Source organism: Eretmochelys imbricata, chromosome 13 (assembly GCF_965152235.1).
Source record: "Eretmochelys imbricata isolate rEreImb1 chromosome 13, rEreImb1.hap1, whole genome shotgun sequence".
In the NCBI taxonomy this organism is placed as follows: domain Eukaryota; kingdom Metazoa; phylum Chordata; order Testudines; family Cheloniidae; genus Eretmochelys; species Eretmochelys imbricata.
In genome coordinates this window covers 34,515,708-34,585,419 of record NC_135584.1, presented here as the reverse complement: position 1 = coordinate 34,585,419, position 69,712 = coordinate 34,515,708, and the positions used below count along the sequence as shown (strand labels likewise).

The 69,712-nt window shown below is 55.1% G+C and overlaps 3 protein-coding genes and 1 pseudogene across 4 annotated transcripts; all 4 read left to right on the top strand.

The window, feature by feature from the left end:
* Positions 1-4,344: 4,344 nt before the first annotated feature.
* Positions 4,345-7,865, top strand: LOC144273697 (granzyme B-like; annotated as a pseudogene).
* A 37,630-nt stretch (positions 7,866-45,495) lies between these two features.
* On the top strand, positions 45,496-45,930 carry LOC144273155 (ribonuclease-like). Its single transcript, XM_077831675.1, has one exon. It carries the CDS (start codon positions 45,496-45,498, stop codon positions 45,928-45,930), a length of 435 nt encoding a protein of 144 aa, XP_077687801.1.
* A 3,584-nt stretch (positions 45,931-49,514) lies between these two features.
* LOC144273174 (ribonuclease-like) lies at positions 49,515-49,940 on the top strand. Its single transcript, XM_077831713.1, has one exon. The coding sequence runs from the start codon at positions 49,515-49,517 to the stop codon at positions 49,938-49,940; it is 426 nt and encodes a 141-aa protein (XP_077687839.1).
* A 7,658-nt stretch (positions 49,941-57,598) lies between these two features.
* Positions 57,599-67,964, top strand: METTL17 (methyltransferase like 17). Of its 2 annotated transcripts, XM_077832324.1 has the most exons (14): positions 57,599-57,708; positions 61,468-61,621; positions 62,059-62,208; positions 62,406-62,502; positions 63,129-63,210; positions 64,156-64,229; positions 64,313-64,407; positions 64,791-64,864; positions 65,248-65,355; positions 65,726-65,794; positions 66,204-66,254; positions 66,457-66,549; positions 66,741-66,925; positions 67,590-67,964. In XM_077832324.1, exons 1-14 carry the CDS (start codon positions 57,604-57,606, stop codon positions 67,675-67,677), a joined length of 1,425 nt encoding a protein of 474 aa, XP_077688450.1. In that variant the 5' UTR covers positions 57,599-57,603; the 3' UTR covers positions 67,678-67,964. The 2 variants fall into 2 exon arrangements, with proteins under 2 accessions (XP_077688450.1, XP_077688451.1); XM_077832325.1 differs by lacking the exon at positions 66,457-66,549.
* The last annotated feature ends 1,748 nt before the right edge of the window (positions 67,965-69,712 follow it).

Sequence of the window (69,712 nt, the reverse complement as noted above, 5' to 3'; positions counted from 1 at the left end):
TAGTGTACTACAGGACACAGATACTGTGCTTTTTCGGCAATAAACCTGTCTGGATGCCTTTGCCACTGCACTGAGTCTGTGGTCTCCTTGGGCAGTTCAACTGGAGGCTGCTCTATGGGCTACCTGTCCAGAGACTGTGCAGCATGCAGAGAGAACAGACACGCAACCAACAACTGACACCAACAAGAACTAGGGGTCACCCAATGAAATTAATATGCAGTAGGTTTAAAACAAAAGAGAGTATTTCTTCACACAAGGCACAGTCAACCTGTGGAACTCTTTGCCAGAGGATGTTGGAAAGGCTGAGTGTATAACAGGGTTCAAAAAGAATTAAGTTTATGGAGGATAGGTCCATCAATGGCTATTAGCCAAGATGGTCAGGGATGCAGACCCATGCTCTGGGTGCCCCTAGCCTCTGACAGCCAGAAGCTGGGACTGGATGGCAGGGGATCACTCAATAATTGACCTGTTCTGTGCATTCCCTCTGTGGGACCTGGCATTGGCCATTGTCGGAAGACAAAAAGAAAAGGAGTACTTGTGGTACTTTAGAAACTAACAAATTTATTTGAGCATAAGCTTTTATGAGCTACAGCTCACTTCATCGGATGCATTCAGTGAAAATACAGTGGGGAGATTTATATACATAGAGAACATGAAACAATGGGTGTTACCATACACACTGTGATCACTTAAGAGTGATCACTTAAAATGAGCTATTACCAGCAGGAGGGCAGGGGGTGGGGGAGACCTTTTGTAGTGATAATCAAGGTGGGCCATTTCCACTCCCAGTTTGCAAATTAATTCCAATTCAGCAGTCTCTTGTTGGAGTCTGTTTTTGAAGTTTTTTTGTTGAAGTATTGCCACTTTTAGGTCTGTTACTCTGAAACCTGACTTTTAGGTCTGTAATCCTTTATGTAGAGACGACCCATCACTCTCACAGATCTTGGGAGGCAGGCCAGTCCTTGCTTACAGACAGCCCCCCAACCTGAAGCAAATACTCACCAGCAACCACACACCACACAACAGAACCACTAACCCAGGAACCTATCCTTGCAACAAAGCCAGTTACCAACTGTGTCCACATATCTATTCAGGGGACACCATCAGAGGGCCTAATCACATCAGCCACACTATCAGAGGCTCGTTCACCTGCACATCTACCAATGTGATATATGCCATCATGTGCCAGCAATGCCCCTCTGCCATGTACATTGGTCAAACTGGACAGTCTCTACATAAAAGAATCAATGGACACGAATCAGACGTCAAGAATTATAACATTCAAAAACCAGTAGGAGAACACTTCAATCTCTCTGGTCACTCGATTACAGACCTAAAAGTGGCAATTCTTCAACAAAAAAACTTCAAAAACAGACTCCAAGGAGAGAGTGCTGAATTGGAATTAATTTTCAAACTGGATACAATTAACTTAGGCTTGAATAGAGACTGGGAGTGGATGGGTCATTACACAAGGTAAAACTATTTCCCCATGTTTATCCCCCACCCCCACCCCCCACTGTTCCTCAGACGTTCTTGTCAACTGCTGGAAATGGCCCACTTTGATTATCACTACAAAAGGTCCCTCCCCGCCACCCGACCCGCTCTCCTGCTGGTAATAGCTCACCTTAAGTGATCACTCTTGTTACAGTGTGTATGGTAACACCCATTTTTTCATGTTCTGTGTGTATATAAATCTCCCCACTGTATTTTCCACTGAATGCATCCAATGAAGTGAGCTGTAGCTCATGAAAGCTTATGCTCAAGTAAATTTGTTAGTCTCTAAGGTGCCACAAGTCCTCCTTTTCTTTTTGCAAATACAGACTAACACGGCTGCTACTCTGAAACCTGTCGGAAGACAGAATACTGGGCTAGATACACCTTTGGTGGGACCCCATGTGACCATTATGTTCTTACCCCCGTCCCCATCAAGGAGCTAGTTTCAAATGAATGGGGTACTAGGAAGCCACATTTCCCTGGTGCCTCTGATAGTCTGGACCTGAAAACGATGGGACATTGTCTTTTCACTTAAACTGAAAATAACTGAACTCTTCCCCCCCCCCCCGCAAAGGTCGCTGTTGTGAACACCTGAGGACAGCATTTGGGGTGCTGGGAGATAAAATGATGGGGAAAGATCATGCTTTGGAAAGCCACATGGCAACAGCTGTGCAACATCTGAAGCTCAGCACAATTGGGCTTGGTATTTCCAATCTTTGGTGCCTGAGTTACTGGAAGTGTTTCCCCTCTAGGGGATGCTGGCTTTGATCCGGCCCCAGGGCAGAGGCTGGCTGGCTGAGAGGGGCAGGGAGTGGGACAAGGGGCTTTTCCCCTCAAGGGGGTGCAGGCTCCCATCCAGCCCCTGGGCAGGGACTGGCTGGCTCAGGGGAGCGGGGAATGGGGCACGGGGCCTTTCTCCTTTTGTGGGCACCAGCTCCCATCTGGCCCCAGGGCAGGGGGCTCTCTGGCTCAGGGATGGGGGGAGGGGAATGGAACATGGGTCCTGTCCCCTCTAGCGGGCGCCGACTCCCATCCTGCCCTACGGCAGGGATTGGCTGACTCGTCGGTGGGGGGTGGGAAATGAGACATGGGGCTTTTCCCCTCTAAGGGGCGCTGGCTCTGATCCAGCCCCAGGGCAGAGGGCTGGCTGGCTCGGGATGCTGAGAATGGGGCATGGGGCCTTTCCCCTCTAGGGTAACTGTCACTATTCCAGGGGATAATTTCTGCCCTCCCCTGGCTCTCCTGTTGACGTGAGCTGTGGGTAACACTGATCAGTATCAGTGCCTGGTGAAACAAAATGTCTTGAACCAACGTGTGTGTGATAGAGGGTGTGTGGCTCTGATCTCTAGATACCAGTCTCCCCCCCACTCACTCCCCGGACAGTGTGTACGTGATGCCCAGGGTGTCTCTGACCCTCTCCTACCACAAACACATGGTCAGAGCCGGAAACCTCCCCTGCTCTTGCTGTCTCCATTGGGTTTATCAGGCCTTTCCCCTGGGGTGGGGGTGGGGTGGGGGAACTCAGGTCAGCAACACCTGCTGTAGCTACCAGCAGGGTCCAGCCAGTAGGTGGGCTGGGGAGACGGGTCTAGAATTGACCTACAAGGATCTAGTTGGCTTTAGAGTGGCTGTGCATTGATCTAGAATGGCTGTTTGTGTGGATATGGATAGATCTAGAATGGAACTGCCTCAATCAAAGTGAATCTAGCCTGAATTTACATGGATTTAGTTGGGCATTCATGCATCTAGAATGGATCCGCAATGCATGCAGGTGGTGACGCTCCAGTCTACATGTGTCTGGATGGATCCATCCTGCCCCCTCATCCATCAGACATCCCAGCTCCATGACAGGGATCCAAGGCGAACCATTGGGATGGGTGAGGTTGGACTTTGTCAATAGGTGTTTGATAAAGGAGGGGAATATCCTTAATGACACGGGTTTGTGGAGAACAGGCTATGTTCAGTGACCCTACTGTCATCCTTGAGGGCCGGTAAGAGTTTGGTAATATCTGCAGAGGACACAGAGGTTGGTGGTAAAGAACAGGGAGGATGTCTCATGGCTACAGACCTATCTGGGTGGCCTGGTGAGCTGGGTTCAATTAAACATGGTGGAAACTGACCCAGCATGAGCTCCCAACACTAAGCGGCAGTCACCATCCATGGGAATATAAACCAGGGGATATCTAGTAGGAGCAGGGGGAGGGGGTCACCTCTGGACATGGCCTTGGTAAGACTGTGCCAGGAGACTATATCCAGCTCTGGTGTCCACCCCTCAAACAGGACGTTGACAAGTTGGAAGGAGCAACCAGAGCAAGTCAAGATCTGGAGACCTGGCCTGGCGGGGAGAGCTCAAAGGGGATTGATCTCCTGAGGTGATCGGAGGCAAAGAGGGGACTCGGTCCTCATCTGTAGGAACCTCAGTGGGGTGGGGGTTTCTGTGCTCTTCGACCTCCCTGGCCAAAGTGGGACGAGACTAGGCGGCCAGCATCGGAAGTCAGTAAAGGTCCAGTTGGTGCTAAGGTGCAAATGCTGGCTTTGAAATGGAGAGGCCAGGGAATCTAGGTGCAGAAAACCCCAAGTCCATTTCTCACACTTATAGCAGGGGGGGGGGGGCAGCATTAACCACATCCCCAGCCAGGCTGGCTGGGCACCAGAAGCAGGGAGGAAACCCCTCCCCCCAATGTGGGCATGGCTGTGACTTCTCCCACGGGCATTTCCACCCCATGGCCCATCCAGGCAGGGGTTTCCAGGCAACCGGGTACATGCCTTTGTGGTTGCCAGGCCCTGCCCTCCCTTCCCCTTGCCTCCCCTCCGCAGGCCTCGTCCATATAACCTCCACAGCTGAGGCAGATGCTTCGTGCCTGTCCCTCGTTGGCTCTGAGATGCAGCTCTTGACCCTGGTCCTACTCCCTGCGGTCTTTCTCCTGCCCCCTGGGGCTCAGGCTGGTGAGGACAGAGGTGCGGCATCGGGACCCATGGGGAGAAGAGGGGGCAGATTTAACCATCAGTCCCAGAGGAGCCTTGGGTCCAAAGTGGGATCAGGGGGAAGGGGATCCCCAGAGATCAGGGATGGATGAGTGCACAGGTCCAGGTGGGAATCCATAGATGTATAGTGGGATGGGGATAGAGTGAGGGGTCAATCCAGGGAGAGGGGAGGGGAGAGCTGGGGTGCTGAGGGGCTGATCTGGAGAGGAGGGAGTGGGAGGCTGGGCTGTTTGGGTCCACAGGCCGATCAGGGCTGATGATTAGGGGTAGGGTTGGGCCTGGGGTCCTTGGTTACACTCTTCAGACACAGGTTGTCTCAGATCATGTGATTTTAACCCCTTCCCTTCTCCCTGCCAGGGGAGATCATTGGGGGATGGGAAGCCCAGCCCCACTCCAGACCCTACATGGCCTATGTGAAAATAGCAACGCGGAGAGGGGGGAAAACATGTGGGGGGTTCCTGATTCGGGACGATGTGGTGCTGACGGCGGCTCACTGTAACAATGAGCAGGGGTAAGAAACCCATCCCTCCCCTCCCACCCCTGAGCTGCTCAGCCCCCGACCCTGGGACTGGATGAGAGATGGCAATGTGCAGGATGCCCAAAGATCCAAGGGAGGAATTAATCTTTATCGGGTGGGCTCTGACTCAGCTAGGTGGGACAGGGAGCCCAGATCTAGGAAAGCAGATAAACAGGGAGATGGCAAAATTTGCAGATGATACAAAATTACTCAAGATAGTTAAGTCCAAAGCTGACTGCGAAGAGTTACAAAGAGATCTCACAAAACTGGGTGTCTGGGTAAGAGAACAGCAGACAAAATTCAATGTTGATAAATGCAAAGTAATACACATTGGAAAATATAATCCCAACTCTACATGTAAAATGATGGGGTCTAAATTAGCTGTTACCACTCAAGAAAATGACCTTGGAGTCATGGTGGATAGTTCTCTGAAAACATCCACTCAATGTGCAGCAGCAGTCAAAAAAGCTAACAGAATGTTGGGAATCATTAGGAAAGGGATAGATAATATGACAGAAAAAATCATATTTCCTCTATATAAATCCATGGTACGCCCACATCTTGAATACGGCGTGCAGGTGTGGTCGTCTCATCTCAAAAAAGATATACTGGAATTGGAAAAGGTTCAGAAAAGGGCAAATAAAATTATTAGGGGTATGGAATGGCTGCAGTATGAGGAGAGATTTATAAGACTGGGACTTTTCAGCTTGGAAAAGAGAGGAGTAAGGGGGATATGATTGAGGTCTATAAAATCATGACTGGTGTGGAGAACGTAAAGGATGTGTTATTTACTCCTCCTCATAATACACAAACTAGGGATCACCAAATGAAATTCATAGGCAGTAGATTTCAAACAAACAAAAGGAAGTATTTCTTCACAGACGCATAGGCACCAACTTCTCCTGGCACCAGTGGGTGCTCAGTGACCACCCCTGCCCTGGCCAGCCTCGACTCCACCCCTGCCCCACCCCCATTCAAACCCCTCCCCCAAAGTCCCTGCCCCTACTGGACCCCTTCCCCAAATCCACACCCCAGTCCCGTCTCTTCCCCGCCTCCTCCCCTGAGCACGCCGTTTCCCCGCTCCTCCCCCCTCCCTCCCACAGTTTGTTACACCGCGAAACAGCTCTTTCATGGCGGCAAGCACTGGGAGTAGAAGCGGGGACGCGGCATACTCAGGGAAGGACGTGGTGAGCTGGGGCGGGGGTTGGGACGGGGAGCTGCCAGTGGGTGCAGAGCACCTACCACTTTTTCCCTGTGGGTGCTCCAGCTCCGGAGCACCCATGGAGTTGGCGCCTATGCACAGACGGCACAGTCAACCTGTGGAACTCCTTGCCAGGGGTTGCTGTGAAGGCCAAGACTATAACAGGGTTCAAAAAAGGACTAGATAAATGTATGGAGGATATGTCCACCAATGGCTATTAGCTAGGATGGGCAGGTATGGAGTCCCTAGCCTCTGTTTGCCAGGGGCTGGGAATGGGTGACAGGGGATAGATTACTTGATGATTACCTGTTCTATTCATTGCCTCTGGGGCACCTGGCATTGGCCACTGTCGGAAGACAGGATACTGGGCTAGATGGACCTTTGGTCTGACCCAGTATCGCCGTTCTTATGTTCTTAGAATGTCACGATCCCCCTAAGGCCCCATGGTTTCCCCTTAACTATTCTAGACACATCACCGTCTCCCTGGGAGTCCATGACCTTAGACTGCGGGAATGGAGCCAACAAGAAATCCCTGTGCTTCACCGGATCCCCCACCCGGAATATGACATGCATTCCCTTAACAATGACGTCATGCTGCAAGTACCAGCCCCCCACATCACCCCACCCCCAGTGACCTCACACTGCTGCAGGCACCGCCCCATCCCATCACCCCGCCCCAGTGATATCACAATGCTGCAGGTACTGCCCCCATCCTATCACTCCGCCCCCAGTGACCTCACACGGCTGCAGGTACCACCCCCATCCATCCTCCTACCCCCAGTGACATCCTGCCATGCATTGGCTGCATTTGCTTTCTCCTTGGATTGGTCCATCCATGACTCTGACCTTCTCATTGACCATGAGCCTTGTGTCCTGTCTTTGCAGCTGGTGCACCGAGCGAGGCTGGACAAATGTGCGGGGCTCATCTCCTTGCCCAGCGCCTGGCAGGGCGTGTGCCCCGGGGCCATGTGCAGCGTTGCTGTCTGGGGTTGGACGGGCGCCCGCAGGGCAAAGGGCTCACACGTTCTCTGGAAGGTGGACATGCCAGTGCTGGAGGATTACGTGTGTCTGAGGAATCCTGACCAGATCTATCATTACTATAACGCCTTCACCATGCTTTGTGCAGGGGATCCGAAACAGGCCAAAGACTCCTTTAAGGTAAACATTCTCCTGGTTTCAAGAGGCCCCGGTTCCTTCTGAGGAGCAGTGACTCTCTTGGGATTGCAGCTGGGGCTGTGAGCAAAGATCAGAGCCCAGCCCCCCTGTGGTGCTAGGCACTGTACAAATGAATAATAATTCTTCTCCCGGGAGGAGGAAGAGAGCAGCTGGGTTTGGGGGTGGAGCCCACTGAGACTGGTTGTGCTGGGGGAGGAGGGGGCAATGCTGAGACCAGCTGTGCCAGGGCAAGAAGTGTGGGTGATGCTAAAAGTCGCTGAGCTGTATGTCAGGACTTGAAGAACAGTGGGAAACAGACCTGTCAAATTGTTCTCATCACCTGCTTCTTGTTTTAATTCTCAGGGTGACTCCGGGGGCCCCCTGGTGTGCAGCAAAACAGCCCAAGGCATCGTCTCTTGGGGCTCCCTCAATGGGACCCCCCCTGGGGTGTACACCAGAATCTCCAGATTCGTCCCCTGGATCCTGGAGACCATGAGAATGCTGCAGCCCTGAGCCCTGCTGGGAATTCCTGCTTGTGTTGCAACTGGGCCTCTGGAGACGCCCCGACATAGGATCCACTTTACAAAGGGCCTGCGCCCCCCGCACCCTCACCCCTGCCGTCAGGCATTGCTCTGCTCAGGGGAGCCATGGGCAGCACTCAACCCATTAGCACCAAGGCCGGGTGCCTAGAGGAGTTAGGAGCCAGGTTAAAGTCCAGCTCCTGTTGGCTCCCTTAGCAAGCCCAACCCAGGCTCTCAAGCTAGGGAAGCGGGTGGTTTGTCTCCGAGCCGAACCCTGGGGCTCACCCAGCGGTTTGTACCTCACCCCACCCAGTCAAGTGACGGTTCGGGGAAGATCCTCGTCCTTACCCTGCCAGCTGAGTCATATCGGAACCACACCCTGCCCTGTCCATGCTCGGGCTGTCCTCCGTGTTCGTTTCCCCGGGCTGGCCACCTCCCGTTCCAAACCCGGTTGGTCCCAGTGCCGCCGAGGCCCCCGGGAGATCGTCGACGGGAACTCCACGCTGGCACCCTAGCCGCTTTCCAGCAGCCCTCCCCCGCTGCGCATCCACGCTCACTGTGCTCGCTGCTCCCTAGCCTGACCATGAATAAAAGAAAAGAAAAGAAAAGAAAAGAAAAGAAAAGAAAAGAAAAGAAAAGAAATGAATGCTGGTACTGGGCCTGAAACTTCCAGGGCAGCCTCGCCTGCCGGAGCCACTGCTGGGTCGCCGGGGCTGGGGAGGGAGTTCACCCCGACAGGGGAAGGCTGGGACCTAGGACACCTGGGTTCATTGGTTCCTGCACAAGAGGGAGCTGGAGGGTGTCGGGCAGGAGGAGCCCCACTGGCTGGGCCCGAGATGTGAGGGGAATTACCAGGAGAAAAGCAGCCTAAGCTGTCCGGACTCAAGCTGGCAGGCAGCTCTGTGCACCGGCCGGGGCTGGGGTCCCCACTCTGTGGGCTGGCTTAGTGCTGCTCTGGGCTCAGGGGGCATGCGGGGCGGTGGGGGGTGAGAGGCTATGGCCAGGCTGCACCTGTGCCCCAGCTGATCGTGCTGCAGGGCCCCATCGGGGGTCCCAATGGAGGTGTGTGATGTAGGGCATCCCTCAGGATGCTGCAGCCTCCTTCGGGGGCCAGGCTGGGATCGCCGCGGCTCACTGAGGGGTTGGCTTCTGGGACAAACATGGGACAGGATTGACACAGTCTCTTCTAGCCACGAAAAACCCATCTATCCCCATCCCCATCCATCCCCTATCTATACATCTCCATCTATCTATCCATCGGCATCCATCTATCTATACATCCCCCATCCCCATCCATCTATCCCCATCTGTCTATCCCTATACACACCCCTCTGTCCACTGCTATCTGTCATTCCCCCTCTCCATGCTATGTCATCTCTAGGAGGCACCAGCCCCAATCTGCCCCCAGGACAGGGACTGGCTGGCTCGGGGGAGCTGATAATCAGAGACACTGTTTCCCCCCATTGTGGGGGTCTGTGGGCAGTGGGGCAATCACAGATGGGGGGATCTGGTCTCTCTGACCCACATCGCTCCCCCAGCTCACATTCACCACACAGTCCCTCACTGGGAGCTCATGGTCAGCTGACTATCTGCCCCAACCCCAAGGGTTTTTCTGAGTCACTGCGTCCCAGGATTGAGTCTCCCATCCCGTGCGTGTGGCCGACATCCTGGATGTTGCATTTATCTCTGGCCATGGGAAAATGCACGTCGTTTGCCTCAGCCCAGTTTACCAAACTCTCCAGATTGCATCACTGACCCATCCTCACGATTTACCACTCCCCTCTCTTTTGTGTCACCTGTAACCTTTACCAGTGATGATTTTATTTGTTTCTTCAATGTCATTGATAAAAACGTGTTCATTATCCGAGGGCTAAGAACGGTTGGATGCAGCCCAGGAGGTGCCGAGCCCCAGAGTATTTCAGATTTCTCTAGAAAGGGGCCCCAAAAGCTGCAGTGCGAACGGTCCAAAGGCGTGTCTCGGAAATGCCTGTTGATCTCTGGGCCAATCCAGTTCTCACCAAGCCATTATGAAAGATTCACACATCCTGGCCGTGGCCCATTTTTAAAGGTATAATGGCCCATTAAACCGAAATCCCTAGGGAGACTGGAAACTTGATGTTGCAGATGGTCAGGGATAGATGTGGGTGCTGCCACCGAAATTCCCTACAGATGTGGAGAGAGGGATGGGAAGGGGCTGGTTTCCCAGCCTCACATTTTCCCAAGCGGTGGATTTGAACCCGTGTCCTGTCTCTCTGCCGGGGGGGATCGTCGGGGGACAGGAAGCTGTGCTCCACTCCAGACCCTATATGGCCTTTGTGAAGATGAAAAGATGCTTCGAACCCGTGAATACCTGCGGGGGGTTCCTGATCCAGGAGGATGGGCTGGTGACGGCAGCTCACTGTAGAGTGAAGGAGAGGTAAGGACCCATCCCCTGCCCCACTCACCGGGGAATCAGCTCAACCATTCAGGGCCTCAATTCCCAGTGATGATGTTGCTCCAGCCAGCCAGCTGGTCCAGTGCCATCACAGGGCCATGGATCAGCTGAATCCCATGCACCAGGGAATACCTCAGCCAAGTGGATACCAGGCAGCCTGGCACTCCCTATAGGGGAAAGGTTCTGTGTCCCATTCCCTGCCCCCCTGAGCGAGCCAGTGACCTCGAGTTCCCCCGGGTGCGATGTGTCTTGACTATGGCATTATTCAGAAGAAGTTCAGGGCTGGTCATTCCCATAGCAGTCACAGTGTCAAGAAGCCCTGGGCCACCCCGTGACTGCAGCACCGAGATGTGGAGATCGGAGGGGCTCCCAAAGAGAGATCCGGCTCTTGGGGTGTGCTCGGCACTGACACCTGGCTGGTCTCTGTGTGTCCGAGCCGCAAAGACACCGTGGTGCTGGGGGCCCACAACATTTCAAACAGCGAACCAAGGAGGCAGAAAATTAGAGTGGGATGCTGGATCCACCACCCCAAATATAACAAAACGGCCCCAAACAATGACATTACGCTGCTGCAGGTACCTCCCCAGTCCCATCACTCTGCCCCCCGTGACCTCATGCTGCTGCAGGTACCTCCCCCCTCCCATCACCCCGCCCCCAGTGACCTCACGCTGCTGCAGGTACCTCCCCCATCCCATCACCCCGCCCCCAGTGACCTCACGCTGCTGCAGGTACCTCCCCCCTCCCATCACCCCACCCCCAGTGACCTCACGCTGCTGCAGGTACCTCCCCCATCCCATCACCCCGCCCCCAGTGACCTCACGCTGCTGCAGGTACCTCCCCTGTCCCATCACCCTGCCCCCAATGACCTCACGCTGCTGCAGGTACCTCCCCTGTCCCATCACCCTGCCCCCAGTGACCTCATGCTGCTGCAGGTACCTCCCCCCTCCCATCACCCCGCCCCCAGTGACCTCACGCTGCTGCAGGTACCTCCCCCCTCCCATCACCCCGCCCCCAGTGACCTCACGCTGCTGCAGGTACCTCCCCTGTCCCATCACCCTGCCCCCAATGACCTCACGCTGCTGCAGGTACCTCCCCTGTCCCATCACCCTGCCCCCAGTGACCTCACGCTGCTGCAGGTACCTCCCCCCTCCCATCACCCTGCCCCCAATGACCTCACGCTGCTGCAGGTACCTCCCCTGTCCCATCACCCTGCCCCCAGTGACCTCACGCTGCTGCAGGTACCTCCCCCCTCCCATCACCCCGCCCCCAGTGACCTCACGCTGCTGCAGGTACCTCCCCTGTCCCATCACCCTGCCCCCAATGACCTCACGCTGCTGCAGGTACCTCCCCCCTCCCATCACCCTGCCCCCAGTGACCTCACGCTGCTGCAGGTACCTCCCCTGTCCCATCACCCTGATACTCTCCATTGCACTCTGGTCTGTTTATGTCTTCCTTGCATCCGACTCTCTTGTCCCTCCCACGGCAGCTGAGAAACAGGACTGAACTCAATGACTGTATGGGCTGGGCACTATAAGGTGGGTAGAAAGTTGGCTAGATTGTCTGGCTCAACAGGTAGTGATCAATGGCTCCGTGTCTAGTTGGCAGCCGGTGTCAAGTGGAGAGCCCCAGGGGTCGGTCCTGCGGCTGGTTTTGTTCAATATCTTCATAAATGATCTGGAGGATGGTGTGGATTACACTCTCAGCAAATTTGCGGATGATACTAAACTAGGAGGAGTGGTAGATACGCTGGTGGGGAGGGATAGGATACAGAGGGACCTAGACAAATTGGAGGATTGGGCCAAAAGAAATCTGATGAGGTTCAATAAGGATAAGTGCAGGGTCCTGCACTTAGGACGGAAGAACCCAATGCACAGCTACAGACTAGGGACCGAATGGCTAGGCAGCAGTTCTGCGGAAAAGGACCTAGGGGTGACAGTGGATGAGACGCTGGATATGAATCAGCAGTGTGCCCTTGTTGCCAAGAAGGCCCATGGCATTTTGGGATGTATAAGTAGGGGCATAGCGAGCAGATAGAGGGACGTGATTGTTCCCCTCTATTTGACATTGGTGAGGCCTCATCTGGAGTACTGTGTCCAGTTTTGGGCCCCCCACACTGCAAGATGGATGTGGATAACCTGGAGAGAGTCCAGCGAAGGGCAACAAAAATGATTAGGGGTTTGGAACACATGACTTATGAGAAGAGGCTGAGGGAACTGGGATTGTTTAGTCTGCAGAAGACAAGAATGAGGGGGGATTTGATAGCTGCTTTCAACTACCTGAGAGGTGGTTCCAGAGAGGATGGTTCTAGACTATTCTCAGTGGTAGAAGAGGACAGGACAAGGAGTAATGGTCTCAAGTTGCAGTGGGGGAGGTTTAGGTTGGATATTAGGAAAAACTTTTTCACTAGGAGGGTGGTGAAACACTGGAATGCGTTACCTAGGGAGGTGGTGGAATCTCCTTCCTTAGAAGTTTTTAAGGTCAGGCTTGACAAAGCCCTGGCTGGGATGATTAAGTTGGTGTTGGTACTGCTTTGAGCAGGGGGTTGGACTAGATGACCCCCTGTGGTCTCTTCCAACCCTGATATTCTATGATTCTATGATTCTATGTCTGGGTGCAGCCCATCCATCTGCCCGACCCCTGGCCAGAAGCACCTGTTGGCACCAGGTGCAATGTGTCTGGGTGGGGCCGGATGCAAGTTAATCCCCCTAAGTGCTTGGACGTGCTGCGGGAAGTGGCTCTGGAGGTGATGGCTGACGACGCGTGTGAACACAATTTGACCAAACCATATGACGCTGAGTCCATGATCTGCGCGGGGGATCCCAGAGGCAGGAGAGCCGCCCTGAAGGTAAAGATCCTGCCGGCCAGGGGGCGGCTGCTTTGGTATATTCTCTGGGAGCGGGGAGCGCCAAATTCAGATCTCCAGTGCTGAGGGCATGGAGGGAAGGTGTCGTTGGGCTGGGGATGGGGTTGGGAGGACAGTGAGTGTGACAGCGACGAGAGACACACACAAGGCATTACTCCTCTGAGGCATGTTTCATTTCACAGGGTGATTTGGGGGGGCCCCTTGTGTGCGACGGGGTGCCCCAGGGCATTGTCTCATGGGGGCTGAGCAACGGGGCCTCTCCTCAAGTGTATGCAAGAGTCTCCCGGTTCGTCTCCTGGATATGGACAGTGATAAAACAGCTGAAGCCCTTAGATGCTCCTGGAATCTCGTCTCGGGCCTGAGCTGCCCAACTCCCACTGGTCCTGAGGCTGAGCTCGGGGGTCCTCTCACCAGGGATGGTGGGTGGAAAATGTAACTCTCTGGATCTGGGAGCCTTTCACAGCTGCTTCGCCCTGCTGCAGATGTCACCATGTCCAGGGCCGTCCTTATGCAAAGCACGCACCAAATTTCCTGGTGCCCTGTGCAGCTGCATGCTGCTCCAGCCCCTTCTCCAGCTCTTCCCCAGGGCCTCCGCCCTGCCTCTTCCCGCCCTGCCCCGCCCCACACCTTCCCCACACCAGCCCCGCCTCTTCCCGCCTCTGCTCTGCCCCAGCCCCAGCCCCGCTCCCACTCCCCTGAGCTCTGCAGCCGGGCTGGGCCTGCACTAATCGGCGGCAGAAGTGCAGCGACCTGGCCTCAGCTGCACCATCGGTGAGTGCTGGGGGGTGGTTCCCCCTTGCCCCCCAAGCCAGCCCCGTCCCTCCCCCCTGTGGAGGCCTGGGGCCAGCCCCCACCACTCCCCCTCCTGCGGAGGCTTGGGGTCTGCCCTCCCGCTCCCTCCTCCACGGAGGTCTGAGGCCCGACACCCCCCCCCCCCACGTGGGTGGGGCTGCGTAGGGCCCCAGAATTGCTAGGGATGGCCCTGACCATGTCCCTTGGTCCATCCTCTGCTGGGACTGAACTGGATCGCTCAGCATCAAACGCACATTCCTCTTCCTAACAGACCAGACTGATTAGTTCAAAGACTGGAGGCCGGAGGGGGTGGGGGTCAGGTTGGAATGTTCCACCCCAATCATTTTTCAACAGAAAATGCCCTAGCCACAAAACTGAAACATTTCTCAGGGAAATATCCATTTTTTTGCCATTTCCCAGCCTGGTTTTCCACCAGGAAAGACTTAGCGAAATAGCTTGTTTTGGCTTCAGTCAACTTGAAACAAAACATTTTGGGGCAGCCAAATTGGACTGATTCATTTGGTGTCTGTTCAGCAGTGATCTGTGTCCCTGGCACATCCGCGGTGCCCCCCCTGTTAAAAATTTGCACCTTATTCCCAGTCCTAATTTGTCTAGCTTCAATTTCCAACCATTGGTTATGTTAGACCTTTCTCTGCTAGATAGAAGAGCCCATTGTTAAATATTTGTACCTCATGTAAATACTGACGGACTGTGACCAGGTCACTCCTGAAGCTAAATCAGTTGAGCTCCTGGAGTCTAGCAGTTTAATGCATCTTTGAAGAGCTGGGCTCCTGGCTGGATTACATCTCCCATGATGCACAAGTAATGATGGAGGGCACGTGACCAGGCTGCATCATAGGAAATGTAGTCCAGCTGGGAAGCCCAACCTGTAGAGGTGAATGGGGGCACGAGGGACCTGAACTACAGCTCCCATGAGGCACTGCAGTAGCTCAAGAGGATGCAGCCGAACATGGAGCCAACCTGAAATAAAATGTGCCAGCTGTCCTGGACAGGAATGCTTCAGAACATTCCCTTTCAGAGTCCAGTATTCCCCCAACTCGGGAGGAAGAGGAGAAATATTGACATATCTCATGGCAGGGAGTGTGCAAAGCAATGGCCAGGTGGTTTGGAGGAACTGTCGGGGACGTCTCAGGGGTCTGGGTTTTGACTCAATTTAAGATGGAAAATCTTGGTAAAAGTTGACACTGGCTCATTGAAGATAGCCACTGTGACTAAACCACTGTTTCCAGCTGTTTGATGTGCCTGTTTCTGATCAGACCTGGGTATCATGGGGGCCTGCCGGGTAGTGGAGAATCAGGCCCTGTCAGGGCTGTACTGAGCCGGGAGCTTGCTTGTTTGCCAAGAAATTACCCAGTGATGTGCTGGAACCAAATGCTGGAACCAAAGGCTAAAGAGGATCTTAGGGATAATGGTAACATGACAAATGGGAATGCGGATATGGAGATAGATATTACCATATCTGAGGTAGAAGCGAAACTCGAACGGCTTAATGGGACTAAATCGGGGGGCCCAGATAATCTTCATCCAAGAATATTAAAGGAATTGGCACATGAAATTGCAAGCCCATTAGCGAGAATTTTTAATGAATCTGTAAACTCAGGGGTTGTACCGTATGACTGGAGATTTGCTAACATAGTTCCTATTTTTAAGAAAGGGAAAAAAAAATGATCTGGGTAACTACAGGCCTGTTAGTTTGACATCTGTAGTATGCAAGGTCTTGGAAAAAATTTTGAAGGAGAAAGCAGTTAAGGACATTGAAATCAATAGTAAATGGGACAAAATACAACATGGTTTTACAAAAGGTAGATTGTGCCAAACCAACCTGATCTCCTTCTTTGAGAAAGTAACAGATTTTTTAGACAAAGGAAACACAGTGGATCTAATTTACCTAGATTTCAGTAAGGCGTTTGATACCGTGCCACATGGGGAATTATTAGTTAAACTGGAAAAGATGGGGATCAATATGAAAATTGAAAGGTGGATAAGGAATTGGTTAAAGGGGAGACTACAGCAGGTCATACTGAAAGGTGAACTGTCAGGCTGGAGGGAGGTTACCAGTGGAGTTCCTCGGGGATCAGTTTTGGGAACAATCTTATTTAATCTTTTTATTACTGACCTCAGCACAAAAAGTGGGAGTGTGCTAATAAAGTTTGCAGATGATACAAAGCTGGGAGGTATTGCCAATTTAGAGAAGGACAGGGATATCCTACAGGAGGATCTGGATGACCTTGTAAACTGGAGTAATAGTAATAGGATGAAATTTAATAGTGAGACGTGTAAGGTCATGCATTTAGGGATTAATAACAAGAATTTTAGTTATAAGCTGGGGACGCATCAATTAGAAGTAACGGAGGAGGAAAAGGACCTTGGAGTATTGGTTGATCATAGGATGACTATGAGCCGCCAATGTGATATCGCCATGAAGAAAGCTAATGAGGTCTTGGGATGCATCAGGCGAGGTGTTTCCAGTAGAGATAAGGAGATTTTAGTACTGTTATACAAGGCACTGGTGAGACCTCACCTGGAATACTGTGTGCAGTTCTGGTCTCCCACATTTAAGAAGGATGAATTCAAACTAGAACGGGTACAGAGAAGGGCTACTAGGATGATCCAAGGAATGGAAAACCTGTCTTATGAAAAGAGACTCAAGGAGCTTGGCTTGTTTAGCCTAACGAAAAGAAAGTTGAGGGGAGATATGATTGCTCTCTATAAATATATCAGAGGGATAAATACCGGAGAAGGAGAGGAATTATTTAAGCTCAGTACCAATATGGACACAAGAACAAATGGATATAAACTGGTCATTGGGAAGTTTAGACTTGAAATTAGATGAAGGTTTCTAACCATCAGAGGAGTGAAGTTTTGGAATAGCCTTCCAAGGGAAGCAGTGGGGGCAAAAGATCTATCTGGCTTTAAGATTAAACTCGATAAGTTTATGGAGGAGATGGTATGATGGGATAACATGATTTTGGCAATTAATTGACCTTTAAATATTCATGGTAAATAGGCCCAATGGCCTGTGATGGGATGTTAGATGGGGTGGGATCTGAGTCCCTACAGAAAATTCTTTCCTGGGTATCTGTCTGGTGAATCTTGCCCATATGCTCAGGGTTTAGCTGATCGCCATATTTGGGGTTGGGATGGAATTTTCCTCCAGGGCAGATTGGAAGAGGCCCTGGAGGTTTTTCGCCTTCCTCTCTAGCATGGGGCATGGGTCACTTGCTGGAGGATTCTCTGCTCCTTGAAGTCTTTAAAGCATGATTTGAGGACTTCAATAGCTCAGACATAGGTGAGAGGTTTTTCGCAGGAGTGGGTGGGTGAGATTCTGTGGCCTGTGTTGTGCAGGAGGTCGGACTAGATGATCATAATGGTCCCTTCTGACCTTAATATCTATGAATCTATGCTCAGATCCTTGTTCATTTCTGCCCATCCACTCCCCACATCTGCCCCAGTTGGTTAATTTCATTCGCTGCTTTCTAGACCTACAATGAGTAAAACCAAAGGTACAAAAATCTAGTGTCGCCTTGCTGGGAATCGAAGGGTCTCCCTGAGCCTCGAAATCCAGAGCTGTCTCTCAAGCCACTCGGCATAACAAGGCTCTGGTTAGGGCCAGGACAGGGGGAGTGGGGGAAATTAACCCCCACCCCCAAAGGTCTGGAATAGCGCCCGCCCGCTGCCCAAGGTGTCAGGGAACACAGGGAGAATTACAAGGAAAAGAGCTTTTTAAAAAAGAAAATCCTTTGACAAGTTACAGAGGGGCATAGAGAATGGGATTTCCAACTGGGGGGCAGCCTGAAACCTGGCCCTAGGGTGGGGGGCTGGCTGGCTCAGGGGGTGGGGAATGGGACATGGGGCCTTTCTCCTCTAGTGGGTGCTGGCTCCCACCTGCCCCCAGGGTGGGGACTGGCTGGCTTGTGGGGGGGAGGGCTGAGAATCAGACACACTTTCCCCCCATTGGGGGGGGGTGTCTGTGTGCAGTGGAGCTGTCATAGATGGGGGGCTCTGGTCTCTCTGACCCACATTGCTCCCTCAGCTCACACCCCCCCCACAGAGGGTGGGGAACAGCTGAGGAGGCCCAAGGGGCTGGGTTCTCATCAAACCCCAGCCCCCACCACAACACTGCCAAGCCGGGGCGAGGGAGATGTTTCAGAAAAAAAACCCAGCTTCTGGAGTCCTGTGATTTTCAGTTAACAAGGCCGGTTCTAGCCCTTGGGGTGGCCCAGAAATGCCTGAAACCGTGACCCTGAAAGGTTCGGAAAAACCAAAACCAAAGAAACTGAAGGCAAATAAAAAAGACCCGAAAACTGATGTGTCATAAAAACTCTTGTGCTTTTAAAGAAAATCTCCAGTGTTTTTTTCCACGTGACTCATGATTTTTTAAGAAGTGGGGTTGGCCCTGCTAAAGTTCTCTGTGGTATTATTTATTAGGTGTATTACGGTAGTGTTGGAGTGTGGGGGCGGGGCAGTTATAGACCAGCCCCATATCGTGCTAGGGCCTGTACATTATTTATCAGGAGTATTACGGTAGCACAGAGGGCAGGGGCGGGGTCGGGGGACTCTGTAGGAGGCACCGTGCTGTAGGGAACAGAGAGGGGCTCAGTAGGGGGAGCCATGCTGCAGGCGGGGCTGAGCAGGCAGCGCTGGGCTGCAGAGGGCAGGGGGGCTCAGTAGGGGGCACTATACTGCAGAGGGCAGACAGAGGGCTTGGTAGGGGGCACCGTGCTTCAGGGGGGCACTGAATCGCAGGGGGCTTGGTAGGGGGTGCCTTGCCACTGGGGACACGGGGTTCCGTAGGGAACCATTGATCTGCAAGATGTTCTGCTCACCCACCTCAGGGCAGCCAGCCACAAAGCCAGAAAGAGAACCCAGGCATCCTGAGACCCAGTGCCCCTGTCCCAAGTCCACCCGCTCCTGCTGATGCCAGTGGTGCAGAGCCGGCCTTGCACAGCACCTGGGCAAACCAAGGCAATGAAATGGCTCCAGTGAAAAACTCTGTGAAGGTTACACATGTACTGACAGTTGGTGGCTCGAAAGCGCTACCAGTTCCCACCTGCGCATGACTGTGGTGTCACCCGGTGGGGCTGGGGACTGGCAATTGTGGGGGCGGGTGCTACGGGATGCAGGGGTGACTGGAGGTGTGGGGGAGAGCACAGGATGGAGGCTCGGCAGGGGTACACCCCCCTCCCCCCGTAACCTCAGGGAGTTTTGGCCAAATCCACGATCCCCCCAGGGCCGCCTCTTCGCCCAGGCTGGGCTGTGTGGTGCCAGCCCAGGACAGCGACGGTCACGCGGTGATGCCTGGGCAGGATGGAGCCGTGGCCGTGGCCAAGGTGTCTCCTGGCTTGGCCAGGGCAGAGTCGGGGGTTCCTGGCTGTGTCTGCGCTGGGCGGTACGGCCCCTCCGAGCGGCCTTCGGGGGAAGCCAAGCAGGGATCGACTCAGGCAGAGACCCTGCTCCCACCCCCGGCAGCGGGGATGGAGGGAGGCAATGGGGATTATAACACCTTGGGGGGTGTATGGCTTCTCACATCCCCTGCAGGATCTGCATGAGAAAGGCTGCAGGGCCAGGCTGGGTCAGTCCGTGGCTGGGAGACCAGCAAGGGGAAACCCCGGGTGTTGTGCAGGGGGGATTGTACTGGGGGGACATGCTCCCCTATCACTCAGTGCTGACCCCAATGCCGCAGTGCAGCGCTAGGGGCACTGAGCTGCAGGGGGGTGCTGGGGGCACTAGGGGGTGCTGGGCTGCAGGGGGAGCTGGGGGCTGTCATAAATATAAAGGGAAGGGTAAACCCCTTTGAAATCCCTCCTGGCCAGGGGAAAGCTCCTCTCACCTGTAAAGTGTTAAGAAGCTAAAGGTAACCTCGCTGGCACCTGACCAAAATGACCAATGAGGAGACAAGATACTTTCAAAAGCTGGGAGGAGAGAGAGAAACAAAAGGTCTGTGTCTGTCTGTATGCTGGGTCTTTGCCGGGGATAGACCAGGAATGGAGTCTTAGAACTTTTAGTAAGTAATCTAGCTAGGTATGTGTTAGATTATGATTTCTTTAAATGGCTGAGAAAAGAATTGTGCTGAATAGAATAACTATTTCTGTCTGTGTATCTTTTTTGTAACTTAAGGTTTTGCCTAGAGGGGTTCTCTATGTTTTTGAATCTAATTACCCTGTAAGATATCTACCATCCTGATTTTACAGGGGGGATTTCTTTATTTCTATTTACTTCTATTTTTTATTAAAAGTCTTCTTGTAAAAAACTGAATGCTTTTTTTCATTGTTCTCAGATCCAAGGGTTTGGGTCTGTGGTCACCTATGCAAATTGGTGAGGCTTTTTATCCAACATTTCCCAGGAAAGGGGGTGTGCAAGTGTTGGGAGGATTGTTCATTGTTCTTAAGATCCAAGGGTCTGGGTCTGTAGTCACCTAGGCAAATTGGTGAGGCTTTTTACCAAACCTTGTCCAGGAAGTGGGGTGCAAGGTTTTGGGAAGTATTTTGGGGGGAAGGATGCATCCAAACAGCTCTTCCCCAGTAACCAGTATTAGTTTGGTGGTGGTAGCAGCCAGTCCAAGGACAACGGGTGGAATATTTTGTACCTTGGGGAAGTTTTGACCTAAGCTGGTAAAGATAAGCTCAGGAGGTTTTTCATGCAGGTCCCCACATCTGTACCCTGGAGTTCAGAGTGGGGGAGGAACCTTGACATGGTGGCATAGTGGTGGGATTAACCTGAAATCATTTTGAGATCCAGTTGAGATTTTTTGAACTAGAAATACAGATTTTAAAAAGGAAATTTTTTTTTCCTTTGGAAAGGAAGTCCAGAAAGCAGCTGAAACTGAAAGCTGAAACTGTGGCCAAGCAGAGACAAAAGGGGATTATCTTTGTGAATTGCAGGTTTTCTTTGCCTGGAGGCAGGGTACTTAACTCCTGCAGGGAAATTCAGTCTTCCAACCCAGAGGTTTTTTTTTTCTTTTCTTCCTAAAAGTAAATAGGGGGTGTGTGTTCTACCCATTTGCCTGGAGACAAAAGTGGCAGGGGTTTTTTTTTAGGATTTTGATTTTTTTTGTTTTACAAGGAGCACAGGTTTGAAAAGGATTTTTTTTTCCTTTGGGCTGCTGGTAAGCAGGTTTCCAAGTAGTTGGAGGTTTTTTGCTTTGATTTGGGCCCGGAGCAGAGACAAGGGAATTGTCTTTTTCTGTCGGCTGACAATCACTATCAGAGAATAGGTATTCTATTCCAGCACAGCAAAATTTTACAGCCAAGTTTTGTTTGTTTATTTCTAAACCTTGGGTGTAAAGTTAGTTAAAAACAGAGAGGTTAGAATGACAAAATCCACGGCTCGACAAAAGCTGGAATTAGCCAGATTTCAGGCTGCGGAAAAACAAAGGGAACATGAAAGACAGATAGAACTCATGCGGCTGAAAATGGAAGCAAGGGACAAAGAAATGGAAGCAAGGGCCAAAGAACTGGAGGAGAAGGAAAAAGAGAGGAAGCATGTGGAGGAGGTGGAGAAGATAAAGGCTCAGCGAAATATCCCAACAAACCCTAGCAATCCTTCTCCAAGTACCACTTCCCATCCCAGAAAGTTCCCCACCTACAAGGCAGGTGATGATACTGAGGCCTTCTTAGAAAACTTCGAAAGGGCCTGCCTTGGGTACAACATCTCTACTGACCAATACATGGTAGAGCTGAGGCCGCAGCTCAGTGTACCCTTAGCTGAGGTGGCAGTTGAAATGCCTAAAGAACACATGAACAAGTATGAACTGTTTAAATCCAAGGCGAGAGTCAGAATGGGGATAACACCCGAGCAGTCTCGTCGGAGGTTCAGAGCCCTAAGGTGGAAACCAGACATGTCATTTACCTGACATGCCTACCACATTGTGAAACATTGGGATGCCTGGATATCAGGAGCAAGTGTTGATTCTCCAGTAAATTTGCCCTTCCTAATGCAAATGGAACAATTCTTAGAGGGTGTTCCTGAGGAAATAGAAAGATACATCCTAGATGGGAAACCCAAAACTGTAATCGAGGCAGGAGAGATTGGAGCCAGATGGGTGGAGGTGGCAGAGAAGAAGAAAACTGGTCGCAGTTGGAGCGGAGACCAGAAGGGACCACCCCAGACCACACCCTATTACCGGGGGCTGCCCAAAGCCCCACCTACCTCCCAAAGAACCCTCCAGACCCCTTATTGTCCCACCACCCCGTTCTCCAGCAACCCTCCTCGCCCCAGTGACCCGTCAGCTGGACGATGTTTTAAATGTAACGAGCTGGGGCATGTAAAGGCCAACTGCCCCAAGAACCCCAACAGATTACAGTTCATTGCACCGGAATCACACCAGAGGTCCACAGGCCCAGATACCTCCCAGATACCCTTGGAGCGGAGGGAAACTGTGAGTGTGGGCGGGAAGAAGGTCAGCGCGTGGAGGGACACCGGAGCACAAGTGTCAGCTATCCATGCTTCCTTAGTGGACCCCAATTTAATCAACCCAGAGATCCAAGTGACGATTCAACCCTTCAAGTCCAACTCTTTCAATTTGCGTACAGCCAAGTTGCCTGTCCAGTACGAGGGCTGGTCAGGAACATGGACTTTTGCAGTCTATGATGATTATCCCATCCCCATGCTGTTGGGGGAAGACTTGGCCAATCATGTGAAGCAGGCCAAGAGGGTGGGAACGGTCACCCGCAGCCAGGCTAAACAAGCCGTGAGGCCTAGCTCTGTTCCGGACACTTCTATCAGGACCCGGTCAGAGGTGATGGACCTGGACCCCAGGCCAATGTCTGCAACAGCAGTAGTGGATCCAGTCCCAGAGACCCAGATGGAACCAGTCCCAGAACCGGAACCAGCCGAACAACCAACACCAGACCCCGTGTCAGCACTGAATCCAGTACTTGCAACCTCAACACCAGAGGGCCCCACCGAACCTGAACTGGCAGCAGCCGATAACCCTACACAAGAGGCTCAGCCGGAGCCTGAACCCCAACATAGTGCACCAGCGGAGAGCGGTTCACAGTCAACAGAAACAGCTCCATCCCCTATATCGCTTCCAGAGGGACCAAGCCTAGGTCCACAATCCCATGAGGAACTGATGTCTCCAGCATCAAGGGAACAGTTCCAGACCGAACAGGAAGCAGATGAAAGCCTCCAGAGAGCTTGGACGGCGGCACGGAGCAACCCACCGCCTCTCAGCTCTTCTAATCGACCCAGGTTTGTTGTAGAAAGAGGACTTTTATACAAGGAAACTCTTTCTGGTGGACACCAGGAAGACTGGCATCCTCAGAGACAGTTGGTAGTTCCAACTAAATACCGGGCCAAGCTCTTGAGCTTAGCCCACGATCACCCTAGTGGCCATGCTGGGGTAAACAGGACCAAAGACCGTTTGGGGGGGTCATTCCACTGGGAGGGAATGGGCAAGGATGTTTCTACCTATGTCCAGTCTTGTGAGGTATGCCAAAGAGTGGGAAAACCCCAAGACCAGGTCAAAGCCCCTCTACAACCACTCCCCATCATTGAAGTTCCATTTCAGCGAGTAGCTGTGGATATTCTGGGTCCTTTTCCGAAAAAGACACCCAGAGGAAAGCAGTACATACTGACTTTCATGGATTTTGCCACCCGATGGCCGGAAGCAGTAGCTCTAAGCAACACCAGGGCTAAAAGTCTTTGCCAGGGTAGGTTGCCTGTGTGCCAGGCACTAGCAGACATTTTTGCCAGGGTAGGTTGGCCCTCCGACATCCTCACAGATGCAGGGACTAATTTCCTGGCAGGAACTATGAAAAACCTTTGGGAAGCTCATGGGGCAAATCACTTGGTTGCCACTCCTTACCACCATCAAACAAATGGCATGGTGGAGAAGTTTAATGGAACTTTGGGGGCCATGATACGTAAATTCGTAAATGAGCACTCCCATGATTGGGACCTAGTATTGCAGCAGTTGCTCTTTGCCTACAGAGCTGTACCACATCCCAGTTTAGGGTTTTCCCCATTTGAACTTGTATATGGCCGTGAGGTTAAGGGGCCATTGCAGTTGGTGAAGCAGCAATGGGAGGGATTTACACCTTCTCCAGGAACTAACATTCTGGACTTTGTAACCAACCTACAAAACACCCTCCGAACCTCTTTAGCCCTTGCTAGAGAAAACTTACAGGATGCTCAAAAAGAGCAAAAAGCCTGGTATGATAAACATGCCAGAGAGCGTTCCTTCAAAGTAGGAGACCAGGTCATGGTCTTAAAGGCGCTCCAGGCCCATAAAATGGAAGCATCGTGGGAAGGGCCATTCACGGTCCAGGAGCGCCTGGGAGCTGTTAATTATCTCATAGCATTCCCCACCTCCAACTGAAAGCCTAAGGTGTACCATATTAATTCTCTAAAGCCCTTTTATTCCAGAGAATTAAAGGTTTGTCAGTTTACAGCCCAGGGAGGAGACGACGCTGAGTGGCCTGAAGGTGCCTACTGCGAAGGGAAATGTGCTGGTGGTGTGGAAGAGGTGAACCTCTCCATGACCCTTGGGCGTATGCAGCGACAGCAGATCCAGGAGCTGTGCACTAGCTACGCACCAACGTTCTCAGACACCCCAGGACTGACTGAACGGGCATACCACTCCATTGACACAGGTAATGCTCACCCAATTAGGGTCCACCCTTACCGGGTGTCTCCTCAAGCTAAAACTGCTATAGAACGGGAGATCCAGGATATGTTACAGATGGGTGTAATCCGCCCCTCTGAAAGTGCATGGGCATCTCCAGTGGTTCTAGTTCCCAAACCAGATGGGGAGATACGTTTTTGCGTGGACTACCGTAAGGTAAATGCTGTAACTCGCCCAGACAACTATCCAATGCCACGCACAGATGAACTATTAGAGAAACTGGGACGGGCCCAGTTCATCTCTACCTTGGACTTAACCAAGGGGTACTGGCAGGTACCGCTAGATGAATCTGCCAAGGAAAGGTCAGCCTTCATCACACATCTCGGGCTGTATGAATTTAATGTACTCCCTTTCGGGCTGCGAAATGCACCCGCCACTTTCCAAAGACTTGTAGATGGTCTCCTAGCGGGATTAGGAGAATATGCAGTCGCCTACCTTGACGACGTGGCCATATTTTCGGATTCCTGGGCAGACCACCTGGAACATCTACAAAAAGTCCTTGAGCGCATAAGGGAGGCAGGACTAACTGTTAAGGCTAAGAAGTGTCAAATAGGCCTGAACAGAGTGACTTATCTTGGACACCAGGTGGGTCAAGGAACTATCAGCCCCCTACAGGCCAAAGTGGATGCTATCCAAAAGTGGCCTGTCCCAAAGTCAAAGAAACAGGTTCAATCCTTCTTAGGCTTGGCCGGTTATTACAGACGATTTGTACCACACTACAGCCAAATCGCTGCCCCACTGACAGACCTAACCAAAAAGAAACAGCCAAATGCTGTTCAGTGGACCGAAAAGTGTCAGAAGGCCTTTAACAAGCTTAAAGCGACACTCATGTCTGACCCTGTACTAAGGGCCCCAGACTTTGACAAACCGTTCCTAGTAACCACAGATGCGTCCGAGCGTGGTGTGGGAGCAGTTTTAATGCAGAAAGGACCTGATCAAGAATTCCACCCTGTAGTGTTTCTCAGCAAAAAACTGTCTGAGAGGGAAAGCAACTGGTCAGTCACTGAAAAAGAATGTTACGCCATTGTCTATGCTCTGGAAAAGCTACGCCCATATGTTTGGGGACGGCGTTTCCACCTGCAAACCAACCATGCTGCACTGAAGTGGCTTCACACCGTCAAGGAAACTAACAAAAAACTTCTTCGGTGGAGTTTAGCTCTCCAAGATTTTGATTTCGACATCCAACACATCTCAGGAGCTTCTAACAAAGTGGCTGATGCACTCTCCCGTGAAAGTTTCCCAGAATCAACTGGTTAAAATCATCCTTGAGATGTGGAAAATATTGTTAGTCTTTATGTACTTGGTAGTATATTTAGAGATGCATGTGTCTTATTAACTCTGTTTTTCCTAGAGCTCCAGGAAGAAATCCCAGCCAGTGTTTCACCCTAGCTGAGATTTGGGGGGCGTGTCATAAATATAAAGGGAAGGGTAAACCCCTTTGAAATCCCTCCTGGCCAGGGGAAAGCTCCTCTCACCTATAAAGGGTTAAGAAGCTAAAGGTAACCTCGCTGGCACCTGACCAAAATGACCAATGAGGAGACAAGATACTTTCAAAAGCTGGGAGGAGGGAGAGAAACAAAGGGTCTGTGTCTGTCTGTATGCTGGGTCTTTGCCAGGGATAGACCAGGAATGGAGTCTTAGAACTTTTAGTAAGTAATCTAGCTAGGTATGTGTTAGATTATGATTTCTTTAAATGGCTGAGAAAAGAATTGTGCTGAATAGAATAACTATTTCTGTCTGTGTATCTTTTTTGTAACTTAAGGTTTTGCCTAGAGGGGTTCTCTATGTTTTTGAATCTAATTACCCTGTAAGATATCTACCATCCTGATTTTACAGGGGGGATTTCTTTATTTCTATTTACTTCTATTTTTTATTAAAAGTCTTCTTGTAAAAAACTGAATGCTTTTTTCATTGTTCTCAGATCCAAGGGTCTGGGTCTGTAGTCACCTAGGCAAATTGGTGAGGCTTTTTACCAAACCTTGTCCAGGAAGTGGGGTGCAAGGTTTTGGGAATTATTTTCGGGGGGAAGGACGCGTCCAAACAGCTCTTCCCCAGTAACCAGTATTAGTTTGGTGGTGGTAGCGGCCAGTCCAAGGACAACGGGTGGAATATTTTGTACCTTGGGGAAGATTTGACCTGAGCTGGTAAAGATAAGCTTAGGAGGTTTTTCATGCAGGTCCCCACATCTGTACCCTAGAGTTCAGAGTGGGGGAGGAACCTTGACAGGGGCTCCAGGGGGTGCTGGGCTCCAGGGGGAGCTGGGGGCACTAGGGGGTGCTGGGCTGCTGGGGTGCTGGGGGACACTAGGGGGTACTGGGCTGCAGGGGGGTGTTGGGCTGCAGGGGAGCTGGGGGACACTAGGGGGCATTACTCACCTGGCCTCCCTCTCAGATACCTGCCCAGGGCGGTGGCTCCCAGCGCAGCCAGCATGCAGCCGGCGAGGACGCCCAGGGACCCGGCCTGGCCTGTGGCCTGGGGATCTGGAAATGAGCAGAGACAGACTGAGCCATGGGCCCTGCCCACCCCTGCCCCCATTCCCCCACCCTTGGCCCTGGGCCAGCAGCCCCACAGCTGATTCGCCCCTCCCAACCCCAGCCCCCCATGTGTCTGCAGCTAAATTCCCTCTTCCTCTCCCCCTCTGAGCCCCCCTAGCCCCCCAACTTTCCATTTTCCTCTGAGCCCCCCAGAACCTCCCACCTTTCCTTCCCCCTCTGAGCCTCCCGAACCCCCACCTTTCCTTCCCCCTCTGAGCCTCCCGAACCCCTGCCTATACCTCACCCCAAAAGCCCCCCCAGACCTTCCCCACCTGCCCCCCTCTGATCCCCCAGAACCCCACCTTCCTCTCCCCCTCAGAGCCCCCCAGAACCTCCCCTCTGCCTATCCATGCCTCCCAAAACTGCCCCTCTGCCTTTCTGCCCCCAGCTCCCCTGCCCCTCTCTTCTATAAGGGGTGCTGTATTCCCAGCTCCCTCCCCCGCACTCACCCCAGCTGATCCTCAGGGGGGTGCCCCCCAGGCTGATGTTCCTCACCATGCACATGTGCTCCCTTAGCCCCAGCTCGATGGACACCCGGATCTGAAAGGTGGGGTCCCTGCTGGGCTGGATCCCGCTGGTCATCTGTTCCCCAAGGGCCCCCCGGACCCCCCGCTCCCAGGTCACCTCGATGTCACGGGGGTAGAACCCCGTCACGTGGCACATGAGGCTGCGAGGCCGGCTCTGGGTCCATCGCATGAGCGACACATGCACCGTGGGCTGGGCTGGGGGGACAGGAAGGGTTAATGATCACAGGGGCTGCGGGTCGGGAATGAGGGGCACCGGCAGAGCCGGAGGCCGGGGGGGGCTGGGTTAGCGGGGGGATGCGGGTTGGGAGTGAGGGGCCCCGGCAGAACTGGGGAGGGCTGGGCTAGCGGACGGATGTGGGTCGGGAGTGAGGGGCACCGGCAGAGCCGGGGGGCGGCGGGTGGGGCTGGGTTAGCGGGCGGATGCGGGTCGGGAGTGAGGGGCACCGGCAGAGCCGGGGGGTGGGGCTGGGCTAGCGGGGGGCTGCAGGTCGGGAGTGAGGGGCACTAGCAGAGCCGGGGGGCAGCGGGTGGGGCTGGGTTAGCGGGCGGATGCGGGTCGGGAGTGAGGGGCCCCGGCAGAACTGGGGAGGGCTGGGCTAGCGGGCGGATGCGGGTCGGGAGTGAGGGGCACCGGCAGAGCCGGGGGGTGGGGCTGGGCTAGCGGGGGGCTGCGGGTGTGGAGTGAGGGGCACAGGCAGAACTTCCACCTGTTGTCTGCGCGGTGAATGGCGCCGTGATCCGGATGAAGGTCCTGCTCTGCTGCGGCGTGTGATCCCGGCCAGCGTCTCCCTCTCACGGTTCCAGCGCTCGGCCACCCGCCAGGCCGCCGGGTGCACCGAGAACAAGCGGTTCTGGTCCCCGTGGTACTGCAGCACGTCCTCCCCGTTCAGGGCGTATCTGGTAACGGCTCGGACGGCGCCGCTGGCTTCGTCCCGTTCACAGCTCTGCACGACCTGCATGTAGTCGGGCTCTGGGGGCGGAGCGGCCACGTGAGTGACTCAGCAGGGAGCTGCCGCCGGGGGGCAGAGTGGGGACAAAGTTCTCCCAGGGATGGAATCCAGGAGTCCTGGCTCCCAGCCCCCCCCCTCTAACCACTCCCCCTCACTCCCCTCCCAGAGCTGCGTAGAGAACCCAGGAGTCCTGGCTCCCAGCCCCCCCCTCTAACCACTCTCCCTCACTCCCCTCCCAGAGCTGCGTAGAGAACCCAGGAGTCCTGGCTCCCAGCCCCCTCCCCCACTCTAACCACTCCCCCTCACTCCCCTCCCAGAGCTGCATAGAGAACTCAGGAGTCCTGGCTCCCAGCCCCCCCCACTCTAACCATGAGACCCCATTTCCTTTCCAGAGCTGGGGATAAAGCTCCCAGCTCCCCCACACCGCTTTTTAATCACTAGGTACTAGGGAAATCACTCCCCTCTGGTGTCCTGCCCCTAACTTTCTCCCACCGCCCGTGCATAGAATCATAGAATATCAGGGTTGGAAGGGACCTCAGAAGGTCATCTAGTCCAACCCCCTGCTCAAAGCAGGACCAATCCCCAATTAAATCATCCCAGCCAGGGCTTTGTCAAGCCTGACCTTAAAAACTTCTAAGGAAGGAGATTCTACCACCTCCCTATGCAACGCATTCCAGTGTTTCACCACCCTCCTAGTGAAAAAGTTTTTCCTAATATCCAACCTAAAGCTCCCCACTGCAACTTGAGACCATTACTCCTTGTCCTGTCCTCTTCTACCACTGAGAACAGTCTAGAACCATCCTCTCTGGAACCACCTCTCAGATAGTTGAAAGCAGCGATCAAATCCCCCCTCATTCTTCTCTTCTGTAGACTAAACAATCCCAGTTCCCTCAGCCTCTCCTCATAAGTCATGTGTTCCATTCCCCTAGTCATTTTTGTTGCCCTTCGCTGGACTCTCTCCAGGTTATCCAGATGCTTCTTGTAGTGTGGGGCCCAAAACTGGACACAGTACTCCAGATGAGGCCTCACCAATGTCGAATAGAGGGGAACAATCACGTCCCTCGATCTGCTGGCTATGCCCCTACTTATACATCCCAAAATGCCATTGGCCTTCTTGGCAACAAGGGCACACTGCTGACTCATATCCAGCTTCTCGTGCACTGTCACCCCTATGTCCTTTTCCGCAGAACTGCTGCCTAGCCATTCGGTCCCTAGTCTGTAGCGGTGCATTGGATTCTTCCGTCCTAAGTGCAGCACCCTGCACTTATCCTTATTGAACCCCATCAGATTTCTTTTGGCCCAATCCTCCAATTTGTCTAGAATCATAGAATCATAGAATCATAGAATATCAGGGTTGGAAGGGACCCCTGAAGGTCATCTAGTCCAACCCCCTGCTCGAAGCAGGACCAATTCCCAGTTAAATCATCCCAGCCAGGGCTTTGTCAAGCCTGACCTTAAAAACTTCCAAGGAAGGAGATTCCACCACCTCCCTAGGCAACGCATTCCAGTGTTTCACCACCCTCTTAGTGAAAAAGTTTTTCCTAATATCCAATCTAAACCTCCCCCACTGCAACTTGAAGCCATTACTCCTCGTTCTGTCATCTACTACCATTGAGAACAGTCTAGAGCCATCCTCTTTGGAACCCCCTTTCAGGTAGTTGAAAGCAGCTATCAAATCCCCCCTCATTCTTCTCTTCTGCAGGCTAAACAATCCCAGCTCCCTCAGCCTCTCCTCATAAGTCATGTGTTCTAGACCCCTAATCATTTTTGTTGCCCTTCGCTGGACTCTCTCCAATTTATCCACATCCTTCTTGTAGTGTGGGGCCCAAAACTGGACACAGTACTCCAGATGAGGCCTCACCAATGTCGAATAGAGGGGGACGATCACGTCCTTCGATCTGCTCGCTATGCCCCTACGTATACATCCCAAAATGCCATTGGCCTTCTTGGCAACAAGGGCACACTGCTGACTCATATCCAGCTTCTCGTCCACTGTCACCCCTAGGTCCTTTTCCGCAGAACTGCTGCCTAGCCATTCGGTCCCTAGTCTGTAGCGGTGCATTGGATTCTTCCGTCCTAAGTGCAGGACCCTGCACTTATCCTTATTGAACCTCATCAGATTTCTTTTGGCCCAATCCTCCAATTTGTCTAGGTCCCTCTGTATCCTATCCCTCCCCTCCAGCGTATCTACCACTCCTCCCAGTTTAGTATCATCCGCAAATTTGCTGAGAGTCCAATCCACACCATCCTCCAGATCATTTATGAAGATATTGAACAAAACCGGCCCCAGGACCGACCCTTGGGGCACTCCACTTGATACCGGCTGCCATCCAGACATGGAGCCATTGATCACTACCCGTTGAGCCCGACAATCCAGCCAACTTTCTACCCACCTTATAGTGCATTCATCCAGCCCATACTTCTTTAACTTGCTGACAAGAATACTGTGGGAGACCATGTCAAAAGCTTTGCTAAAGTCAAGAAACAATACATCCACTGCTTTCCCTTCATCCACAGAACCAGTAATCTCATCATAGAAGGCGATTAGATTAGTCAGGCATGACTTGCCCTTGGTGAATCCATGCTGACTGTTCCTGATCACTTTCCTCTCCTCTAAGTGCTTCAGGATTGATTCCTTGAGCTCCATGATTTTTCCGGGGACTGAGGTGAGGCTGACTGGCCTGTAGTTCCCAGGATCCTCCTTCTTCCCTTTTTTAAAGATGGGCACTACATTAGCCTTTTTCCAGTCATCTGGGACCTCCCCTGATTGCCATGAGTTTTCAAAGATAATGGCCAATGGCTCTGCAATCACATCCGCCAACTCCTTTAGCACTCTCGGATGCAACTCGTCCGGCCCCATGGACTTGTGCTCGTCCAGCTTTTCTAAATAGTCCCGAACCACTTCTTTCTCCACAGAGGGCTGGCCACCTACTCCCCATGCTGTACTGCCCAGCGCAGCAGTCTGGGAGCTGACCTTGTTTGTGAAGACAGAGGCAAAAAAAGCATTGAGTACATTAGCTTTTTCCACATCCTCTGTCACTAGGTTGCCCCCCTCATTCAGTAAGGGGCCCACACTTTCCTTGGCTTGCATCCCTGTCCTGAGCTGAGCTAACAGCTTACCAGCTGAGACAACCGAGCAGAGAAACAAGAGCCAGGCGGAGACCAGAGCGGGATGGGCCCTCCCAGGAGCCATCAGGAAACGGGATGGGACGGCAGCGCTGCAGAGTGGGGAGTCGGGTTGGGACCCCCAGGCTGGAGAGATCCAGGGGAATCTGCACCGAGCTCGCTGCCACTGTGACAGGAAACACCTGCAAGGAAACCCAGGCCCACAAACCAACATGGATCCACCCGTCCAGCCCCTTCCTGCCAGTGAGGGGCAGGGGGTGGGGTGGGGCTGGCATCAGACGTTGCTGGGCAGACGGGTTGTGGATGTGTCAAAACAGCATCCGCCCGGTGCCTGGGCTTATCTCTGCGTGTGGAGGCATGAACCGCAGCATGCCCGCGCCCAGTGCCACTTCTGCCCAGCAGTGGCGGATCGTGCCTGTCAGCTTCCCAGTGGAGGAGAAGCCAGCAGTGGGGAGCTGGGGGGGGCGTTTCCTTAGTGCGGCTGGCTCAGGGACACTGCAAGAACCAGACCGGGGCCAGAGGTGGTCAGAAAGTGCAAGAGGGCAAACGCCTCCATCAGGAATCTGAGCCCTTCACGGATGTCCAGTTCCTCAGTAGCAAAGGCCAGATGGTAGCGCGTGAAATCCCAGATGTTAATGCATTAAAACCCAAGATGTTAGCATATTAAATCCCCATATGTTACGGCATTAAAGTCCCAGATGTTAGTGCATGAAACCACAGATGTTTGCGCTTTATAGCCCGGAGATTAGTGCATTAAAGCCCCAGATGTTAGCCCATTAACCGGCAGATGTTAGCGCTCAGGGCCAACGTCCTGATGGCAATAGAAGAGCTTGAACAGAATAGAAACAAACTCTGGGAGAACTTCAGAGTGGAAGCCTTTTGTAGCACCCAACAAAAGATTTAATGAGTCCTACAACCCCCCAGACAATGCTTGGTCTGCTGGGGCACCAGGTCTGCTAACCGGCTAGTCCCACAGACGGTCTGGGCGTTGGCCCCACTGGAAAGTTGGAACTTTGAGAAGTTGTAGAGATTGCTCATGCAGGGGAGGAGATTCAGAGCCCCAGCTCCGACAGGCAGATCTTTACTTATTGCTCGGTCTTCCTGTGTGGCTTCTGTGTCGGCCGTAGGGCCGGGTAGGAATCCACCTTCCATCCCGTGAAAACTTTTGTGATTTTGAAATTCGACCCTCCCCCAGCTTGGCATCAGGATGAAACCAAAAACTCTTCTGAAATTGTTGGGAGAAAGAGCCAGACCTGCCCCATCCCAGCTGGGGCACTCCCGTGGGAAGTGCGAAACACCGATTCAAATCGCTGCTCTGTCTGATCTGGGACAGCAGGTCTGCCCTGTCCCGGCTGGGCCCCTTTCGCGCCGGGCTACCGTGTGGTGGGGCTCTGGCAATCTCGCCTGTTGGAGCCATTCAGTGTGGTATAGCTCAGTGTTTCTCAACCTTTTTGATACCAGGGACAGGCCTGCTGCCTTCCTCAGCTGAGTCAGGGCAATTTCAGGGAACGGCGCTGGTCCACGGACCCATCCTTCAGAGGCGCTGGTCTGGATAAATATTCACAGAGCCCTGTAGTGGTTTGGTGCCCGACCTGGGAAGTGGGAGAGCTCGGAGGAGAAGCGAGAGGTCAGACCATAGTGTGGGGGATCGGATGGATCTATATCAGGGGGATCCACGGATTTAGAGTTCAGGGGATGTCGGTGTTGGAGACCGTCTCCCAAAGGCACCCGCCATGTCTACAGCGCTCCTGGGTCCGGGAGCAGAGGTAAATCTGGAGTCTGCTGACGAAGAGCAAGAGGCTGTTAGCCAAGAAACAGGGGTTTCCCTGAAACGCAAGCTGGTGAGCTCTGTCTCCCGGATTGTCTGCCGCTGTTTCTGCCAAGTACGGCCCCGGCCCGGTGCAGAGGTGTGGCCTCCGGGGGATGGGGGCCAGGTTTGAAAAGGAGCAGGCCCACTAGGCAGGGAAGCTGTGGCAAGCCTGGCTTTGGAACAGTTTGCAGTTGGCAGGTCTGAGTCACTCCCGCACCGCAGCAGCAGCAAGAGAAGGGTATTTTTCCATCAGAGAAGCCTGAACAAAGTCAGCAAATTGGTGCTTTGAATTCCTGCCCTTGTCAAGGCTTGTTTTCCCCTCCTCCAGCTACAAGCTGGCACCATCACCTGGAGAACAGCAGGAGAGAGCCCTTAGGTTGGCATGGGAAAGAGATGCTTAAGACAAAGTCCCTGACTGAGATCCCGTCCAATTGGGACAGCAGGGGGCTGCGGGTTGGGAGTGAGGGGCACCAGCAGGGCTGGGGGTGGGGGGGCAGGGCTGGGTTAGCAGGGGCTGCGGGTCGGGAGTGAGGGGCCCCGGCAGGGCTGGGGGTAGGGGAGCCCAGGCCTGGGAGAGAACGGAGGCTGCCCACCTTTAGGGGTCCCAGCGCTAGAGCTAGTCAGGAAATTGCCCTGGCAATGATTTTCCAGTGGAAAATGCAGCGGCCACAAAATGGCATTTTTTCCTGGAGAGTTTCCCAGTAAAGGTCCCCTGCCACAGGGCTGCTGCGTTAAAGCTGTGACCGAAGGATTCTAACCGCCCCGGCCGTTGTCGTTCCTATTTGGAAAAAACCCGGCTGGGGGAAAGGCCCGACGCTCTGCCGGGTGTTAATTGTGGTGCCCGCCCTCACTGGCTCCTGAAGCAGTCCAGGGGCCCATGCAAACTGCTCCCCCGCCCCAGCACTGTCTGGAGACTCCGGAGACACAGGGGCTGCAGTGTCTCCATGGGCCACACAGCGTGCGCCCAGCCCAGGTGTGAAACACTCACAGCTAACACTAGGGGGCAGCACTAGTAACTCCATGGCCGGGTCGGGGTGTGGGCATGAGACCTGGCTATGTCTGATCCCCTATAGCTAAACCAAACGTGGGGATGGCTTGGCTGGCACTGAGATGCAGCCAGCTCTGGGGTGGGGCAGCTGGGTAACTGCCGCACATAACACTGCACAGGGATGACTCACCCAGAGCTGAACTGCAACCCACTCCCAGGCCTTGCTGCTGTCAGTGAGCATTATGTGGGGTGGCCATCTCTAGGGCTGGAAGGGGGAGGAGCTGTCTCCTGCCAGGGTTCCAGCCCCAGCGCTTAGTGGGGTCCCCCAGTCACCAAAGGGATACTGATCCTTCCCGCCCTGCATCGCTTGGGAGGAGGCAGCCTGGCCCCTTAGGATGCCGGCTTCGATTGCTCTCTGCCCCTGGATCCAGCTGGTCCACCAAAGACCCACTTCCTCTAGCACTGTAGGGGTCAGGGACACACTGAGGGGTTAGGAGATGGTATCAGCACAGGGATGGTAACAACAACCACACACACCCTGTGCCTTACCCACAATCCCCTGCCTGGACAGAACCCAGGAGTCCTGGCTCCCAGCCCCCTGCTATTCTAACCACTAGACCCCATTCCCCTCCCAGAGCTCCCTAGAGAACCCAGGAGTCCTGGCTCCCAGACCCTTGCTCTAACCACTAGCCCCTACTCCCCTCCCAGAGCCAGGAGCACTTTGAACACCTTCTGAGTAGCCTGTTGGACTCTGATTACATTTCCCCCGAGACAGGCTGGGACAACAGGCCCGTATTTCATTTTCAGCTCCCTGCCCAGGCTGGGGTTTGAATTTAAGCTGTCTGGGTCTGGCTGATGTAAGCATAGAGTCAGGATGAGCTCCACCCTGACACCTGGTGGTGAGGCATGGCAAGTTGTGGAAAAGAACTTCAGGGGCTGATATCATTTGCATAGGCACACCCACCCTGCCTAGAATGAGGCCATAGCTGCCCAAATGGTCACTTTGGCTGTTGTGGGATCCCCAGTGTCTCTGTTATTGGGGCGGGAAGAATAAATTGTTATTACCCTGATTATGGGAACTGTGCTTGGAACTGTACTTGGCCTTTTGTTATGCTGGAGGGACTCACCATCAACCAAGTAGCACTCGCTAGGCAAGGGACATGGGTTCCAAAACTGTGAATTGAGAGAGGCTTGAGACAGGCATTAGTACATGGTGGTGTGGGTGTCTTTGTAAGGGTCTGAAGCACCAATTGTACCTCTGTCTCTCTCCCTTGTGGAATGTCAGAGCTAATTTTGGGTCTATTAAGAGTCTTGTTACAGGTACTGTGCTGCGTTCACTTTGGCCTTATGGTGCACCAGCACTAAGGCTCCCACTACTATGAGGTGAAATCACTGAGCGCTGTGTCAAGTAGTGGGGACCCAGAAGATCTAGAGTGCAGTGGTGCTGTTCGTGGATAGGTTGGCAAAGTGTTCGTGAGACGGTGAGGTGAGCTGTGCAGAGCGGAGCTGTTCGTGAGACGGCGGAGTGGAATGTTCGTGAGACGGTGAGCTGTGCAGAGCGGAGCTGGTCGTGGTGGAGCGGCGCCGTTCGTGAAATGGTGGAGGGGAGCAGAGCCCTGTGGGGCAGTCAGCTTCAGGACATGTAAGGTGCCCCTTACCTCTTTCCCCCACACACAGGCGCATTTTAGCCAGACTGGGGAGTAACACTCTGCAGATGAACTTTTGAACTCTGGGGCTGGACTTTTTAAACTTTGGGTGATTTGTGGATTGCTGGACTCAAGAGACATTTGCGTTCTGGAACTCAAGAACCCGAGGGAAAGGATGTGGCCCAATTTGCTGGGGTGGGTCTTTGCTCATGGTTTGGTTAATGAACACTAGTTGTGGTGTTTCCCCAATTTAATGCTGATGTCGTTTACCTCATGTTATTAAAGATTCTCTGCTACACCGAGACTGTGCTTGCGAGAGGGGAAGTATTGCCTCTTTGAGGTGCCCAGGGAGTGTGTAAGATTTTCCCAGGTCACTGGGTGGGGGTTCAAGCCAGTTCTGCATTTGCTTTGATGAGAGGGAACCCCTGTGTACTGAACCCGGCCCTTGCTGCTATCAACTCGGCCTGGCAGAAGGGTTACGCTTAGATTCCGTGGCCAAAACCTGCCTGCTGGAGCCCCCTGGGCCTGGTCAGTTACAGCTGAGAGAGTGGGGCCACTTGGGGCATGGCTGGGGCCGCTTGGGGCACGGCCGAAGCCCCGGTTTGATCTCTAGGTCTGTGTAGAGGAAGGTCCTTTCGCGTGTGAGGAGAAAGCACCAAGGGGCTGGCTGGAGAACTGAACATCTGGGTGCTGACAAGTGGCACAATACCTGCTCCTGCTCCTCACAACTATGGGTGTCACTGAGCCATTGTGCATGTTCCCTCGCTGTGCAAAAAGGTCTCGAGAAGGTTTTTAAAGCAGGAGTGTCCAGCTCCTGGGCTGGGTTCCATGCTCCCTGACGTCAGTGCGAGCTTTGCCAGGAGATCACCGGCACAATACAGCCTGGTTGTAGTAACTCAACTTTCACGGATGTCCCCGTTCCATCACGGTGAAATAGTTAATGCTGACGCTGAAGGGTTGCTTCTTGGCTGTAATGCTGACACTGCAAGGAGATCAAGAGAGAACTGCAGGGTTCATCCCTCGGAGTCATTGTTTCAGGCCCTTTGCAAACTCAGGCAGGCGTGGCTGAATCAGATACACGCCATTCAGGTTTGGAAAGTTTTCTCTGCAGTCATGAGGGCTAGAAAGAAGCTGACTTTCTGTTTTCAAACGACAGCAGAGACGCCGCACGCTCGGAATAAATCATGTGGGTCACATAAATGCTTCATGGAGGATGCATGTCTGACATCCCTGCTTTAAATCAAGCATGATTCAGGATGCTCAATTTCAGAGGCACTGCTGGGTCTTCTGTACCACAGATCAGAACATTTCGTGGGGAAAACAAAGTTGTTTTATAGGAGATAAAAAATACTGGTTTCAAAGAGTAAAACTGAGCAGAAAATGGAAATTCTGGCCAATGAAAAATTTCCAAGATTTGGACATTTTGATGCCTTCTGTTTCAGCACAAAACTCCATCATTTTGAAATTGTTCATGACATTAACTTTAAAGAAATAATTTTTGAGTCCATCGAAACATTTCCTGTCAACAAATTATCAATGTTTCTTTCTGATTCCAAGCTTTTACTTTTCCCTTTTAAAACTTTTTTTTATGAAAAGCAAAGTTAGTTTGGGACTGAACAGTTATTTCGAAACAAAAAACTGAAACATTCTGTACCAAAAATGTCACTTTTCTAAATAGAGAGACAAAGTGGGTGAGGTAATATGTTTAACTGGACCAACTTCTAAAAGATATTACCTGCCCACCTCATCTTTCTAGTAGCCTGGGACCGTAACAACACAGCACACAACTTTCTAAACACCTTTTTTCTATATTTTTCTAAATTAAATGTTGAAACTGACCCAGTTTTGTGAAATTTTTGTGTTTCAACAAAATGGGCATTTTTCCATCAGAAAAAAAAATTCCCCCAAATTTTCCAATCAGCTCTATCAGAGAGACTGAAGAAAAATTACACCCTCTCCTGATAAATCAGGTGTCATTAAAGAGGTCTGCGCACACACACACACACGCACAAATTAAACAAAATACACCTACCACATATTCTGTTTTCCTTTTGCTGGTTTCTTTTCCATCTCATCATTTTCAGGCCGCAGAGACCAGCTGCCCTAAGCAGCAATCCCTCGAAAGCAGGGCTGAAATTATTCCAGGGGAAATGTTAAAAACAAATGTCCTGGCTGGCAGCAGTAGCAGGCTGTTGGCCTGTGTGTGGAGTGGACACTAGAGGGGGCTGTGCAACACTTGTTAGAAATGGCTCATGCAGAATCAAGCATGACGTGCAGAGGTTTTTGCTTATGAGACAAGACATCAGGCGTGGTTTAGTCACACGGCCTGGATGTTCCTGGGGTTTGGATTAGCCCTCCTGCCGGGGGTTAAGGGACACAGAGAGAGAGACACACACAGAGAGAGAGACACACACACACTTACAGCAGGGCCCATCCCCTCCAGCCGGGGGTGCAGGGACACGTACACACACGCACACAGAGCAGGGCCCATCTCCTCCAGCAGGGGGCGCAGGGACACACACACACACAGAGCAGGGCCCGTCCCCTCCAGCAGGGGGCGCAGGGACACACACGCACACAGAGCAGGGCCCGTCCCCTCCAGCAGGGGGCGCAGGGACACACACGCACACAGAGCAGGGCCCGTCCCCTCCAGCAGGGGGCGCAGGGACACACACGCACACAGAGCAGGGCCCGTCCCCTCCAGCAGGGGGCGCAGGGACACACACGCACACAGAGCAGGGCCCGTCCCCTCCAGCAGGGGGCGCAGGGACACACACGCACACAGAGCAGGGCCCGTCCCCTCCAGCAGGGGGCGCAGGGACACACACACACACACAGAGCAGGGCCCGTCCCCTCCAGCAGGGGGCGCAGGGACACACACACACACACAGAGCAGGGCCCGTCCCCTCCAGCAGGGGGCGCAGGGACACACACACACACACACAGAGCAGGGCCCGTCCCCTCCAGCAGGGGGCGCAGGGACACACACACACACAGAGCAGGGCCCGTCCCCTCCAGCAGGGGGCGCAGGGACACACACACGCACACAGAGCAGGGCCCGTCCCCTCCAGCAGGGGGTGCAGGGACACGTACACGCACACAGAGCAGGGCCCGTCCCCTCCAGCAGGGGGTGCAGGGACACGTACACGCACACAGAGCAGGGCCCGTCCCCTCCAGCAGGGGGTGCAGGGACACGTACACGCACACAGAGCAGGGCCCGTCCCCTCCAGCAGGGGGTGCAGGGACACACACGCACACAGAGCAGGGCCCGTCCCCTCCAGCAGGGGGTGCAGGGACACACACACACACACACAGAGCAGGGCCCGTCCCCTCCAGCAGGGGGCGCAGGGACACACACGCACACAGAGCAGGGCCCGTCCCCTCCAGCAGGGGGCGCAGGGACACACACGCACACACACACAGAGCAGGGCCCGTCCCCTCCAGCAGGGACACACACACATATACACCCACACACACAGACAGCAGGGCGCATCCCCTCCAGCAGGGGGCACAGGGACACACACACACACACACACACAGACACACACATAAGCGCACGGCAGGGCCCGTCCCCTCCAGCAGGGGGCTCAGACACACACACGCATGCACACACACAGATTGCCGTGTAACCTTGATCCTGTCCCCAATGCTGTGGCTGGGGCAGGCCTTGTTGACCTCCTGCAGCCACTGTAACGCCTGCCAGCACTTGCGGAACGGCCGTGTGAGGAACCCGTGGGCCAGGCTACCCGCCGTCGCTGCTGGCAGCCAGTCAGGACCCGTCCGTGGTCTGGCTCTTTCCAGTGCCCCGGTCGGGGCAGTTGAACACAAGCGAACTGTTGCTGTCCTGACGGCAGGCACGAGACGGGGATACCAAGCCCAGCCAGGCTGAAAATACTCACAACACCTTGGGCAGCCCGTCTGGGGAGGGGCAGCTGGTCACATTCGCCCCCTTCCTTGCCATGACAGACACTTACGGCCAGGTCCCCAGCTGGTGTGAACCAGAGCTGTTTAATTGGGGTCCAAGGGTCAGGCCCCCATCAGGACTGATTGGCACAAAGCAGAGAAAGGGAAATACACATGCTCCCTGTAGCGTGGTTAGCGCTCGCCCCATGGATTTAGCATCAACGGGATACAGGTGTTTACTCCTGGGAGTGCATTTGCGGTGACGATGCTGAGCGTCCTCTTGCGCCCCAAGACAACTGCTTATGTGCATGGTCTCATTGTGCGAGGTGCTGCACAAGTGCACTGGGCAAGACAGAGCTCACAATCCCACAGCCAGCACCGGCACAGAGATAGAGCTGGGGGTGCCCACAGCCTGCGTATTTCAGTAGGGATAAGATCTTGGAGGATCTTAGCAACGTTGTGCCTCAGTTTCCCATTTGTAATAAGTGAATGACAGCACGTGTGTCCCTACCTCACCAGGGGTGTGACACGGATGTCTGCAGTAAAGACAGTGCGATGCTCGGATGCTATGGAGGGAGTGCTGTATGAGACAGGGAGGCTGAGCGTCTTACGCATTCCCGTGACGCCAGGTGCCAGGGCTTGAAGAAAAGCATCAAATAGCATCAATTGATTCTCAATCGAATTGGGAGGGTCAATCGAATTCTGGTGAGCGGTCATGGGAGCATTTCTCTTCCAACTTTTGTCGATTTCAGATGTCACAGTTGTGGGAAATAATAGGACGCTATAATTGTTTAATGCCCATAGACGGTGAGATGCAAAAAGTTAATGCTCAATAAACCATCACAACCCCGCTTCTCAACGTCACGTATCCAAACATACAAAGTCGACGTCCTTCGATCGAATGCAAAGAAGTTCTCCGGCTGCGTGACTTTGCCAACTTGTGCCTGTCGAGTATCAGCGACGGAAAGAGTTTTTCACATGTGTGTGCGGTGAAATTGACATTTACCGATATTTACAGATTAAATTCTGATCTTTCCAGGGTGTCAGATGAGATGGTCACAAGGGCCCCATCTGGCTTGGAATCTGGGAAGTCTTTTGAAGCGTGTGACCCAGGACTCCACAGCATGGGGCTCTAGCTCTGTCTAGCAGCCAGAGTTTCTTACGTTGGCCTAGCCTTTAGCTTTAGATCCGCAAATTCAATCCACCCCCCACCCTGCGGCATCACCTTTCCTGCAGATAAATTATCGAAATGACTTGCCAAGGCCACACAGAGATGGGAAACAAACCCAGGTGCCCTGAGACATGGGATCTGCCCCTGTGACCCCCTCTGGAGAGAGCCCGCTAGTGGTAAATGCCAAGGAGGTAATTTAATCCCTGCTGGTGTTGTGGAGACCAGCAAAGGACCATGAGTGATTTTTGCCCTCTGGGGCGCACAACTTGGAAGCGGATGCAGTTGGGCAGGGACTGTGTATTCTGCTGTGACGGGCTAGGCAGCTGTTGATCCCTGGAGGGCTTGTTCTAGCCCAGCCCCAGGTCACGGGCACTGGCTGCTGCAAAGGGAGACGGGTCCTTCCCGCGCCAGGGGCTGGTTCTCAACAGGCCCCAGGGCAGAAAAACCAGTTGGCTGCAGGGAGACTTTCCTCTCTGGGGCCTGTCCAGGGCAGGTTCAGGGAGCCAGGAATGGGAGACAGTTTTCTGCCTTTGTAACCCACTGGCCCCCCTGCCCCTCCCAGAGTGGGGGCTAGACCCTGACTCCCAGCTCCTCCCCTCACCCATGAGGCTCTATTCCCCTGTGAGAGTCAGCATAGAACCCAGGAGTCCTGGACCTCAACCTCCCCTGTTCAGACCCACTAGAACGCCCCTCCCCTCCCGTCCCCTCCAAGAACTGGGGAGAGAACCCAGGAGTCCTGAATCCCAGCCCTCCTTCTCTAACCAGTCAGGACCCACTCCCCTCCCCAGAGCTGGGGTAGAACCCAGGAGTCCGGGCAGCTGCTCCAGTAGCCTGCTCCATGCGCCTGTAGGCCAGCGGCCAGTGACCCCTGGGCTGTTTACTGTGTGGGGTCTCCAGGCAAACCCCAAGCTCTATCTTTGTGGACATTCCTGCTCCCAGGGCCAGTTGGGGTTTCCCCGCGGCTTTCCCTTCCCAGCGCCCTTGTGCAACGGGGTCATGGGGACCAACAATAGCTGCTGATGAGCCACAAGCAAACACTGGGTTTGTCCTCCTGGCAACTGCTTATCACAGCTCCGGGAACTAGCCCTGGGGATCATTGCTCTGCACCATGTGACACCTGGAGGGCCCACCCTGGGGTCAGAGAGGCCTGTGGCTGCGGCCCCTCATGCCCATTCCCCTTGGCAGCTTCCTGGCACTTGGCAGCCCAGGATTGCTCTCCCTGTGCCGCAGATGGGGAAACTGAGGCACAAAACTCCAGAACGGGTGTGGCCACAGCCAGGTGAATGTCAGCGAGCCGGCCTCTCGGTCCTCCGCACTCCAGCCACTGCACCCCAGTCTCTTCTGGGGTAGAACACAGCAGTCCTGATCTCTAGTGCCCACTGCTTAATCTTTTAAATCCTCCCCCCCCCAGAGTCAGAGACCGAACCAAGAGTCCTGGCTCCCAGCCCCCTTCCACTAACGCACTAGACACCACTTCCCTCCCAGAGACAGAACCCAGCAGTCCTGGCTCCCAGCCCCCCCATCTCTAACCACTAGACCCTACTGCCCACCCACCCAGAGCCAGGAGAGAACCCAGGAGTCCTGGCTCCCAGACTCCGCCCCCCTGCTCTAACCACCAGGCCCCATTCCCCTCCCAGAGGCCCGGGAGGGAACCCAGGTGTTCTGGTGCCCCCCACCAAGTCTTCTTCCTTTGATTTGAATGGGACCTGAGCATGCAGCTGTCTTAGGCCCCATGTCTGCACGTGAGGGCTGATGTGCTTAGGAGAGGGGAGTAAGGGGGTATGGGTGAAGGGGGGGAGTGGGGAACAGGGGTGCTGTGTGGGGTCTGTGCTATCTGTTCCCAGGCATTCCTAGATAACAGCCAGCAGGGAGCTGGTGCCTTTTCATCAGGAGATCCCTTGGCAAACAACCCGCAAGGGGGATGGGGTGGGGGGAGGATAACTAAAATATAGGACAGGGAGCCAGGACGCCTGGGTTCTCTCCCTAGCTCTGGGAGGGGAGTGGGGTCTATCGGTTAGAGTGGGGGCAGGACTCCTGGGTTCCCTCCCCAGCTTTGGGAAGGAAGTGGGGTCTAGTGAGGTAGCATAGGGTGGGGGGATTGGGAATCTATTCCTCAGCTGGGGACCGGAGGGGGGGCGGCGTAGTGGGTTAGAACGGGGTGGGGGGGTCAGGACTCCTGGGTTCCAGCCCCAGTTATGGGGTAGTGCTGGGTTGAGGGGCACTGTAGGGTGCACAGTGTCTCAAGCTACTGGCCAAAGCCCCATTGCTCCAGAAATCCCTACCCCACCCAGAATCCCTGGGCCCCTCAGTGGGAGGAGCTTCCCCCATCCCCTCCTCCCCACCCCCCAGCTGCCCAGCCAGGCTGTATATAACAGGGACAGAGGGGAAGGAGCCTCAGGGATGCTCAGCTCTGCTGGCAGCTGGATCCATCTCTGACGGGAGCTGCAGGACTCAGGTGAGCTGAGAACAGATCTTAGCAAGGGGGGAAATGCAGATTGACTCAGGCGTGGGGGAGCAGAATCCAGCCCTGACCCCATTGCAGACAGGGTTAAGGTGTGCAGATTCCTGGGTCTATCGCCGGCCCTCGGAGGGCAGAGAGAGGCTGTCTACACATGAAATGCTGCACCTTTACCACTGGACTGCCTGGGTGTAAACACTACCTATGCCCCCAGAGGGGCTTGCCCACCATTGTCTGCAATCCACCGACCCGAGGGGCCCGACGTAGCCCTGCCTGCAGCGGGGGTCAGGTTGGCACAACTACGGCACTGGGGGAGGGGTGGATTTCCCCTGACAGATGGAGCTATGCTGAAGTATGTCCCCAGCGTACACCAGCCTGGTGTGTAGGGGGTTGGTGGTGGGGGGCTGGGATCCAGGAGTCCTGGGTTCCCAGCACCGCCACTAACTTCCAAAGTCTGTTCTCGGTGACCTAAATCTGGAGTTTCAGAGTAGCAGCCGTGTTAGTCTGTATTCGCAAAAAGAAAAGGAGGACTTGTGGCACCTTAGAGACTAAGGTGCCACAAGTCCTCCTTTTCTTTTTGTAAATCTGGAGTGAAGCCACAGGAACTTCTCCAGCTGCACACTGGGGCAGGGGTGCCCCTCGTGCTCATGATACAGTAAAGCCGCCCTTCCCCGCCCCCACCCTCTGCTGCCCCTCGTGCCCATTATACAGTATAGCTACCCCTTCCCCACCCCCGCCCTCTGCTGCCCCTAGTGCCCATTATACAGTATAGCTACCCCTTCCCCACCCCCGCCCTCTGCTGCCCCTAGTGCCCATTATACAGTATAGCTACCCCTTCCCCACCCCCGCCCTCTGCTGCCCCTAGTGCCCATTATACAGTATAGCCGACCCTTCCCCACCCCCACCCTCTGCTGCCCCTCGTGCCCATTATACAGTATAGCCGCCCCTTCCCCACCCCCGCCCTCTGCTGCCCCTAGTGCCCATTATACAGTATAGCCGCCCCTTCCCCACCCCCGCCCTCTGCTGCCCCTCGTGCCCATTATACAGTATAGCCGCCCCTTCCCCACCCCCACCCTCTGCTGCCCCTAGTGCCCATTATACAGTATAGCTACCCCTTCCCCACCCCCGCCCTCTGCTGCCCCTAGTGCCCATTATACAGTATAGCCGACCCTTCCCCACCCCCACCCTCTGCTGCCCCTAGTGCCCATTATACAGTATAGCCGCCCCTTCCCCACCCCCGCCCTCTGCTGCCCCTAGTGCCCATTATACAGTATAGCCGCCCCTTCCCCACCCCCGCCCTCTGCTGCCCCTAGTGCCCATTACACAGTATAGCCGACCCTTCCCCACCCCCACCCTCTGCTGCCCCTAGTGCCCATTATACAGTATAGCCGCCCCTTCCCCACCCCCGCCCTCTGCTGCCCCTAGTGCCCATTATACAGTATAGCCGCCCCTTCCCCACCCCCACCCTCTGCTGCCCCCACTGGCTGCGGTTTGCCGCTTCAGGCCAAATGGGGGCTGCAGGAAGCGGCGCGGGCCAAGGGACGTGCTGGCTGCCCTTCCCGCAGCCCCCATTGGCCTGGAGCGGCGAACCACGGGCAGTGGGAGCCGCGATCGGCCGAACCTGCGGACGCGGCAGGTAAACAAACCGGTCCGGCGCACCGGGGCTTTCCCTGAACAAGCAGCGGACCGGCTTTGAGAACCACTGCGTTAGAGGACACAGCTCCGCCATGCCTTACGGTGTCTTGTTCTTGCAGGCCTGCCCTGCTGCCGCAATGTGTCTCTCTTGGGATGGACTCAACCTGCTCTTATTCCTGGTGCTGGCCTGGTGCCTGGCCCCGCCTGCCCACTGCCAGGGACCGCGCTACGAGAAGTTCCTGCGGCAGCACCATGACCACCCGCGGACCAATGCCGGGCGGGATTACTGCGGAGCCATGATGCAGCGCCGGGGCATGACCCGGCCCTGCAAGAACATCAACACCTTCATCCATGCCCCCAAGGCCCAGATCCAGGCTGTCTGCGGCTCCGGGGGCATCGAGTACTGGGGCATGCGGCGCAGCCGGGCTCAGTTCCCCGTCACCACCTGCTCGCTGAAGGGTCCCCCGTGGGGCCGGTGCAGTTACCTGGGCCACGCCAACCACAGATTCCTCGTCATCACCTGCGACCCGGCAGGCTGGCCCATGCACTTCGACGAGAGCCACATCATGTGATGGGGCCGGGCACCACCGCCCTGCTCCATGTCGGCACAGAACTGAGTTTTCGGCCATGCATTGTGTAGAATGGGCCAGACCCCGGCTAGTGTGAATGGGCCGCAGCTCCATGGAGTCAATGGGGCCAACCCCCCAGCTGGTGTGAATGGACCATAGCTCTATGGGGGTCAATGGAGCTACCCCCCCAGCTGGTGTGAATGGGCCAGATCTCCATTGAGGTCAATGGAGCTACCCCCCCAGCTGGTGTGAATGGGCCAGATCTCCATTGAGGTCAATGGAGCTAGCCCCCCAGCTGGTGTGAATGGGCCAGATCTCCACTGAGGTCAATGGGGCCAACTCCCAGCTGGTGTGAATGGGCCGTAGCTCCACTGGGGTCAATGGGGCCAACCCAGAGCTGGCGTCAATCAGCACCACTCCATTAACACTGGCACCATGGGAGCAGCGCTTCGAAGCCATGCAGCTCCCGTCCGGTGAGATTTGCTCCAGAAACAAGCCCAGGACTGCATGGGTCAGGCAGGCTGCCTGGTCATTCACCCTGCTGTGTGTCTCTGGGTGGCCTGGACACCAGATGCGCTGCAAAAGGCGGGGTGTGCGGGGAGCTGTCGGTGTGTGTGTGGGAGCTGGGGTGGGGGGTGGGGACGAGTGCAATGCAGACAGCGGGGAAGGCACATCCGGCTACACTCAAATGTCCTGTCCTTGCTCTGCTCCTAACTCAATAAAGGCTCCCTTCTGCAAAGCGGCTGTGCTTGTGTTTCGCCAGTGCCATTTCTCTTCCTTCTCCTTGGCCTAGAAACCCCCCGGGTTCCTCAGGGCTACATCCGCACCTGCTGTACACCAGGGTCACCCCATCGGGGCCCTGGAGCCAGATCCCCCAGTGTAATTCAACGTAGCTTCAGTGGAGTCAAGCCTTCTACGATGCTGATTGGGCCCTGGGGCAGGGGACTGGCTGGCTCAGTGGGCACGGGGAGTGGAGCACGGGGTCTTTTCCTTCTAGGGGGCACTGGCTCCCATCTGCCCCCAGGGCAGGGGACTGGCTGGCTCAGGGGAGTGAGGAATGGGGCACAGGGCTTTTCCCCTCTAGGGGGAGCTGGCTCCACTCCAGCCCCAGACCTGGCACAGTGGGGCAGGGTATGGATTATGTCTCCTTTCATAGTCTCCACCTTCCCAGCTGACACCACTCCTGTCGGGCTCTGGCCGGTACCTTTTTCATGGATTTGTCAGCCACAAGGTTCCCTGCTCCCCAGGCGGCCTGACCTGGCCAGGGCCCTGCCCCCAGCCATTCCTGAGCCTGCCCACTCCTCCCTCTTAGCTGGGCCCCCGGTGCAGCTGCCAGAGGGTGGGACTTGGGGCTGCTCCAACGGGCAACGTGGCAGCTGGTTCTGGCGCCTGGAGAAGGACAATGGGCCGGTGACCTGTGCGTTCAATGGGGAGCTGAAACAATGGGGCCGGCCTTGGGCGACTCCACTAAATCGTCCTCCGGGGGGGTCACCTGCCCCATGGCAGCCTTGCCAAGCCGGATCAGCCCTTGGGCTGGGCGGGGTGGCATCCTGTCTCCACAGTGCTGGTCCTCAGAAAGGAAACCCACTTACTGTTGTGCCTACCTCGGCCAAGCCCTCCCAGCAGGTCAGATTCTGCCCCAAGACACCAGACTTCCCTTGGTGGGAAGCGATCAGGGCTCCTGACAGTCCCCGGCTCTGGCCCAATGGGACGTCCTGAGGAATTGGCCCTTCAGCAGTAAGAAGCTCTCCAGCCGTACAGGCCCAAGGGTAAGGCCCTGGACTGGAAGTGGAGACACCTGAGTACAGCGGTGCTCCCTGTGTGATTTATCGGGCAGATTTTTCCCATCCCCATTGGCTTTACAGTCGAAATCGATGGGGAAAAAGGGTCCAAATCCCTCCATGGCTTGGAAAGTCTCAGTGTATTTTTTTTTAAATAAAAGCTTGGTGCCTCAGTTTCTCCATCTGGAAAATGATGCCAGCCTACTACAGCTCCCGCCTGCAGGGCCCCCATGGTGCCCAGGCACTGTGCAGACCCCGACTGAGCTCAGGGCCCCATAGTGCTGGGTTCTGTTATGCACTCGCAGTAACAGACAGGCCTCGTCTCAATTTGCTCACAGTGCAAGGCTAGGGTTTTCAGAGAAGTTTGAGGCTGCTAAGCAGCCTATGCAGAGAAACAGTGGGAGAAAGGAAGATGATTATCTGCCCGTGTGGGGAAACTGAGGCATGGGGAGGCCAAGGGACTTGCCCAAGGGCTGGGACCATGACCCAGGTCTCCCACCTCCAGGCCAATGCCTTAGCAGCCTCCTTTGCCGTCAAGAGGTTTGAAGCCTGGTACATGGAGCCCACCATGCCTTCCCCTAGGGATCACCTAGCAAGACCCCGTGTTCCCACCCCAGCCAACCCTGCTCCTGGCTTCGGAGGTTGCCAGGCTCCCTAGTGCTGGAAGGAGCTGGCTCAAACAACTAGCCGGTGCCCAGTGCTCACTGGCTTCGTGCCCCCACCCAACATCTCCGGCCTGGGCATATGAAACTGGCTCGAGGGAGCCCTCTCTGGCCAGCCAGGCTGTATATAAGGGGCACGTGCCAGGCTGAAGACTCAGACGCTCAGCTCTAGACCCTGTGCTCCAGCAGGAGAGAAAGTAAGTCCCCACCAGGTAAGTCAGAGATTGGATTAAACCCAGGGTGGGGAGCAGGGCCGGAGGGGGAGGGGGAGTGGGCGAGGGTGCCCAGCTCAGCCAAAAGAGAGGCTGAGAAGGTGATCAGGTTAGTGAGGGATCTGGCTAATGGGAGCAGAGCTCCGGCCCTTCCCCAGTCCCCTGAGACCAGCTGGAGAGAAAGGGACAGAGAGACCAGCCCAGAGGGACAGACAGCCACAGCTTTCAGAAAGATGCTCACCTTGGCAGGTACACACACACTCAGGCAAGACACAGAGTGGGGCAATCAGATGTCCCGATATTAGGGGCTTTGTCTTATATAGACAAATATACCATCACCCCCCTGCCCCGAAAAAAAAGTTTCCCAACTTTTCACACTTGCTAACACAGACAGGCAGAAACACTGAGCGTGGTGAAAGCCAAAGACCTCGGCACATGACACAAATGAAGAGCCAGACAGACAGAACCCAGAGAGAGACAGATGCAAATTGATCCAGAGAGGCCAGGCAGGGAGGGGCTTGAAGCCAGGACTCCTGGGTTCTACCACTTGCTCTAGGAGGGGAGTGGGGTCTAAGGTTATAGCAGGGAGGGCTGGGAGCCAGGAGTGGGGTCTAGTTGTTGGAAGGGAGGGCGGGAGGCTGGGCATCAGGACTCCTGGATTCTATTTCTAGCTCCTGCAGGGCGTGTGTGACTCCAGACAGTCACTTAGTTTGAGATTTTCCAACTGTTTAAGCAATTTGCGCAGCCAGTGCCCACTGAGGGACGCCTTAGAAACCTCAGGCTTGGTGTCTCTGTGCTTCAGTTTCCCACCCATACTGCAGCCACACGGCTATGCCCCATGCTCAGGGGTCAGCCCAGGGGGGCCTCTCCCTTGTGCCGTGGCGGGGGGCACATACTGAGCCAAACGGCCCTGCATGATGTTGCAGGTGGCGATGGGCTCTCTGAAGGGCACCGGCCCCCTCTTTCTGGCGTTGCTGGTGGCCTGCCTGCTCCTGTGCGCCTCAACCCAGGGCCCGCGCTACAAGAAGTTCCTGTGGCAGCACCATGACAACCCGCGGACTGATGTCGGGCGGGATTACTGCGGGGCCATGATGCAGCGCCGGGGCATGGCCCAGCCCTGCAAAGACATCAACACCTTCATCCACGCTTCCCGGGCCCAGCTCCGGAGCGTGTGCAGGGACGGGGGCACGCTCTACCAGGGCATGCGTCGCAGCAAGAGGCCGCTGGCCGTCACCACTTGCGAGCTGAAGCGGACGCAGGGTGCCCGGTGCATCTACCGCAGCCATGCAGCCTCCAGGTACATTGTCGTTGGCTGCAACCATGGCATGTGGCCAGTGCAATATAACGAGAAAGCGTGAGCCACGCCAAAGCCCAGGGAAGCCCTGGACGCAGCTGCCCCAGGCCTGGAGGCAGGAGGGGCCGTAGGCTGCATTGAGTTGAGTTTGCCCTTCAGAGCTGGGAATAAAACACATTTACTGGAACAGAAGTGGCTGCGAGTGTGTGAGAGGGTCTGGAGGGGGCACTGTGGGGCAGGGAGCTAGGTGGGGCTCAGTAGGGGGCGCTCTCCCCTAGCAGTCAGTGCTGGCCCCATTGCTGCTGTAAGGGGCACTGTGGGGCAGGGAGTGGGGTGAGGGGGTTCAGTAGGGGACGCTCTCCCCGGCAGTCAGTGCTGACCCCAGTGCCCCAGTATAATGCTAGGGGGTGCTATGGTGCAAGAAGTGGGGCAGGGGGCTCAGTAGGGGGTACTCTCCCCTGGCAGTCAGTGCTGGCCCCAATGCCTGTGTGGCACTTGGGGGCACTGTGCTGCAGGGACTAGGGCGCGGGGCTCAGTTGGGGGGGGTGCTCTCCCCGGGAGTCAATGCTGCCCCAATGCCCCTGTGAGGCTAAGGCGGGATTTGATAGCTGCTTTCAACTACCTGAAGGGGGCTTCCAAAGAGGATGGCTCTAGACTGTTCTCAGTGGTAGCAGATGACAGAAGAAGGAGTAATGGTCTCAAGTTGCAGTGGGGGAGGTTTAGGCTGAATATTAGGAAAAATGTTTTCACTAGGGGGGTGGTGAAGCACTGGAATGGGTTACCTAGGGAGGTGGTGAAATCTTCCTTAGCGGTTTTCAAGGTCAGGCTTGACAAAGCCCTGGCTGGGATGATTTAGTTGGGGATTGGTCCTGCTTTGAGAAGGGGAATGGACTGGATGACCTCCTGAGGTCCCTTCCAGCCCTGATGTTCTATGATTCTATGATTGCCAGGGGGTTTCGTGCTGTGGGGAGTGGGGAGTGGGCTTAGCTGGGGGTGCTGTGCTGCATGGAGTGGGCTCAGTAGGAGGTGCTCTCCCCTGGCAGTCAGTGCTGACTCCAATGCCCCAGTGTGGTGCTAGGGGGCGCTGTGCTGCAGGGAGCGGGGCAGGGGTCAGCAGGGGGTGCTCTCCCCTGGCAGGCAAGGCTGGCCCCATTGCAGCACTATGGGGTGCTGTGCTGCAGGGAGCCGGATGGGGGCTCAGTAGGGGATGCTCTCCCTGGGCAGTCAGTGTGGTCCCCATAGGAGTGCTATGGGACACTGTGCTGTGGTGAGCGGGGCAGGGAGCCAGTAGCCCAGCGCAAGGATGGCCAGAGACTCCCCTATAGCCCAGCGAGTGGGGCGGGGGAGGTTGGGAGAGAATGAAAGTTTCTGAATCTACCAGCACCTGGCCTCCCTCGCTCCATGGCTAGGACACGGGCTCTGTAAACCCAAGGACCCAGCTGGCACCTGGGCCACATATTTGTTTCACAGATGTCAGAGGATGCGATCTTCTAGCCCTTAAAAGCAAGGCAAGCAATTACTTGGGGCCACAGGGATTTTTCAAAGGTGAATTAGCTCTGCCTTCGAGACACACAGCCCCAGGTGGTACTGGCCCCTGACCTAGCCCCTTGGAAATTTCCTCTTCCTCTTTACAGTAAATGATGAGAGATTCCCATTCCCAGAAACGCACACTTCTACTGGGAGTGGATCGGGCACCATGACCCCTCCCGTGTGCAGGCTCCCCTCACACTCTGCCTTGCTTGATGCAACGGGCCCAGCTAATCTGATATCCCCACTGTGACGGGTTTGGTCTCAAAGACCCACTTGGGACTGTCACCTGATGTGCTGGAATTACCTCTGAGCCCATTTCCCTGTCAGTTTGGGACTCCAGAACCCTGCCTTGTTGAGCCACACATGCTTGCCTGCTGCAACACAGACCCAGATCTGGTCCACACCCCCAAAGCTGCAGACTTTAACCAAAAACTGCTCAGCAGGTCACCTGTCACCAGCACCCAGACACCCAGCTCCCAATGGGATCCAAACTCCAAATAAATCCGTTTTATTCTGTATAAAACTTATACAGGGTAAACTTGTAAATTGTCCGCCCTCTATAACTTGGATAGAGAGATATGCACAGCTGTTTGCTCCCCCAGTTATTAATAACTTACTCTGGGTTCAATAATAAACAAAAGTGATTTTATGAAGAATAAAAAGGAGGATTTAAGTGGTTCCATGTAATAACAGACAGAACAAAGTAAGTCACCAAGCAAAATAAAGCAAAACCATGCAAGTCTAAGCCTAATACATTTATAACTGTTTATAGGTAAATCTCACCCTCAGAGATGTTCCAATAAGCTTCTTTCACAGACTAGACTCCTTCCTAGTCTGGGTCCAATACTTTCCCCTGGTACAATCCTTGTTAGTTCTAGCAGGCATCTTAGGTGAAAAGCAGGGGCTTTCTCATGACTGTTCTGTTTGTTCTGTTCCACCCCCTTTTATAGCTTTGGCACAAAGCTGGAATCTTTTGTCTCTCTGGGTCCCCACCCCTCCTTCTAAATGGAAAAGGATCGGGTTTAAGATGGATTACTGTTCAGGTGACATGATCACATGTCATTGTAAGACCTCCTGGTGGACAGCTACACAGGAAGCCTTGCAGGTAAACAAACCCATTCGCAGTTCATTGATTCTGAAGCACCCTTAATGGCTTCCACTTAATATGTTTACATCAGTAATACAAATTTATGTTTTATTCTCCTAACTCCAGACATAGAAATAATACATGCAAACAAACAGGATGAACACACTCAGTAGATTATAAATTTTGTAATGATACTTTACAAGAGACCTTTTGCATAAAGCATATTCAAGTTACATTATATTCACACTCATAAGCATATTTCCATAAAACATTATGGAGTGAAGCGTCACACTCACCCTCTATGTGCCATGCCCAGTCAGACCCCTGGGCCTTGCTACTCCACCCCCACCTCAGAACCAATGACCTTGAGTCAGAAATATAAACCAAGAGCCCCAATTTGTCCAGCTCCAATTCCATCACTGGAGGTGTTTAAGAACAGGTTGGACAAACACCTGTCAGGGCTGGTCTAGGTTAACTAGGTCCTGCCTCAGCACAGGGGACTGGACTCGATAACTGCTCATGGTCCCTTCCAGCCTGACATTTCTATTGTTCTTAATCCCTAAAATTACCTCTACAGATTTGCAGGCTTCCCCTTCACTTACTGTCTGGAAATGTTTAGGATTGCTGTGCACTGTTAGCAGGTGGGTTCCAGCTCAGCAGCAGCAGCATTTCCCCTCTGCAGCTACTTAGTAAAACTCTTCGGGTGGGGGGAAAAGAAAGGAAATTTTTAAATCTAAACTGATACTAAACTGGGAGGAGTGGTAGATACGCTGGAGGGGAGGGATAGGATACAGAAGGACCTAGACAAATTGGAGGATTGGGCCAAAAGAAATCTGATGAGGTTCAATAAGGATAAGTGCAGGGTCCTGCACTTAGGATGGAAGAATCCAATGCACCGCTACAGACTAGGGGCCGAATGGCTAGGCAGCAGTTCTGCGGAAAAGGACCTAGGGGTGACAGTGGATGAGAAGCTGGATATGAGTCAGCAGTGTGCCCTTGTTGCCAAGAAGGCCAATGGCATTTTGGGATGTATAAGTAGGGGCATAGCGAGCAGATCCAGGGACGTGATCGTTCGCCTCTATTCGACATTGGTGAGGCCTCATCTGGAGTACTGTGTCCAGTTTTGGGCCCCACACTACAAGAAGGATGTGGATAAATTGGAGAGAGTCCAGCGAAGGGCAACAAAAATGATTAGGGGTCTAGAACACATGACTTATGAGGAGAGGCTGAGGGAGCTGGGATTGTTTAGTCTGCAGAAGAGAAGAATGAGGGGGGATTTGATAGCGGCTTTCAACTACCTGAAAGGGGGTTCCAAAGAGGATGGCTCTAGACTGTTCTCAATGGTAGCAGACGACAGAATGAGGAGTAATGGTCTCAAGTTGCAGTGGGGGAGGTTTAGATTGGATATTAGGAAAAACTTTTTCACTATGAGGGTGGTGAAACACTGGAATGCGTTACCTAGGGAGGTGGTAGAATCTCCTTCCTTAGAGGTTTTTAAGGTCAGGCTTGACAAAGCCCTGGCTGGGATGATTTAACTGGGAATTGGTCCTGCTTCGAGCAGGGGGTTGGACTAGATGACCTTCTGGGGTCCCTTCCAACCCTGATATTCTATGATTCTATGATAAATCAGCAGGTCTAGAGAACTTGCATCTAAGAGTTTTAAAAGAGCTGGCTGATGAGACCATTAATGAAGATTTTTGATCACTCGTGAAGCACTGAGGAAGTTCCAGAAGACTAGAAGAAAACTAATTGTGTCCCAATGTTTAAAAAGGGTAAACGGAATGACCTTGGTAATCAGCCAGACATTGATCCTGGGCAAGACCAGGGAGCAGCTGATATGGGACTTGATTAATAAATAACTAATGAAGAGTACTATGATTAATGCAAATCAACATGGGTTTACGGAAACTAGATCCTGCCAAACTAATCTGATATTTGTGTAATGAGCTTACACGTTTGGTTGATAAAGGTAAAAGTGCTGATGTAACACACTGCGAATTCTGCAAGGTGTTTGACCTGGCATGACATTCTGATTAAAAATATCCAGTGGCCGGACATTGAAGCTAGACAAATTCAGACTGGCAGTCAGTCTTGCATCCCAATCAGAGAAAAGCCCAAGCCCTGAAAAGTCTCTTGTACTGTACTTGGTAGCAGCTCGCCTCCTTGCCCACAGGGGTCATGCCCCCTCTCTCGCTAGCTATGATCTAAGGAAACAAAAGCCAGAGGGACTTTCCCGAGCTGAGCTCCATCAACACAAAGCAACATGGTCTAGTTGCAAGCAAGTTTCAGGTTGAGAGCCTCAATGCCATCTACAGGATTTAGGTGCATGCCTGCACTAAAATTAATGGAAGATCTACCTCAGAGTCCCAAAGTCTCCTATGGGGATTTGGACGCTGAAGTCCCACTAATTTTAAATGGGGTTTGGGGCAGCTGACTGCCTTAGGCTGGGGAAATCTCAACCCTCTAAGGTTCTGCCGTTTCCTTGTCAGGTTCTTTACAATACAAGAGTTTCCAGGCTGGTCTGAATTTGCACCAGCTGAGACTTTGGCCCCTCACCTCTCTGTACTTGGCCATGAAGCTTAGGTAAGAGTTACCACAAGACCCACAACACTGCTCCATGGAAAGGACCCTGTGACATTCCCACCTCTCCATGCAATGAAGCCCAGAGATATCCCCCACCCATTCCAGGGGGGTCCCACTATAAAGCAATTTATCTGGGGATTTTTCTAAGGGGCCTAAAGGAATTAGGTGCCCAGTTCGAGTCTCGCTCCCTTTGGAAATTCCAGCACTGGCGGCCGGATGCTCAGCGGGTGTAAAGCTGATGTCAGGCTCCGCCGTGGAGCTATGGTGACCTATGCACGCTGAGGGTGTTGGCCCTGTGTCTGTTTCACTCTGAAGGCCCCATGGATGCTCCCTGGTGTCACCCTCTTGGGTTCCCGCATACATGGTCTGGGGAGCCAGGGGTCCCCCTTCCTCCAACCTTCATGGTCACCGGTGGTGCAGCAGGGGGGCCCAGAAGCACTGCAGGGTGCATAGGCTACCCCTCCCCCCACCCCCGCCCCCAGCCAGGCATAGCTTGGATTTTACAGCTCAAAGCAGATAGGGAAAGACAATAAAATGGGGAAGGGTGGGCTCAGAGCTAATCCCCGCAAAGGCAGGGCAGGGGGTGCTGCAGAGACAAATCTCCCAATTTGCAGCCTGGATTGGAGGGAGTTAATCAGTTCAAACTGCTTAGATCAAGACCAAAATCTGTCCATTTAAACCATTAAATCACTCAAAGAGAATCTCCAGTTAAACTGCAGCGCCCCTCCTCATCTGCTAGGGGCCAAGGGAGGCAGTTTCCCCCCACCCCTGACTTTTCATAGGTCTACAGCCCCCCTTCAGCTGCTGCAGAATACAATACAACCCCAGACAGTGGCCTCTGTACTGATGGAATTTTGCCCCCACCCCCAAGTTTTTCTAAATCCCTGGATTCACGCCCCTCCCCGTTTGCAAAGAATATTTGCAGGTAAAGTGGTTTGGCCCCCTCATAACCAGTTTGAAAGCAGATTTCCAGTGCGTTAAATTCCCTCAGGCTCCCGCTTTTGCAGATAAAATTTCCCTGTAAATTATTTTAGGCAGCAACTCCCCCCGCCCCAGCCGCTCCTTCAGTTTGCAAAAAAAAAAAGTTTGCCTAGAAGATCCCAGAGAAATTGCCTCCGCCCCTCTCCCTTTGCAAAAAGAGTTTTCACTTACATTGGCTCCCCTCCCATGCTACTCCCCACTTTGCAAAGAAAAAGAAAAGGAGTACTTGTGGCACCTTAGAAACTAACCAATTTATTTGAGCATAAGCTTTCGTGAGCTACAGCTCACTTCATCGGATGCATACTGTGGAAAGTTTAGAAGATCTTATTATATACACACAAAGCATGAAAAAATACCTCCTCCCACCCCACTCTCCTGCTGGTAATAGCTTATCCAAAGTGACAACTCTCCTTACATTGTGTATAATAATCAGGGTGAGCCATTTCCAGCACAAATCCCATTTGTGCTGGAAATGGCCCACCTTGATTATCATACACATTGTAAGGAGAGCGATCACTTTAGATAAGCTATTACCAGCAGGAGAGTGGGGTGGGAGGAGGTATTTTTTCATGCTTTGTGTGTATATAATAAGATCTTCTAAACTTTCCACAGTATGCATCCGATGAAGTGAGCTGTAGCTCACGAAAGCTTATGCTCAAATAAATTGGTTAGTTTCTAAGGTGCCACAAGTACTCCTTTTCTTTTTGCGAATACAGACTAACACGGCTGTTACTCTGAAACCTTTGCAAAGAAAATGTCCAGTTAAATTGGCTCCCCCATAATTTGCAGGGAGAAGCCAGTTAAATGGCTGCAAAGACAGGAGTTGATGACTATAAGCAAGGCCCCAAAAAAAATCAAACGCAGCGCCTCGCTGAAGCTCCCCACCTTAATCTGGATTAACCCACCCAGATGGGTACCCTAATCCAGATTAACCCTCCCAGACAGCTACCCTAATCTGGATTAACTGTCCCAGCAGCCACCCTAAACTGGATTAACCCACCCAGAGAGGTACCCTAATCCATATTAACCACCCCAGACAGCTACCCTAATCTGGATTAACCCTCCCAGCAGCCACCCTAATCTGGATTAACCCGCCCAGACAGCTACCCTAATCTGGATTAACCCGCCCAGACAGCTACCCTAATCCGGATTAACCCGCCCAGGCAGTTCCCTCTTGCACAGGGCTGGATTCCGAACCAGCCCCTCCCCAAGAGAGAAGCGAGCGGGTCCGCGCGCTCCGAACGGCGAGAGAATATGCAAAAAGGCATAGAATGCTAGGGGAGGGAAGGAAGAGGGCGGGACGAGCAGGCATTGGACCAATCAGCCCCATGAGAGGCGCAGGTAGTGCAGTGCTGCACCCTCGTCTCGAGCCCAAGACACTGGCCGCCCAGACCCATCGCGTAGGCCCCGCCCATCCACAGCAGGCTGGCCCAGTCGTCACTCCTTCCGCGGCATTCGACCTCCTCATTTACATAGCAGCCTGCGATTGGTCCCCAGGCGCGGCCCGGCTCTCTCGCCTCCCAATTGGCTAGCCGCTCCGGCGGCCATGCGTTGGAGGCGGGGCCGTGGGTGTTCCAAGATGGCGGCCCACGCGGCGGCCGGGCGGGTGCGGAGGTTTTGGGGACTTTGCGGCGGCCCCTCCCCGCTCAGGGTGAGTGACCCCCCCCGCCCGGGTTCTGGTGAAGAGCCCTGAGGGGATTTGCGTAAAGGGCGCGTGCAGCGTCTCTCTGGGGCGGCTTCGGCACCAACGGCGGTTGGGGGGAGCAGAGCACGTGACCAGTTCAGTGCCCCCCCCCCAAGTCCCCTGGCCATAAGCCGCGCCCCATGGCCTGTAAGGAGATCCGACCCTTCTCCTACTAACCGCATCGCCCTACAACTCCTGGGCCATATGGCCCCAAATGGACCACCCCTCCCCCCCAGGCCATATAACTGTCTGGGCCTAGGACCCTGTCAGGACTGCCTCCCAGAGCCAACCCCCTGCTGCAGGCCATATAGCCTTGTATAGACCAGCCCCTCAGGCCTTATACTCTCCCCCAACCATATAACCCTGTACAGACCAGACCTCCCCCCCACGCCATATAACCCCATATGGACCAGACTCCCCCCAGCCATGTAACGCTGTCCAGACCAAATTCCTTAGGGCCATATAACTCCTGATGATGACCAGAATGTGGGGGTTAAAGGATGGGATGGATCGCCTTGCTCATTCCCTCTGACGCACCTGGCATTGGCCACTGTCGGAGGACAGGACACAGGGCTAGAGGGACCATTGGTCTGACCCAGTATAGCTGTTCTTATGTTCTCATATATATGCTCTCAATATAGCCATGTAGGGACCAGCCCCGCCCCCATATAACCCCCCACTAGGGTTGCCAACAGTCTCTTACTACAAGGCCCTCCCCCCCTTTATTTTGTACAACAAGATTGGAAGTTTCTTAGTTTTGCAAAAAGTAGAAAGAGATACCCCATGTGAATGTAGGTGAGTCCTGCTTAGTAGGGTTATTATTAATAATGATGATAAAAATAATATTGGGAGAAGGGGTGGGGTTACTAAGAAAACAGTTCCCTATTTTTGAAATACAATGTTGGTAATTGTACCCCCACCCCCGCCACCATAAAACCTTGTATGGACCAGCTGCCCAGGCCATATAACCTCCCCCTGGGCAAATAACCCCATAAGGACCAGATTCTCCCCAGTTATATTACACCATATGAGAACATAAGAATGGCCCCCTACTGGGTCAGACCAAAGGTCCATCTAGTCCACTATCCTGTCTTCCAACAGTGGCCAGTGCCAGGTGCCCCAGGGGGAATGAACAGACCAGGTAATCTTCAAGTGATCCATCCCTTGTCATCCATTCCCAGCTTCTGGCAAAACTGATGCTAGGAACGCCATCCCTGCCCGTCCTGGCTAATAGCCACGGATGGACCTATTCTCCATGAATTTATAGACCTCAATCATATCCATCCTTAGTCGTCTCTTTTCCAAGCTGAAAAGTCCCAGTTTTATTAATCTCTCCTCGTACGGAAGCCTTTCCATACCTCTAATAATTTTTGTTGTCCTTTTCTGAATCTTTCCCAATTCCAATATATCTGTTTTGAGATGGGGTGACCACGTCTGCACGCAGTATTCAAGATGTGGAGGTACCATGGATTTATATAGAGGCAACATGATATTTTCTGTCTTATTATCTATCCCTTTCTTAATGATTCCCAACATTCTGTTAGCTTTTTTGACTGCTGCTGCACATTGAGTGGATCTTTTCAGAGAACTATCCACAATGGACAAGATTCTTCTTCTTTGGGCTGTATTAACCCGCTATGGACCAGCTCCCACTCCCCAAACCATGTAATACCTTACAAAAAATGGAAGCAAAAGTACAGTATCAATATATTAAGCAAAACCAAGGGCACATCGGTGATGTTGTAATTGCATTCAGATAGGCATGACTTTAAGTGAGTGTGTACTAATAATAGTATCCTGAGAAGTATATAAGGAATGCATGTCAAGTATCAGGGGGTAGCCGTGTTAGTCTGTATCCACAAAAACAACAAGGAGTCCGGTGACACCTTAAATACTAACAGGGGCATAAGCTTTATTTGGGCATAAGCTTTTGTGGGTAAAAAACCCACTTCTTCAGATGCAATAAGGAATGCATGGCATGCAAAGTAAAAGTGGCCTTAAGTGATATGGAGCAAGGAAACTTGTGTCTTGAATTGACTCATGCTGGCCCTGGTCTTGCTTGGAGTAGTAGATGGATTTGCTCGGGTGTCCGTTCACTTTGGGGGAGCAGGCAGGGCCGTCCCTACCCATACGCAAAGTACGCAACTGCTTAGGGCACCAATACTGCTCCAGACTCTGCCCCACCTCTTCCCCATGGCCTCCGCCCCAGCCCCACCCCCACTCCACCCCTTCCCCAAGGGCCCCATCGCTGCTTCGCCCCCGCCCTGCCCCTTCCCGCCCCCATTCCCCTGAGGACTGCAGCAGGGGCAGGCCTGCACTCACCGGCGGCAGGAAGTGCAGTAACCCGGCCCTATCTGTGCCGCTGGTGAGTGCTGGGGGCGATTCCTCCCTGCCCCCTAAGCCAGCCCTGCCCCCCCAGCAGAGGCCTGGGGCCAGCCCCCCCCACCCCGAGGCCTGCCCCCCTCACCCTCCCTGCGGGGGGCAGGGGCTGCATAGGGCACCAGAATAGTGATGGCCCTGGGAGCAGGCTCCACATTGGGACGTTAGTAAAGTGGGAACTGCCCATGCTGGTGATAACAAGTATTGTGGGATGGCTGTTGAGGGCCGCTCCTGGAATAGAGCCAAGGAACATTATTTTTCTTGGCCTGCGCTTTGGTTCATGTCAAAATGTCCAGTGGTGACAGATCAAAAGATTTTGCTGTTTTGGAGCAGTTTGTCATGGTGTGATGAAAAGAAAAGCCCAGGTGAAATTACAGCAGGATGCTTTGCAGGCAGAGCAAGTGTACAGTGTGGGTTCGGGCCTGGACCTTAGGAGGTGGGCAGGCAGCCCCTGCCTCGTACTTTGAGCTTGGGGTTAATGGTGGTGGAAATGATTAGAGTGACTGTGGACTTGGGAACATGTTGCTGAGCAGAGACCTTAAAAAGGAAGGTGCAGGAGGACGGGGACACGGTGCCAGTGAAACGTAAGCTAATGGAGGAAAGGCAAACAAGGGGTGCAGCGTCGGCCTGGCCTGACGTGAGTAATGGGACATGGATGATGTTGGACTTTGGCCCCATTTGGAGGCAGGATTAGGGAGGTCCCGTGGTCTGGGAGCAGAATCTTGGTGCTGGCTGAGATAAGGGGAATGCCCAGGGAGCCGTTTACAGCGGATAAGATATGCCTGGGTCGTAACCTGAGATGGAGTGTAAGTCGTCCATGGACAGCGCGTGCTGGACAGAGATTGGTTCCTCCAGAGTGCCCAAGCCAATCCCCAAACACGATGCAATGCGGCCAGTGCAGCGTGATGGGCCAGTGGGGCTAACGCACGAGGGAGCTCTGCTCCCCTTTTCCACCCCTACCACGTAACTCCGTATGTCCCATCTTGCCCCATGCCATATGACCAGGTAATGACCAGCTTTCCTCCTTCAGCTCCCCACTCTAAATGTTACTGTATCGCTCTGTAAAACCATATACACCCATTTCTGACATTGCCACCAACCCAGACCCATTGGAGCCTGGGGCCATGGTCCTGCTCGGGCTATATAACCCCATATGGCTTATCCTACCTACTATTACTATCTTCTAATCATATAGAGCCTGCTGCTGTGCATCCTGCTGGGCAATATCCCCCATATGGCCCTGCTACCCTCACTGCCCACTGGCTAAGCCATACAGCCCCATGTGGACCTTCCCATGCAGGCCATATAGGCCTGCCCTGCTCTCCTGATGGCTCTCTTCCCGCTCAGGCCTTCGCCACCATCATCCCAAGGGTTTCCCAGGTGGACAACTCCTCTGACTTTCTGGGCAACGTCCCCCACCGCCGGCACCCAGGGGTGCTGCATCTCAGGAGTGTCCGGCTCCCGGCCGAACTGGTGAAGGCTGCCCAGCTGCTGGTGGAGCGTAAGTAACCACTGGGTGCGAGGGGGCTCGGTGCTGCAAGAAGCAGGGTGAGGGGCTCAGTAGGGGTACTCTCTCCTTGCACTACTGTTACTCAGGTGCCCTGCCCCAGAGCTGGCTGCATCTCAGCTCAGGGCGAGCCATCCCCATGTGGTGTCGTGCAGCTGTTACCCCGCTGCTCTGTCCCAGAGCTGGCTGCATCTCTGTGCCAGGCGAGTCATCCCCACGTGGTGTTATGTGCAGCTGTTTCCCACCTGCCAGACCCTGGAGCTGGGTACATCTCAGCACTGGGTGAGCCATCCCCATGTGGTGGTATGTGCGGCTGTTACCCAGCTGCTCTGCGCCAGAGCTGGGCTGCACCTCAGGACCAGTGATCCCTGCTCTGTTCAGCATGACGGGCTTCTCACTGGGCCCATCGTATCTCATTCATCCCCCACCAGAGTCCACCGTGCATGGGCTGAAGGACCAGGTTGTGTCCCTGACCAACTACCTCTGGAGCCGGAAGCGCCCTCTGGAGGCCAGCGAGCTGCAGAGGAGAGGGCAGCAGCTGGAGCAGCAGCTGAGGGAGAAGGTCCAGCCCCGCACAGCAGGTGAGCGCAAACTGCGGGACAGGATGGGGAGAAACCATCTGGGTGAAGAGGCTCTCCCCATGCAGTCAGTGCTGGCCCCAGTGCCCCACAGTGCTGCGGGGTGCAGGTCCGGCCGGGGGCGCTCTCCTCACTCAGTGTTGGTCTCTGCTTGGTCTCCTCCAGCCTTCTCTATGCTTAACCCTGTCTCTCTGTGTCAGACGCATCCAGCCCCCTGACCGACGCTGAGGCGGAGAAGCTGCAGAGGAGGGTGCTGAACAGGCTTCGAAAAACCACCTATCACTGGGAGGCACTGAGGTGACACCCTCTCGGGGTTGTGATGGGTCTCCTGCAGTGCTGAGATGCAGCCAGCTCTTGTGTAGGGCAGCTGGGGAACAGCTGCACAGTGACGCCAAACAAGGACGGCTCACCCGATACTGCGATGCGGCCAGCTCTGGGGTGGGGTGGAGCATCTGTTTACCAGCCCAACATCTTGGCAGGCAATGAAGGAGGTCACACAGGAATGCCTCAGCCAGTGCTGAGATGCAGCAAGCTCTGAGGTGGGGAAGCTGGGAACAGATGCACAGCAATGCCACACAGGGACATCTCGCCCACTTCTGAGATGCAGCCAGTTCAGGGGTGGAGCATCTGTTTACCAGCCCCAAATTTTGGCAGGCAGTGAAGGAGGTCACACGAGAATGCCTTTCCCAGCACTGAGATGCAGCCAGTTCTGGGGTGGAGCAGCTGGGTAATAGCCTCATGGCAACGCCACACGGGGATGACTCACCAGAGCTAAGGTGCAGCCAGTTCTGGGGTGGGGCACGACATCTGTTTACCAGCCCCAGTTTCTGGCAGGCAGTAAAGGAGGTCAGCACTCGCTCTGGGGTATGTGTGGGGGGTCAGCGCCCCCAACCGACATGTTCTGTGTGTTCTTCCCGTCCCAGGTATACAGACGAGCTGAGTCTTGTGTACATGGTAGCTCGGCTGGATGGGGGGTTTGCGGCTGTGTCCAGAGCCTTCCATGAGGTGAGAGACTGTGCTAAGCACTAGAGCCCACTCCCCTCCCAGAGCTGGGGACAGAACCCAGGAATCCTGGCTCCCAGCCCCAATTGCTCTAACCACGAGAACCCACTCCCTTCCCAGAGCTGGGGATAGAACCCAGGAGCTAAGTTTCCTCTAAGCTCTGTGGCCGTGCAGCTGCCTATTAAGCCCCGTGCAGGGGCCCAGGGCAGCGGTGGGGAGAGGTGCCTCTCCCCCAGTGTGGACCTGCCGGGGGAGAGGTGACCCTCCCCTCTGACCCCAGCACGGAGCTGCCCCAGACTTGCCACGGCCGGGGGAGAGGAACCTCTCCCTCGGCCTGACCTAGCCCAGCCCCGCTGGGGCTGCCCCAGCCGGGGAAAGGTGCCTCTGCTGTGGCGAGAGGGGGCTGGGGGGAGTCCTCTCTCTCCCCGGGGCAGCCTGCACCCCAAACCTCTCATTCCCGGCCCTACCCCAGAGCCCACACCCCAACTTTCTTCCCCAGCCCTGAACGCCCTCCCGGACCCCAAACCCCTCATCCCCAGCCCCATCCCAGAGCCAGCAACACCAGCCAGAGCCCTCACCCCCCAACCGTCTTCCCCAGCCCTGAGCCCCCTTCCACACTTCGAACCCCTTGGCTCCACCCCTACCACATGAATTTTGTTATGTGCACCAGTATGAAGGTGAAGTGTCACACGTCAGATCCATATTGGTGCACATAATAAAATTCATTCCGCACATGGGCGTAAAAAAATAGTCCTGGCTCCCAGCCCTAACCACTAGCCCTCACTCCCCCCATAGCTGGGACTAGAACCCCGCAGTCCTGGCTCCCAGCCCCCCCCCGCTCTAACCACTAGCCCCTGCTCTCTGAAGGGAGGTAGTCCCGCTCTCCGCCTGTGGTCTACGCGGAGCTGTGCTGGGGCTGATGTGGTTTCTCTTTGCTCTGCTCCCTAGATCCAGAAGCGGGCTCCAGCCTTTGCCCCTCGCACCCTGCTGGATTTTGGCTCTGGGACGGGTTCCGTCAGCTGGTGAGCCTCTGCCCTGCAGGGGGGATATTTCCTGTGGTGCTGGGAGCGCTGCTGGTGTCTCACGCTCCCCCCTCTCTGTGCAGGGCCGCACATGGTGCCTGGGGCCAGACCCTGTGTGAATACCTGTGTGTCGACAGCTCCGCCTCTATGCTGGCCCTCGCTGAGCGGCTGCTGCAAGGTGAGGCCTCCAGGGGCACTGCTGAGTGCCCAGCCAGGGCTGGTAGGGCCCCAGTTCTAACTGCTAGACCCCTCTGCCACCCCAGAGCTGGGGAAGAACCCAAGAGTCCTGGCTCCCAAGCCCTCCAACCACTAGACCCCCCTCTCCTCCCAGATCCAGGGATAGAACCCAGGAGTCCTGGCTGCCAGCACCCCCCTCCCCTCCCACGCCACGCCATTCCACTAGTCCCCTCTGCCACCCCAGAGCTGGGAAGAGAACCTGGGAGTCTGGGCTGCCAGGCCTTTCTTCCATCACTCTCTCATTCCATTGCCCCCTGTCCTGTCTTCTCTCTCTCTCGGTGACCCCCACCTTGATGTCTCTCTGTCCGTCCCTCCCTGCTCCAGGTGGCTCTGAGTCCCCCCGGGCCCCACTCTTTCCAGGCGTCTATTTCCGGCAGTTCCTCCCCGTCTCGCCCAAGGTAAAGGGCCCTGCCTGTAGGGGTGGCAGAGAGGGGCTGATAAAGAGGCAGTTGGGTCTAGGGGGGAGCACTGGGGGGTCCAGTGCTATGCAGGGAAGCCTGGGGGTGGGGGTGTACGTGTTGTTAGATTCTGGCTTGCCAGAGCTGCCTGCCTGGCGCCATCCCACATTGCTTTGCTGTTCTGTTGGGGAGGCAGCATCAGAATGCGGCTGGCTCTGGGGTGGGGGACAGGAGCAGCATGAGGAAGAAGGGGCGGGTCAGAGAGGCTGGGAGCTGGGGCGTTCTCCAGTGCCGGGGGGAGGTCTCCGGGGATCTGCCCCACCCCAGCCAGGGTCTGATCTCCCCCTCTCGCCCACATCCTGTATCTCCCCCTGCACTTGCAGGTGAAGTTTGACCTGGTGGTCTCAGCCTTCTCCCTGAATGAGCTGCCCAGCCTGGCCGAGCGCAGGGAGACCATACAGACGCTGTGGAGGAAGACAGACAGCTTCCTGGTGAGTGACCCCCCTGCCCCTCTGGCCCCCCGCCCAGAGTCCCCTTCCCCTCCCTCAGATTGGCCCCCCTGGCCCGGAGTCCCCCTCCTCTGCCCTCCCCTGGATTGGCCCCCCTGGCATCCCCCTCCCATCCCCGGATCGGCCCCTCTGCCCCCTCACCCAGAGTCCCCCTCCCCTCCCCTGGATCGGCCTCTTGGTCCTCAGATCGACCCCTCTCCCCCTCCCTCCCAGAGTCTCCCTCCCTTCCCCGGATCGGCCCCTCGGCCCTCCCGCAACCCGGCTCCCCCCCCGCCTCCCAGTTTGGCCCCCCCACGCCCAGTCTCTTCCCCTCCCTCCAAGATCAGACCCTCTAACTCCCAATCCCTTCCAGGTGCTGGTGGAGAACGGGACCAAAGAGGGGCACCAGATGCTCATGGAGGCGCGAGAGATCATCCTGGGGGTGAGGGGACCCTGCTCCTTCCCTGGGCCTGTGGCGGGTACCCCCTGCGATCCCCCTCCCCACCCCCAGCAGCTTTGGCAGGCTCCCAGCCACCTGGGGGAAGGGAGAATGGGGAGACAATGGGACCCAGGCGTCTGGGACAGTAACACAAAGCGCTGGGAGGCCCCCAGGGGGAAGGACTGGGAGGCGGCAGTGCAGAGCTCTCCCCACCAGGTACCCCAGGGGGAGGGACCGGGATGGAATGGGACCCAGGTGTCCGGGCTGGCAGTTCAGAGCTCTGCCCCCCAGGGATCCCAGGGGGAGGGTCTGGGATGGAACGGGACCCAGGCGTCCGGGCCGGCAGTGCAGAGGGAACAGGGGGTGCAGCTGGTTCCCTTTGGGCTCTAACTCCTCTCCTCTCGGCCAACAGGGGGGCGACAAGGTGGTGCATGACCCACGGGAGGCTCACGTCTTCGCCCCAGTGAGTATCGGCGGGGTGGGGGGAGCAGGCCGAGGCCTGCAGGGTGGCCGGAGGGAGTTGGGTGGGCGGCCGGAGGCCAGTTTGGGGGATGGGTCGAGGTTCGGTGGGTGGGGTATGGGGAGGGCAGGCCGAGGCCAGCCAGGTGCCCAGTCAGTGGGCTGGGGGGGACGTGGGATGCTCTAACGCCAGTCTCTGTCCCTAGTGCCCGCATCACCTGCCCTGCCCACGGCTGAACCCCAAGCAGCCCCTGCCCTGCAACTACCTCCAGGCCTACCACCCCCTGCCCTTCCGCTGGGTGAGTGCCCCTCCTGCCAGGCAGCGGGGTGTATGGGGAGCTGTGGTGGGATTGGCCCCAGGGTGGGGACTGCCTGGCTGCAAGGGTGGGGAACGGGCCGGAGCCAGCCGCAGGGCGGAGGGGTTGGGGGAGGCGGATGCAGGGGGCTCTGCAGGGGACCCCGGCTCACCCCTGCCCACGTGCCGTTGCAGAACCCAGCACTGAAGGAGGAGTTGTTCTCCTTCCTGATCCTGCGCCGGGGGCCAGGGGCGGGCGAGGAGCCCTGGCCCCGCATCACCCAGGCCGTCCTGGGCCGGGCCCAGCACGTCCATTGCCACCTGTGCTGTGCCGACGGGAGCCTGCAGCACGCCGTGATCACCGCGCGCCGGCACGGCAGGTACCGCTCTGCCAAGGGCCCGGGATGGCCTGGCTGGCTCAGGGGGGCAGGGAATGGGGGCACGGGCCTTTCTCCTCTAGGGGGTGCTGGCTCCCATCTGGCCCCAGGGAAGGGACTGCCTGGCTCAGGGGGTGGGGAACGGGATACAGGTCTTTCCCCTCGAGGGGGTACTGGCTCCCATCTGGCCCCAGGGCAGGGACTGGCTGGCTCAGGGTGTGGGGAATGGGGTACAGGCCTTTCCCCTCTAGGGGGCGCTAGCTCCCATCTGGCCCCAGGGCAGGGACTGGCTGGCTCAGGGTGTGGGGAATGGGATACAGGCCTTTCCCCTCTAGGGGGTGCTAGCTCCCATCTGGCCCCAGGGCCGGGACTGGCTGGCTCAGGGGGTGGGGAATGGGATACAGGGCATTTCCCCTCTAGGGGGCGCTGGCTCCCATCTGGCCCCAGGGCAGGGACTGGCTGGCTCAGGGGGTGGGGAATGGGATACAGGTCTTTCCCCTCGAGGGGGTGCCGGCTCCCATTTGGCCCCAGGGCAGGGACTGGCAGGCTCAGGGGGGTGGGGAATGGGTTACAGGGCATTTCCCCTCTAGGGGGTGCTGGCTCCCATCTAGAGCAGGAACCTGCTGGCTCGGCGGTCCGGACTCATCACCATGCCCTCTTCCCACAGGGATCTGTATCGCTGCGCCCGGCTGAGCCATTGGGGGGATCGGCTACCTGTGACGACGCCCCATGGAGAGGCCGTTCCGGGGGAGTAACCCCCAGCCCATTCCCGGGGGCAGATGCTGAGCCCCCGAGGTCTCGCTGCGATCCGTCGCCCAACCCTCCTGGGCATTGACATGGGGACAGCGGCAGGGAGCACCCTAGTGGATTGGCACTGGGTTGGGGGGGGGTCTTCTGATGGCCCCCGTCGCCTGTGGCACTGGAGGTGCAGGTGCTGCCTCCAGTGAGCAGTGGGGACCCAGTAGGACTCCTGGGTTCTCTTCTGCAGCTGGTGGCTCCCCAGCTCCCAGGTTGGGTCCAATAAAGAGAGCCTGAAACAGTCCACCAGCTTTGGCGTCAGTTACCGTGCAGGGTTAGACTGGCAGCAGCCTGGGTGTCAGGACTCCTGGGTTCTCTCCCCAGCTATGGGAGGGGAAGGGAGGGAAGTATAGTGGTTAGAGCAGGGGGGCTGGGAGCCAGAACTCCTGATACTGTTCTCTCACTGTGTCCCTTCCCTTTGTGGGTCTCGGTTTCCTCCTGTGGGCAGCCAGCCCTCCCTCTCGCCTGGCAGTGAGCATGCCCCGCATACTGGGCACAGTGTGTGCTGGGCTCGAGGAGTTACCACTTGCTGCCATTGCCATAGCTTGGGTCGGGGAACGGGCTCAGCTGGTTCCATGGAGCCCCTGGGCGTGACCCAGCTGTGTGCGTAGGCTTGGCATGCAACCACGGGGCTGAAAGGGGGGGCCTGAGCTCTGTGTGGGCCCAGCTCCCTGCAGGACAGCGCTGCCTGCCGCCCCCCACCCTGTTCCGTGTAGAGCCCCCACCCGGCAGACCCCACCCTGCTCCCTGCAGGACACCCCCCACCCATGGGATAGTGCCTTCTGTGGGCCCCCATCCTGCTCCCTATGGGACAGTCTCTCTTGCGGGGCCCCCACCCGCACCATGCAGACTCCCCACCCTGCCCCCTGCAGGACAGTGCCCCCTGCGGGGCCGCCCATCCTGCTCCCTGTGGGGCTCCCACTCTGCAGCACTGCACCCCCTGCAGACCTCCATCCTGCTCCCTGCGGGGCCTGAGCCTACTCCCTACGGGACAGCCTCTCCTGAAGACCCCTCCCTTTTTTTTTTTTTTTTGGTGTGCCTGGCACTGGGCCCCCAAGGACAGCCTGTTGGATCCAGCACCTGTTCCTGCTCCTTGTGGGACAACCTCCCCTGCGGGCCCCCCACCCTGTTCTCTGCGGGGTCCCAAACCTGCTCCCTACAGGACAGCGCCCCCCATCCTGCTCCCTAGGGGGCTCCCAAACTGCAGCACTGCACCCCCTGCAGACCTGCTCCCTGTGGGACAGCCTCCCCTGCGGAGTCCCCACCCTGCTCCCTGCAGCCCAGCGCCCCCTAGCACCATACTGGGGCTGTGATGCCAGAACTGCCTGCTAGGGGAGAGCATCCCCTACTGAGTCCCCACCCCAGTCCTTGCACCTCAGTGCCCCCTACCTAGTGCCATACTGGGAGCGTGGGACCAGCACTGGCTGCCAGGGGACGCTGACGGTTACGCTGCGTCAGGGCTGTGGCCCATGGGCTGCTGCTGGTGGTGCTGGGAAATGCTCCGTTTAGAGTAAACAGCGGGTGAAGGGCCAGGGTGTGTTTCAGGAGCCAAGCTGCAGCCAGGTGCTGACACCATCACAGGAGCTCAGGAAGTGCTGTCTGGGACCCAGGCGCAGGGCGTGGGGACCAGCTGGCTTAGTGGGGTGGGGAATGGAAGATGGGGCTGGGACACCGTCTGGTGTCTGTCCCCAGTGCGGGGGTCAGGGGCTGGGAACAGGGCATGGGACCTCTTCCTTCTAGGAAATTGTTATCTGGCCCAGTTTGTGACCAAACTTCCCAGCATTGCCTGGCCAGTAACGAAGCTCGAGGTCTCCTGCGGCAGTGGGGGCAGTATGGCGATATTAGTCTGGGATGTGTGTGACTCAGTTTCCCCACTCACTGTGCAGGCTGTGTGTGAAGGGCTGAATTTCTCCTGGAGGGAGCGGGGAGAGAAGGGTCACACAGGCAGCAATGCACTACCTAGAACTGTCCCCATGTCACTGGAGGACAAAG

Bases quoted from the DNA above. Each gene is read 5' to 3' on its own strand.
- LOC144273155 (XM_077831675.1), top strand. From the start codon at position 45,496: ATGTGTCTCTCTTGGGATGGACTCAACCTGCTCTTATTCCTGGTGCTG.
- LOC144273174 (XM_077831713.1), top strand. From the start codon at position 49,515: ATGGGCTCTCTGAAGGGCACCGGCCCCCTCTTTCTGGCGTTGCTGGTG.
- METTL17 (XM_077832324.1), top strand. From the start codon at position 57,604: ATGCGTTGGAGGCGGGGCCGTGGGTGTTCCAAGATGGCGGCCCACGCG. The intron at 64,408-64,790 runs GTGAGGCCTCCA...TCCCTGCTCCAG, and splicing joins CGCTGAGCGGCTGCTGCAAG to GTGGCTCTGAGTCCCCCCGG. The intron at 65,795-66,203 runs GTGAGGGGACCC...CTCGGCCAACAG, and splicing joins CGCGAGAGATCATCCTGGGG to GGGGGCGACAAGGTGGTGCA.